The following is a 72,089-nucleotide window of genomic DNA, read 5'->3' as shown; positions in this document are numbered from 1 at the left end:
GTATAATCATTGTCAAGACTATTGTAGCAACATGGAAAATGCTGAGGTGAGCATGTGATGAGACAGTTAAGTATATAAGATATGAACTGGAAGTTAAGGCAAAAATGAAAACATCTTTGAGGACGTGCTAGTAGAAAATTTCTCATTTCCCCCCAAATTTTATTTAAGATATTTTTTATCTTTTCAGTGAAAAAAAAATTTTTAAGAAAATTTAAAACCCAAGCAAGCAGAACATCAATGTTATGTGATATATTTGATGTCATTACCACCAACATGGTCGTAAAACTATCATTAGATTTCATTGAATAACTCTCCTGAAATCTCCCCAAACTTGCCCATTCTATCAGTCCTTCACCTTTGGGTGCTTAGGAGCTCCAAAGTCACTTTCAACTCAGTCATGCTCTGTGACCAGAGCAAGGAAAGGCAAAGCTCTAAGAATTAGACAAAGCTCAGTGGGGTAGAATTTGGAGAAGTGAGCTTCCAAAGGTTGATGAAAACACACGAGACCTCAACTCTCAGCCTCATGGACAGGGGCATTAGCAGCTCTGGCCACAGATTCTCAGGTCCCCTTAGGAGGCTGTTATGTTTCAGCCCCATATCTATGCTTATGGCACTGTTCTTGCTATAAGCTACCCAAGTTACCCAAATTCAAATTTGGGTCAGAGCTGCTGAATATGCACCCTCTACACCCCAAACTGGGACCCAGGGCCAATATCCCTTTTGCCCACCCTGCCTTCCCACCACTTGGAACATCTATGCCTGGCCGTAGAGGGCCCTTCCTGACCATGGATGTGGCATCTGGTTGTCCTTTTGAGGACAGGCCTTTCCCTCCCCACCCTCTCGGAGAAAACCACAAAAACAAGACAGGAGCCAGCTGTGTTCCAAGGGGAATGTTTTTACCCTACTCCCACTTCATTCAGCTCTTTGGCCCAGGACACAGGCGATGGGACATTTATGAGGCTCCCCAGAGGTACCCATGCAATAGGCCCAACTACCTGCCAGTTCCAACCTCACTTGAAGTTGCTTTTGGTTCTCCGGCAGCTGCAGTTTTTAAGCTGGCTCATCTTCTAAGTGCATGTATTTACAAACAGACTGCACTGATGTTCCTTAAAAAAACACTCTCCTTCTGGGTCCTTGACTCAGTCTCTGTTCATTGAGTCAGAGTCATGTTTTGTTTGATATGTTGGTGCAGTCTTAGCTGTTTTTCAAGCACAGATCCTAAGCATAAGCTTCTGATGGGCAGGGACATAGTTTACATTTCTTTATAGCCCAGGAGCAAACACAGTGCCCTGCAAAGAATATCTATGTCTTGGTAAACTGGAAATAACTCAAGTGTTCATCAATGGGAGAATGGATAAATAGATTATGGTTTCTTTGTACAACAAAATACTATTCAGCAGTAAAAAGAACCACTGACACATGCAACATGGACAAATCTCAAAAGCATGACACTGAACAAAAGAAACACCCACAAAAGAACATGTATGGTATGATTGCATTTACGTGAAACTCTAGAACCAGCAATGCTACTCTGTGATAGAGGTCTCTTCTAGACTGAATGTCTGTGTGCCCCCCAAGATTCCCGTGTTGAAGCCTTAATTCCCAGTGTGACCATATTTGGAGATGGAGTCTCTAAGAAAGAAATCAAGGTTAAATGAGGCCATAATGGGGGCGCCTGGGTGGCTCAGTCAGATAAGAATCTAACTTCAGCTCAGGTATGATCTCACAGTTCATGAGTTAAAGCCCTGCATCAGGCTCTGTGCTGATGGCTCGAAGCCTGGAGCCTGCTTCAGATTCCTTGTTTTCCTCTCTCTCTGCCCCTCTCCAGCTTGCACTCTCTCTCTCTCTCTCAAAAATAAATAAATGTTTAAAAAAATTGAAAAAATTATAAACAAGACCATAATGGAGAGATTAGTGTTTTTCTTTCTTTTTTTATTGTTTATTGATTTTTGAGAGACAGAGCGTGAGCAGGGAAGGGGCAGAGAGAGAAGCAGACACAGAATCCAAAACAGGCTGCAGGCTCTGAGCTGTCAGCACAGAGCCTGACATGGAGCTGGAACCCACAGGCCGTGAGATCATGACCTGAGCTGAAGTCGGATGCTCCACCCACTGAGCCACCCAGGTGCCCCAAGATTAGTGTCTTTCTAAGAAGGGAGACCACAGTGCTCACATTCATATGAAGAAGAGTTCAGTGTGAGGACACAGTGGGAAGGTGGCAATCTACAAAGCAGGAAGAGGGCTCTCACCAGGAACTGAATTGGCCAGAACCTCGATCTTGGACTTCTAGGCTCCAGATCTGTGAGAAAATAAATTTCTGTTGTTTAAGCCACCCAGTCTATTGTATTTTATTATGGCAGCCCTTTGACAAGAGGAAATAGTGGTTACCTGTGGAGAAGTTGGCAATGACTGGAAAAGGACACAAGGGAACTTTCTAGGGTAAAGGAAACGTTGTACATCTTGATAGGGTGGTGGTCTTGTGGATAGTTACATATGTATATGCAAAAAAGCATCGAGCTATACACTTAAAATATGTGTATTTTACTACATGTAAGTTGTAACTCAGTAAAGAAATGAAAAAAATATTGGTAAAAAATGGTTATCTCTTCACTATAACTCACACCCTCACTGATCAGCTTGGGTTGTAGGTTTATCAAACACCCACTATGGGTGGATTCTTGCAGTAACCATAGACATAATGACACAGAAGGGGGAAAGGGAGCCTGGGCCCTAGATCTCAGGGAGTCTTTTTCAACTCCAAAAGCAATATCTGGAAGTCCTCAAGTCACAGCCACTGTGGCAAGTTGTACTAAATGCTAACAGCTCATTAAGAGACTTTTTGACACTCTGCAAGTCACATTCATTCCTTCATGCTTCTACAGAGGCAGCTGTCATCTGGTCCTTCCAAGAACCAGGCAGACCCCTGATCTGCTCATCTGCTGGAAAATACCACCAGGAAAAACAAAAGGGAAATGGGAAAGCTGGTGCAGAAAGTCCTGGTGATATGTTAAACTGTGAAATTCAGACCTTAAACACTCCCTATAGTCAAGCAAAAGAATCTGCAAAAGTATTTACGCCCACATTTCGGCAGTTGACTTTTCTGTAGTGTACGGTATTAATGGAGTTGTTAGCAACGTGGAACAAAAACGAGAAATTCTTCCCCAGGTTGTTCCCACTCCTTTCTTTCCAGAACTTTGACAATGCCAGTGAGATGCAGTGAGATACCACAATGCAGTGAGCATTGTAAACCAGGGGCAAGATCTACATAGTGCTTCCCAGGGAGAAATGTACCATTTCCTTCCCAGGCTCTTGGCAATTAAAAAAATAAAAGTTGTTTACATAAAGTCACTGACATTCTAGAAAATATGTGCCACCTAATGTCCCTTCTGTGTCCTTAAGAGACGTTGTTAGTTGATCACAGCACTGTTAATCACGGAGTCCAGTTTCAGAAGTAGTGACGTGCTGGAGCCGACTGATGCTAGCTCATAAGGGCCAGTTGTTAAATTCTAGGAATCTTGCTAGCTGGTTGCCAAGCATACTCATTATTAAAAATTAAGTTATATAAATTTATACTTATGTGAACATTAAGAAAAGGTAACAAGTACTCAGAATTCATCACTTCCTAATTATTAAACTATATTTTATTATTATTATCTATGTACCTAAGGTTATTTACATATATGGTGTCTGGAAACACTGTAGAATTATGTGCTGTAAAACACCCTCAGGAACTGGCCAGGCTTGTGAGTCCCTGAGGTAAAAATCTTTTCCATTTTATTGTCAGTTTTTTCTATCATGGTGCCCCCTGAAAGCAGCAGAAGGCAATTTGTTGAGGTAGAATGAAAGTGGAAGGGGTTGCCTTTGGGCTGGGGTGGCAGGCAGGATGGGTTACATAATTTTCAGGACCCAGTAAAAAATGAAAGTATGGAGGGCTTTGCTCAAAATCTATTAAAGATTTCAAAATGGCGACAGCAGAACATTAAGAATGCTTAGCAGAACTAAGCATGGACCCTTCTGATCACGGGGCCCTTTGTGAATGTCCATAAAGCCAACTCTAGTAGCAGGTCACCATTTGCCTATGGGAACCTCACATTATCTGAGTGTTTGTAACCCAGGGGCTGCCCACTTGATTTTCAAGGACAAAGCTTCCAGGGGAATGGCAGTCAGTCTTGAAAGCGCACACCCTAACTCTGGAGGAGAGCCATGGTCCTGGAGGGTCCCATAGAACAGATCTTGGTGTTTGGGGAGGTTCCACTTCCCTGAAGCTGTTCCAGAGCCCTGGGCCCCCTATTGAAATCTGGAGTGGACACAGAGATGTCCCAGGGAGATAGGGACAGAGGTGAAGGCAGAGAACCTTGCCTTTGGCAGCCCCTCTAGCAAGGAGGTCACAGCTAAGCAGATAAACATCCAAAGGAAGCCATAGCCCTGCTCTGCCTCAGAACAAGTCCCAAGTGTCTCGGGCCTGACTCTTCCTCATTGGCCAGTCACCCTTTTCTACTCTCTGATCCTGTCTTGAGAAGAAGCCAAACCAACAGAATGACCAATTTATCCCAGTTTGCCTAGGATTTCCTAGTTTTAGCAATTAAAGCCCCAAGGCCTGGTAAACCAAGGAGAACTGAGGTAGTTGTACACTTTACAAACCAGTCACAGCAGGAGGCCCCATTCTGAAAAGGCTCAAGTCCTTCATGGGGACAGGCATCCTCCAAAACTGGCTAAGTTCCAACAGTCTGATGCAACAGATCAACTTCTTTACTATCTCAAGGTACATTTTTTCCTCATTGTTCACCAAGATCTTCCATCACTCACAGCCAAACATAGCAAGGGCATCTTACTAACTGTGGCTATGATTGGTGACTGGTAGCAGCTACCCTGGGGTTTTTTCCACCTGAAACAACCCCGCAATGCCCTGGGCAGTGGTCTTCATCTCTGGCTATACATGACAGTCCCTTGCAGGACTGGGTTTCAATGTTGTTCAAAGTTTCTGGTCATTCTGATGCACAGCCAGAGTTAAGATCCACTGCCCTAGGACCTAAAACACTGGGCACTTGGATGTCCCTATGTCCAAAACACAGTTTTCTGAGGAAAATCTTGCTTCTATTTATGGTCTGCTCCAGCCCACCTCCTTGTGAATGTGGAGTGGATCTCCACACAGATCCACTCCACGGTGGTGGAGTTCTGGTGTGAACCATAATAAATTTTTTCAAACCAAAGAGAATATAACCCTTATATTACATTTTCTTGATTGCCACAGCATCTGGCAGTACTCGTAACTGACCAGCATACACATTTTTCTCTCCAGGCACATGCCACTTAAAGATTAAAATGCTGGAAAAAAATTAAATAAAGATTAAAATCTTGGATCCCAGGTTTCATGGATAATGACCAGGAGACTCTACTGATTATACCGTTGGAATGTTTTTATTCTATGTATACTGTGATTCTGATGACTGATCATATTTCCTTCTTTACATTGGCTGCTAGGAAAATGAGAGTGGCTCACTTTTAACAATTGCATAGACTTCACAATCTACATTTCATGGGCTAATTTACTTCTGGTTTCATCTTACTCTCTAAGCTGACTTTCCTTTTGACCCAGCATCCTTAGCTATTTATTCTGTCCTATAAAATTGAATGTACACACAAGCTGCCACAAATCCTTTCAGAAGAAAGCCCTAAAATCTAAACAAATAAAATGCAGATGGTAATTTCTATTTTTAGGAAGAAGCAGGACATAAAAATGTTGGGCAGACTCTCCAAAGCAGATCATGCTGATTCTCATAATGCTAAGCTTCCAGTTTCTAATCTAAAGCTACCTTTTCAGGATGCATGCTTTCCCCCATGACCCATACAGAAAAAGTACTGATGCCCAAATACCCAACTTGAGAAATGCCCTTTGGCTTCTCTCTGACATTGTCTTTTGGTTTCTCCAAGAGTCCCAGTAAGGAGCAAATGATTGACTTCAAGAGCACACTTATCTTCCCCAATCAAGGACACAATTACCTTGATTGATTCACAAGCTCAACTGTGCACTTTGTGAGAGTGATTTCACTGCTGGGTTGGAGAGCTACCACAGACAGTTCTTCTAATTAATTTATTTGATTTATTTAAGAGTTGTGAGAGAGTCTTTTAAAATCAATATGCAAATATATTTTAAAATGTAAATCAATATTTTGAGTCAAGAGCATGGGCATTTTTAATGGGAATGCAGGGCAATCTGGCTGTGGTTGTTGACTTAGTTCTCCATGAGGTTGTATTTGCAGATGCTAGGAATTTGGCTATTCCAAGAACTCTTCTGTTCGGAAAGCAGGGATGCTGTGTGAGATGTTTAAGATTTATTCACTTTCCTCCAGCTGCATGACCATTCAGAGGTTCTATATAAATAGCTCAAGTCAAATCTCCATTTTATAATGCATGTCCAGTTTCCACCAGAGAACGTTAGCAGTGAGAATTCTCTGGGGAACATCTTATCCAGCCCTTTCCTTCTGTGAATATATGGAAGCATTTCCAGGATTACACAGAAAATGAGTTGCAGAATTTGGGTTGGGATCCAATGTCCACCATACCTGTGACCAACCCAGGATCAGGTGCATAGACTTAATTCTAGCCTCTAAGACAATCTCTTAGAAATTTCCTCCAGACTCACCTCCATCTTAGTATACTCAAGGTGCACTTACAATGTCCGTTTTTCAAGAATTGCAGTCTATGCCCCATACTGTCTAGATACATAGCCTTCTGAACATGAGGCCTACTGGAAGGCTCCAGCAGGCCATGAGAGTTCTCCGTTCAGGCCTCTCTAAAGTATGGGAGGGCCCACATTTCTGCCTGCCCTATTCTTGCTTATTAGCAAACTACTGTTGTCAAGAATCATCTCCAGCCTATACACTTCTCTTAAGGATCATCTCATGTTTATAAAGAGATCACACAAGGTTTTCAAAAGCCTCCTTTAGAGATAGTTCCCACCCTTGTATATTGGAACACTGTACAAAGGACATCCAAGGAGTAAATCCCAGTCCCCAATCTTGGGGACCATTGTCCCCATTATCTTCCTACACCCGAGTGTTCTATAGTACCCCACCCTTCCCCTTCCAGGTGCTGCACAGTGTAAGAAGAGTTGAGTGCTGAGCTGGATGAATTCAGCATCTGAACCATGTCAGACCTTTGTGTATTAGACTATATGTATTTTCTAGTCTTTCCCTAGGGACTAAAATTGGGCTGCTCATAAATTCATCTCCTCTCTATCCACTTGGAGTTTACACTGTAAATGTTCACAGATTAGCTATTTCCGATGCCTTCACATCTCAAATGGCAGATGAAAGTGAAAGAGCTCAGGTTTAGCCAAGCTGTGGAGAAGTCACGAGCTATGGACATGTGACCCATTGTTAGGGTGTCCCAAGATTATAGTAACATTGGCTAGAATTTATTTCACACATCTACCCTGCTGTGTCCAGCTCTGATCTGGTCTACAGAAGGGAGGCAGAAGCTTTTAAAAAATGATGATAAACAATGAGGTCACAGGCCAGAACAGCCAAGTCCTCCTGGACTCAGCCACAAAAAACAAAACAAAAACAAAAACAAAAACAGAAAAAAAAGAAAAAAACAAAACCACAATAGTCTTTAGATCACTGAGTCAAAGAATCATGGCTGGTAGTGTCAACCAGGTTGGGACTCACCAGTTGGGAGATCCACCTAAGAGTAAGGACTTAGAACTGAAGAATATATATGTAGTTCCTGGTGATTCTGACCCTCTGGTTGACCTCTGACCCCTGACTGATTAGGTGTTCTGCCATTCTCCACAATCAGTGACCTCTCCCTCCCTCTGTATTGAAGAAAATGCCAGATGGTGGCTAATTCCCTAGTCTCTGCTTCCACAAATACTGCCATGGCAAGATCCTTCTGATGATGTCTGTTCTGTGTGCAGGTGGAAAGTGGGGCAGGCAGCCCCATCTCAGCTGTGGAGTGGGCTGACTGGCTGTGCAGACCAGCAGATGCCAGACAATTAGCCTGGCTCAGCTATTTTTTCATGAGAAGAAAAATGCCAGAATAGTGACAAGAAATCATGGTGAACTCCACTAACCATGACAAATGGTTGTCTTTGGACATCTGATAAACCTCAAGTCAGGAGAGAGATGTGAGCTCACTAGACAGACACAGAGGTGCCTGGCCGCGCACACATCAGGGCAGAGTTCACAGCCTCCCTTGACCGTCCCAAAATGCCTTAGATTTTGCATGAGATAAAGATATATTTTCCTGGGCTCATCCCCAACAGGTGGAGTTTTGCACATCTTCCATCAGGGAGGTTGCAAATTGGCAGTCTGTGGGCTGAAGTTGGCCTGCCAACATGTTTTCTTTGGCCTTAGCAGTGTATTTTAAAATGTTTGAATTTATTGCCAACTCTTACAAATTGGGGATTTCACATTTTTAAAAATATGAATTTCCTACTTTTAGTGAAAAATCAGAAGATTTGAAAAGGATAGGCCTATTTTCCCTGCATGGCACAAATGGGCTGTACTGAGCGACAGCTGTTCTCATCCGACAGGGAGAAGAACTCGCCAGCTCCTGCAGTCCCCCCTAGCCGATTTCTCTTGCTTTGGTTACCTGCCTGACTTCTGGAGGCATTTGAGTGTACAGCCCTGGGCATCCTGTCTGTAGTAGATCCCCCTCTCCCACCGTAGTAGAAACCTGGGCTGGTTTCTTCCTTTTCTTTTCTTTTTTGTCACCTGAATAAATCAAGTGTACAGCTTATCATACTATAATGAGAATTTGTAGTAGCTATTTTTTATGAAGTTGTCGTGAACACAGATTAGTGAATACTGGACCATTGCTTCTGAGGTTGGGTTCTTAGGCTTTTGGTCACAATGTTTTCATCACCCAATCAATATATAACCTTGTTTTTTGTATTTATGTTCAAAGATATGTTATTCAATATATACTATTGATTCAAATCATTGAACTCATAACTAACAGCACTATAACTCATACCTGAATGAAGCTCATTTAATACATATTTTCTCCATAAAGCCCATCACAGCCTTCTTGGTCTTAGGAACACTAGACAGCACTTCAGTACTAGGCCTGGGAGCACCAATGAAAAGCACGAAAATGGGGGAAATGTGGCACAATATAGAACACCAAAAAGGTACTTGGTTACAATATAGGCGCTAAAACAAGAAGGCAGAGTGTTACCATGTTTGACGTCAGCTGGCAATGGGTGTATCAGGCAACTCAGTTTTTTTGGTCACACTCTGCATGTCCACAAATGAATGCGAAAGTGCCACGAATGTTGATTTTGAGGCTACAAATAAATTATAGTAAGGAGGCAAATTCACAAATACAGAATCCATGAATAATGAATAATCAGCTATACCCCAGAGTGAGCTTCTAGGAGACCCCAAATAAAGACAACACCATAGAAATGCTTTCTTCCTCAAATAATTCAGTAGCAACTAAAAACACTGGGAAGAAATACTAAACTATGGTTTTCAGGGATTGGCCATCAGGCAGCACAGGATCCCCAAGAGAGGGGGCCAAACGAGGTGAGCCCTATGATTTCCCAAGGGTAATGCCTAGAGACTATTTCCAGGCTGCACTGCAAGAAAGAGGAACCCAGGTGGGACCTGGGGGTAGCTGTGAGTTGAAGAGATGGAGTTGGGGGAACAAGGAAGCCGAGCATTTACAAGGCAAAGTACTGGAGAGTCAAGAGTTGTGTGGAAAGAGAGCTTCAGAGGTTTGCAAGGATCTGTGAGTCTCCGTATGAGCTCTGATCAGGACCTGTGTAAGAGGAAACATAAAGACCATCTAAAGGAATGGAGGGAAGAGTCCTCAGAGCTTACAGAGGGTTGAGAATATTAGTATTCCCACCACCCAGCGTGGAAAACCTTGTAATTCCTGGGGGCATTGGGCACAGTACTCAAGAGGGTCTTGCTTCGGTGGCGGGGAAAATTGGCCCTCATCTAAAGACGGCTCAGAGGCCAAGCTGTTTTCAAGTAAGTGTACTACCTTCCAGGGCAAAGGTCAATAATACTTTCAGAAATACAAAAGTCTCCAACATTCAACAAGATAAAATTCACAGCAACTGGCATCAAAGAAAAAATCACTAGGCATGCAAAGAACCAGTAAATGATGACCCATAGTGAGGAGAAATATTCATAGAAACAGACCAAGAAATGACACAGATGACAGTATTAGTAGACAAGAACATGGAAACCACTGTTATGACTGTACATTCCATACATTTGAAAGTGGAGGACAGATCAAGTATCTTAAGTAAAGACATGGACGGTATAAAAAAAGATCCAAATAGAACTAATCCAATATAACATTAGAATGTTTGAGATGAAAAATGAAAAAATACACTGGATGGGATTAGTAGAAAATTAGAAGCTGCAGAAGGAAGATTACTTAACTTGAAGACAGAGCAATAGAAACTAGAAACAGAAAATGAAATTCAGAGCGAATAAAAAGAGTAAGATAAGTCAGAGGCTTTGTTAGAGAGTGGCTTCAAAATGCAGGTCATTTAGGCCCATTCCTGGAACCTGGCCTTATGTGGGCACTTGAGGTCCTTGGGAGGAGACATGATGGGGAAGCTGGACCAGGGCCAACTTTCCCAAATACCCTGTCAAAGAGAAGGCATGGACAAGCCTCCTGCCATGCTCAGCTTAAGGTGGCTTCCATCACTCCCTAGATTTCTTCCTTCAGGCCTTAGAGATTCAGTGGGGAGCTGCCTACTATATAACTTTAAGAGATGTTCTTCCCAGGAAATGGAAGGAATGGCTCTGGAGCTTTCTGTTTCTCCAGTTCCTTCCCTTATTTTTGCCCCCCCCCCCCATAAACATAGGAGCTTTTGTTTTAAGTCTGTCTACTCATTAATGTGAAAGGATAGATGACAAGAACAACAAAATGAAGATGACAGAAATGTCCTAAATACCACACTGAATTTTCACAGATCTCATTTCTACCGGATGGTAAAATATAAAAATGGCAGTGGACATCTTTTCCATGGACATCTCTGATGATATTAATATACCCTGAGTAAAGGCCAAGGCCCTGCAGAATGGATATTCAAACATTAGTAAGATACCAGCCAACTTTCTTTTGATTATAAAATATCTCAAACATATTGAAAATCATGTAATAGACACTCGTGTATTTACATTCCAAATTTTTAAAAAGTTGATTTTTGGTCATATTGGCCTCAGATCTTTGGCTTTATTCAATATTTGATGTTACAGATACAGCTAAATCCCCTACCCCTACTCTATTCCATTTTTTCCTCCATTTCCAGGAGTGCTCATCTCCTAGAAGTGTTTTACCTTTTAATAATTAAAATTTTTTTAATGTTTTATTTCTTTTTGAGAGAGAGATAGAGACAGCATGAGCAGGGGAGGGCCAGAGAGAGAGGGAGATACAGAATCCGAAGCAGGCTCCAGGCTCTGAGCTGTCAGCACAGAGCCCGATGCAGGGCTCAAACCCACGAACCGTGAGATCATGACCTGAGCTGAAGTTGACCGACTGAGCCACCCAGGTACCCCTACTTTTTAATAATTTTTATGTTTACCATGTGTACTTAATATGTAGTATTATTTTGGTTATTTCAAAAATTCACATAGATATTACACTGTCCCATTACAACTTAAGTTTTCACGCGATATTATGTTTTGCAGATTTGTGTGTGTTAATACAGTTCATGTCGTTAGAGTTCACCCATTCTAACTGCTTGTATAGAACTTCATTATGTGACATTATGTGGACATTTGGGTTATTTCCTATCTTTTGTCATTGCAGTGCTTCAGTGAATATCCGTGTGTGTGTGTGTGTGTGTGTGTGTGTGTGAGTGTGTGTATGGACATGTACAAAAGATCTTCCCAGAAGTGCAAATGCTGGGCTGTCCAATATGTGCATCCTTGACATTACTGGGTATTGCCAAAGTGCTCCTTAAAGACACCAGCTTGCACAGCTGTCAGTAATGTGAACAGTCCCCTTCCTCCCCATCCTTGATGGAATTTGTATCGCCAGACTTTAAATTTTGTATCAGTCTGTATCTGGACTCACTGTTCTGTTGCACTATTCTGTTTCTCACTCATTTGCCAACACCACACTATTTTAATTATGATAGCTTTATAAATTTCGGTATCTGGGGAGAGGTCTCCTTGTTCTTAATACTTACCCATTCTTGGTTCTTTACCCTTCTGTAGGCATTGTAGGATGGCTTGTGAAGATCTATGGGAAGCTCAGTTAGGACTTTGAATGAAATGAGAGTGAATTTTATAGATAAATTTGAGAAGAATTCACATCTTTACGATATTGAGTTTTTCACCCAGAATCATGCTATTTCTCTCCATGTTTGCTTTTATTCCTTTGATGAAAGTAATATTTTGCCCATAAATTTTGTGAGTCTTATTAGTAGGTACCTTAGAGTTTTTGTTGCTGAGATACCATTTTTCACTTATCAGGTAGGATAAGATTAAAAAGGATAATAACATTCTATATTGGTAATACCATGGGGAAACAGACATTTTTATCTTTTATTATTGCAAGTGTAAATTAATTCAACCTCTTTGGAGTATAATTTGTAATAGCTTTAAAGTTTTTAATGCACATTTTATTTGACCCAGAAATTCCACTTCCAAGAATTCTTAAATAATACGCACACATATATGAGATGTTGTGTGTATAAGGATATGGAAGGCAGGATTATTATAAAAGCAAAAGATTGATAACAACCTATATGTGTACTGTCTTGTATACAAGACTGGTTAAATCAACCACTGAATAGTTTATCCAGTCAATTAAATACTATGTGGCCATTAAATAAAATGAGGTAGCTTTATAATGTCCAAAGTTTTTCTTTCTTCTTCCTGCTTGCTTTAGGTTTAGTTCTCTGTTTGTTTTGCAGAGCCCTAAAGCAGTAGGTTAGATTATTGATTTGAAATTTTTCTATTCTTTTAATATAGGCAATTACAGCTACAAATTCCCCTCTCTGTAGCTTTAGCTACATCTCCTAAGTGTTGGCATGTTGTATCTTCATTTTCATTTATTTTAAATTATTTTCTAAGTTCTCATATGATTTCTTATTTGACCCATTGGTTATTAAGGAGTACATATGTTCAATTTCCACATATTTGTAAATTTCGCAAATTTCATTCAGCTATTGATTGTAATTGGTTGGAGAACATATTTTGTATGACTTCAATCCTTTTACATTTATTGAGGCTCATTTTATGGTTTACCATGTGTTCTATTGTGGAGAATGTTCCATGTACACTTGAGAAGAGTGTGGACTTTGTAACTGATGAGTAAAGAACAGAGCCACCTCTTAAAATTCCTTTCCTTTCTTCTTCTGCTGTTCTCTGTGGTTATTTCAGAGTCTCATCCTCCGAACTTGACATCTCTCACTCTCATGCCCAGTCCATAGGGCTTTCCTCATGTTCTCACTTTTCTCCTGTCTCACCTCTTTATTAGATGGATCAACTTAGCCTCTCTCATGGTGGCTCTCCCTCCCCCACCCATTTCTCCTCTTTATTCTCCACTTTTCCCATCATTCAGATTCCCTCAGACCAAAATAGAACCTAAGAACTGACCAACATGAAAATCCATTTATTTTCCCCATGCCTCTCTAGTGTCTCTCTATCCATTTTCCTAAAATTGCAATACAAAAATTCCAGGAACGGTTGATAAGGAGAAAGATCTCCATATGATCAGAATTCTCCATATGGTTAAAATGAGCTGATAAAGACAAAAGTTTTCCTTCTAGACCCACCACCGTCCATGGATCAAGACCCAGTGGGAGATTATATAAACAAAGTCTTCATCAGCCATCACAGAATTAACTTCCTCCCTCAAGGTCACCTGCTGAAGCTCCTTCTTAGCTCTGTCTATGCCTCACAGAACCAAAGGCAGGGCTTTCAGAGTGGCAGCCTCAAATTTGGAATCAGTTTGGCTTTAATTCATTATTAGCACACTACTAAAAAGCTCTTTGAAAATTACAGCACCAGCAGGTGCCAAGCATGCAAGATCCCATACAGCTTTCTAAGATCTTACAGCCTGTGGATGGGTGGAGAGATAATTGCACTTTTGTTGTTCATCAACAGGCTTGGAGAAATGGCAGGCCTTTACATTTTATTTTGTTTTCTTCATATCTGCCCAAATATTTGTACGCATCTTTATGATTACTCCAAGCACAGTATGGAGTTATAATTGCTTGTGGACCTCTCTTATTGACCATATCTTATTCATTTTTTTATCCTTCCTGCCAAGCACCATGCCTGGCATGTAATGGATATTCAGTAATGTTTTCAGAATGAATGGAAGCAACATAATGATAAATACACCCAGCAGGGCTTCACAGTGCTTTTCCCAATGAATAATCATAAGTACTGCAAACCTCACATATTGGTCACATGACTCGTCCGTCTCCAAAATCTACACCGAGCCCTGTGCAATTATTCTTCCAGGTACTCTCAAAAGTTTAGCAGCCTCTTTAATCCCTTCAACCCCGGTTCAAGTCAGTGTAATTACCTGCAAAGTCTATCCCAAATGTATTCTACAAATGCATATGCACTCATGCACACATGCATACACACACACACACACAAGCTACACATTTTCAAATCTGAGTATTGAGGGTGGTGCATTCACCCTGCTTTTTACACCAGGACAGAAAGTAGATCTTTGCTTTCAATATTAGAGGAATAATGAAAGACAGAGAAGTATTGTTCCTCTAGACCCCTTAGGCCCTCAAAGACACCTGGAGCTCAAATGGCAGGATAATTGGTATGTTTGCTCTCCACACAATTTCTTCAGTGCCCTAGCCCTTTCCCCATTCTGACAAGTAGCACCTCTCCTCATTGCCTTGAGAATGGCACTGAAGAAAGCTGCTCACAAAGAAATCAAATGCTTGACTATTTAGAGACAGAAACCAAAAAAAAAGAAAAACACCTGAAAAGTATCAACAGAGCTTCCCTGTTCTGTACAAGAGCCAAAGGTCCCCCACATACAGTCTGTTGTGAGTAGATTGTGGCATCGATAGTGACTGACAAGTCTGAGGGCTGTTACAACGAGAATCTTGGTCCTCATTCAGAAGGACAGGAGAGTCATCGGCAGCTGAAAAGATGGAAAAAATAAGAAGAGACTCTTCTGGAGTGTTCTCACAACATGAGGCCAAAATGCACACCAACTGAATTTGTATGGAGTCATTTTCCTGGTACATCTGCTGCTGGGAGCTGGCAGGAGCTGTCTGAAGTCTTGTTTCTGGACTCAGCACAATGTTGATTTGGGTCATGGCCATTGACCAAGTCTAGGCTTCCCCAGGCAGGCAGAGCTGGTGCTGTCACTCCCTACCTATCCGGATGGATCTATAGGGGATAAGCTTAGTGTCTGTGATCTCCCTCCCTGTCTGACCCCCAGCTGATATTACTGAGCAGCCTGCCAAGAAACAGGGTTGATTTTCTGAATATTTAGGAGAAAAGTTGTTGCCTTTAAAAAAAATACATAATTATGACTTGAAAACAAAAATAACAGGATCTTTTTAAAAAATATTTTTAGTGGAATTGGGTGATTAGAATGAATTCCAAAGTACTGTTAAGGTCACTGGGATTATTTAATCTAAACCAAAAAAAATTAGTTGTTGTTGTTTTTTTAAGACTTTACAATATTAGACATGGCCTTTACCCTTCAACATATTTTTCTGGGCATAATATAGAATATGCTGAAGAACGTTTCACTCCTTTAAGGACTTTAGATCTAAAAGAGTATTGATTACATAGCTATCCATTTTATTGCACAGGCTCCAGATCAGGAAATGTGTCATAGTCAGACTTACATAAAAAGAACAGAAGTGATCTTGCAGAGTACTATAGGGAGTTATTTCTTTCAGCAATTACTTTCCTCCACAAGCAGGAAGAAAAGAAATAAAGTCTTTATGCTAGTTGGTATCTCTTTCTTAGTTTGGATTCCCCTAAGAGAACTTGAACGCAAGTAGTCAATGTGGGGAGAGAACAAAGAAGTCCAAGCGAGGGGCTAAGGAGAACGAGACAAAGAAGGGAGAATGTGGATAAAGGGAGTATTGATGAGAAGACTACCACTGTGGACAACTGGGCCTCAATTCTGCTAGGAATTCTCTAATGAATTATGGAAGCCATATCTCAGAATAGTTTCTCTGAGCTTATTCCGTATTATACACCAACTTCCTTTCCTTAATGACAGAAGTAGCTCTGGCAGTTAAATCCCTAGCCTTCCTGCCTCACTCTGCATGACAGATGAGCGAGCTCCCTGATGTTGGAAAGACTCTCAGACAGGCAGGGAGACGTGCGTACTGGGGTGTATTCTCTGCATGCAAGCAGCTGTCCATCTGAAGCTGCAGTTGAACTCAGAGCAAGGCCAAGTGGATCCAGTATAGTCACTAGCTATGGCTGCTAAAATCTCTTGGGGAATTGAAAAAAAAAAAAGTTGAATTGAAAAATAAAGTTAAATATATATATATACATTTTTAAATCTACTAGGCCAGGAGAAGAAAGGTTGAAGAGAAAGCAAAGAGACTTTGGATCCCGGTGGGTCCCTGAAAAGTGCCCTAAACCCCTTCTCTAAGCCAATTTCCAAAGCAGAAAGTATATGTGGAGGTAAATGACAGAAGCCCAAGATAAAGAGGACTAGTGTCCCCAAACTCAGGTACAGTCCAGGGTGATGGTAAGCTCCCAGAATCCTCTTCAACCAGCATGGGAGCAGGAGAAAAGTCTTACATAGGTTTAGGCTGGTGGGTGTGAGGCAATCTTACAGAGTTCCTCATGCCCCACAAAAAGAGTGGTGTGGCTGTGCCTCAGGAAGCCTATGACCCAAGGAAGCCTTGTGTTTGGAGAACAGGTGGATTCAGCAAAACCTCTGTAAGGAAGTTTCTAGAGATTGGATGGGAACGGGGCCCTTTCAGGGGACTGTGGCATAGAGAAATGACAATGATGAGGACAGGTGTGCTCCCTCTCAATGCCTGGGCCCTGTGTAGCACCCACAACCTAGACTCTGCCCGGGGGAGAGGAAGGGGAGGAAAATAACTTGACAAGTTTCTTGACAGGTTTCTTAGGTTTATGCAAAAAGGCTGGATGAGTGTTTTTATTTTTGCTGTAAATAAACTCATGAACCCACACTGAGGAGAATGTGTCCTTGCACATCTGAGTCTGTGACCTGAGATTTGTACACACAAAACTGAGCTCCCTTACTTCTCCTTCATGTCCAGGAAGCATATGTCCCAGACCAGAGAGAAAGGGAAGCAAACTGAGTTTGGATTTCTTCTTTGTCATGTTAAGGGAGAGGTATTCTTTATTTTTTTTTTAAAAAATTTTATTTGAATTGAAATAGAGTGACATATTATATTAGTTTTAGGTGTATAGCGTAGTTCTTTAACAATAATATACATCGGAGGAGATACAACCTTTTTTTTTTTTTTTTTGGAGAGAGACATAGAGAGCAAGCAGGAGAGGGGCAAAGAGGGAGATATAGAATCTGAAGCAGGCTCCAGGCTCTGAGCTGTCAGCACAGAGCCAGACACAGGGCTCAAACCCACGAATTGTGAGATCATGACCTGAGTCAAAGTCAAATGCCCAACCAACTGAGCCACCCAGGTGCCCCTTTTTATTATTTTAGTAATCACTACACCCCATGGGGGCGTGAACTCATGCCCCAAGATCAAGAGTCACATGCTTTTCCAGCCGAGAGAATGAAAAGGCTGAGAGGGATAAGGTGGAGACTAAGAGGGCTTTACGTTGTGTTTGGGGATCCATGACTTGCTTCATTTTGTTTCTGAGCAGAAGACACAGAGAAGAAAATTCCAGCTGCATGAAGACAGAAGCTAAGAGCCAGGATTGTAGACCTCAGTCTCCATTGCATTGCTGATACCAGGGTTCTAAAGAGGGGCTCCAGCAGGTACAAGCAGGTAGCAAAGTAACGCCCCTGTGAGCCAGGAGCTGGGATGGGCCAGGAAGGCCTGCCGCTCCCTCTACTTGGGGTGACTCTGTCCAGTGGGGGATGTACAATGGGAATTTTATTTCCTTCTGGTCAGACGTAAAGTATCATCCCATGATTATGGGCTTTTAGAGCTGATCCAAATCTCAGAGTCTCAAAGGACACACTCAGAGATCTCACTTGCCTTGAATCAGAATAGCTATAGCATCGTCCCTATATTCATGCAACAAATATTTATTAAGTGCCTACGCTATGTCAGATACAGGTGCAGTCTCTGGGGAAACAGCAGTGAACAAACTGATAGAACAGCTCTCCTTGTAGAGCTTACCTTTTATGGGGGTGGGATGGGGCACAAACAATAAAGAACTGAGTGTCTTCCTTATCAATTGCTGGAAAGATCTACAGAGACTCTGAAAAAAAGCAAGGTAAAAGGACAGAGAATGTCATGGGTAAGATGGAGGGGCGTCTGCTGTGAAAAGGTGGGGAAAAAACACAAAAGCAAGTAAATGAGCCTTATGGCTGGCTCTCTGGGGGAAAAGCAGTCAAGCAAAGGATGGGCCAGGTAAAGGAGGAGGAGGGATGTGGCCGATGACTTTGAAACAAGTGTTGCTGGAGAGGGTAGGGGAGGGTGTTCCACCCTGAGTCTGGAGACTGTGCATGCTTTGTTCTCTGAAAGTCTCCTGGAATCTTCCTTGTTAACCTCAAAATGCCCCAGAAATTCTAAATTACATCTCCCAGAGTGTCTGTCTCTTGAACCTGGAAGTCATACAGCTCCCACCCCAGTACACCCTGATGTGGGATTCAGAAAACAGGGTCCAATCCAGCAATTCCTAACTGCTGTCTACCAGAACACTATGCTAGGCTATTAAGAACAATCACATATAGGGGCNAAAAAAAAAAAATAAAAAAAAAAAAAAAAAAAAAGAACAATCACATATAACCCACAATGTCCCCTTGGACTCTGAAAGGCTTCAGGGGAAACACACACGCATACACGCACAAGCATGAGCTCTAGAAGAAGCAACAGAATCAAAACGAAAAACATTTTTTTCCATGAGATGTTTAAGCTCACATTCTAAAATCAAAATCAAAACAGAAACAATGAGCAACTCACTTCAGGAATTCCCCAGTGGCAGTTTTCCCCCACCCCACTCCTGATTACTGGGAAGCCTGGGCCTTTCTGCAGTCATCAGAAGAAATGCAGTTAGTCACCCTTGATCAGCTATTCCGGCCAGAAGCCCAAGAACTCTGAGCATGCTGGCGTCCATTCTCTCTCCCATCTACATCCCCCTGCCATGACCTTCAGACACCATACCTGTGCTGTTTTACCACTCGCAGGGCAGACCTCTCCCCTCACCTCCAGCTATTACATGTCCCTCTGCCTACCCTCCATCTCCCCTTGACCATCTACAAGACATCTCAAACTTCACATGGCCCACACCGCAACTGCCATTCATCCCCTTCTACCGACTCCTGGCTTCTGCATCTCAGCTGATGGCAACTCTATTATTCCAACTACCAGACTTGAAAGTTTGAAAGTCATTCTTGACTCCTTTCTTTCTCTTACACTGGACATCAGTTCATCAGCAAGTGCTATAGGTTCTTCCTTAAAATATGTCAGCAGCTGGGGCACCTGGGTGGCTCAGTCAGTTGAGCATCTGACTTGATTTCGATTCAGGTCATGATCTCTTGATTTGTGGGATCAAGCCCCGCATCAGGCTCTGAGCTGATGGTGCAAAGTCTGCTTGGGATTTTCTCTCTCTCTCTCTCTTTCTCTCTCTCGGTCTCTTTCTGTCTCTCCCTCTCTCTCTGCTGCCTCCAAAACAAACAAACAAACAAATAATAAACAAACATTAAAAAAATATGCCCAGAAGCTGACTGCTCTTCACCACCTCCACTGGTGCCACTTTGGTCCACACCCTCATCATTTTTCACCACAATAATGTTAGCCTGACTTGGTCTCCCTGCTTCTGCCCTTTGCTCCCCCAGTCTGATCCCAACATAGCAGCCAGAGCGATCCGATCAAGTCTAAGTCAATTGTGTCTATCTGTCCTCCGCTCACAACCTTCCAAAGGCTCCCATCTCACTCAGAGGAAAGAAGAAAAGCCAAAATTCCTACAATGTCCTCCGAGGTCCTGCAGGAGCCCCCTCGCCTCTCAGCCCTGCATTACCTCTTTCGTCCTATTTTCTAGCACACTCTGCCCTCCTGATTCTTTCCAGCCACACTGGTTCTCTCTGCTCCTCCAGACGCCCGGCGCACGCTCGCTGCAGGACCCTAGCATTGGCTCTGACCCTGCCCCAAATGCTCACCCCCACCCCGGGGGGCTGCCTGGCCCTCCTCCTCACACAGATTCTGTGAAGCCTCCCCTCACCACTCAGTGTCCCTTGTCAGTCCGCAGCCCACGCTCCCCAGCCCCTTTCCCTGCTTCACTCTCCTCCTTCTCCCTTATCACCCCCTGACCCGCTGCCTTTTTAAATTAATTCTCTGTCTCTCCCACTAGAATGTAAACTCTATGAGGCACAAATTTTGGTGTTTTATTCATTGCTGGACTCTCAGTCCCAGAATAGTTTTGGCACATAGTAGGTGCTCATTAACATTTGTTGGTTGGATGAAGGAGGTTTTACAACTGAAGGAACATGCCCCCCCTTGCCTGATGCCCCTGCTGAGTGGCCAGTACAGTCAGATGCTCTTGGGACAGGAGGGGCTTACAGGAGCGTCTCCCCCCAGCTTCCCTCATGGTCCTCAGGAAGGGGGTAGAGTCCAGCCTAACTTTACAGATCACCTGTGGGAAGCTCAGGGTGCAAATGGACAGCTAGCTGTTTGCATCTATGCCAGAAGCACAGCCTTTCTGAAATCAGGAGGGAATAATCTTTCCTTCTCCCGTGGGTGGGGAAAGAAGTCTTCCTATGAACTATGAACGAGATTCAAATCTTCCTGTGAACTATGAACAGCACTGGGATGTTCCTGTTTGGGTTTGGTCCTAACAGTGACGGCTCTTATTTTGCCCGGGCAGCTGTGCTCTGTGGGGTTGCGCAGAGCCTGGGAACAGTGAGGGCATTAGGACCAGGAGCGAGGCGCATGCTTGGCTGGGCTTGTGTCTGGCAGAATGCTCTCAGCTGAGTGCGGAGCTATGTGTGAAAGGAAATCAGGCGCTGCCTGCCGGCTTCACATCTGTTGATCTGACCTGACTTGAAGCGTCCAAAGGAGGACCGCTGTCAGCGCTGCTGGACTGAGGACCCACCAGCTGCCCCCCCACCCCCAGACATCGCATAGCAGCCTGACCATTCATGCAAGGGGGGAGACGAAACACGTGGGACTAGATACCTGAGCAGAATGGAATAATTATTTTTTTTATCCCCAGGAGAAAAAAAGGGGTAAAAGGGGCAAAACAACTCAATTTGAAGTCCCTGTGAATGGGCTTACAGAAGGCATTACAGAAAACCACTCAGAGAGGTCCTATGGCTTTCTGATGATAAGTGGAAGTCAGTCTTACACATGCTGTTGGCAAATGTCAGATGGGAAAAAAAGGAGCAGGTTAAGTGACCAGCAGAAAACTTCCAGGTGGAACTAGGAAGCCAGGTTCTCGTGCGAGCCCAAAGGAACCTGGAGCAGGAGGAGGAAGCGAACTTGAATATGACCTGTTGCATTTGGCGAGTTCCAGCAACATGCTCCTGAGGAAGCGATGCAGGCATGGACCGTGCAGACTGCAATTCCTGCTGCTCCTGCTGATGCTGGGATGCGTGCTGCTGATGGTGGCCATGCTGCACCCTCCCCCGCACGCCCTGCACCCCGCGGTCACAGTCCTGGCCACCCAACATGGCCCAGGTGCTGGGTACCGCCTGGACTTTGGGGAATCCCAGGAATGGGTGCTGGAGGCTGAGGCTGAGGGCCAAGAGTACAGCCCCCTGGAGGGCCTGCCCCCCTACATCTCACTGCGGGAGGACCAGCTCCTGGTGGCCGTGGCCTCACCCAGGGCCAGAAGGAACAAGACCCAGGGCAGGAGAGGTGGCAGCTACCGGCTCATCAGACAGCCGAACAGAAGGCAGGATGAGGAGGTCCCAGAGAGGGACTGGGGGGCCGAGGAGGAAGATGGGGAGGTATCTGAAGATGAGCTGACCCCCCTCAGTCTGGAGGAGGCACTCAGTGCCCGCATCCCCCTGCAGAGGGCGCTGCCCGAGGTACGGCATCCACTGTAAGTAAGGCCCTGGCTGCCCCTTCCCCCAGGTACTGAGGCGTCATCAGCAGACTCAGGAATGCCAGCTTCCTGCCACCGTTGTCCTTAGGGCATCAGTTCCCAAGGTGTGGGCACCGGACCAGCCACAGCAGCGTAACCTGGGGACTTGTTAGAGATGCAGAGTCTCAGACCACATCGCAGAGTGAGTGAGAAACTCTGGGTGGACCCACTGGTTTACCCAGCCCTGTGGGTGAGAAAGAGGGGAGCTCTTACTTGTTCTTCTCTTCCCCATCCCGGTTCTAGTCCTTCTGTCTCAGGATTATCGGGTCAAACAGCCTTATCCATATAACATACCAGGAGCTTGGGGCAGACGTTCTCTAACCCACCTTCCAGGTCTAATGCTCTGCCTCCTATACGTTTTGATATTATGATTATTGTTAGGGTTTGCTTTCATTTTGGGTCAGAATAACAATTGCAGCTAACATTTATGTGACTCCTTCCATGTGCCTGATTTTAAACTTTTTATGTTTTTCTTTTATTTCTGAGAGAGAAAGAGAGACAGAGCACAAGTGGGGGAAGAACAGAGAGAGAGGGGACACAGGATCTGAAGCAGGCTCCAGGCTCTGAGCTGTCAGCACGGAGACCAATGCGGGGCTCAAACTCACACACTGTGAGATCATGACCTGAGCCAAAGTCGGACACTCAACCGACTGAGTCACTCAGGTGCTCCGTGCCTGATTTTAAGCTCAGAGCTGTTCATATATTAGTCCTTACAAGATGAGTGCTACTATTACCATCAGGCTTATTTTATAGGTATGAAAACAAGGCACAGAGAGGCTAAGTAATTTGTCCACCATCACACAACTATCAGATGCCAAAGCAGGGATTTGAATCCAGGAAGAAGCTCCCATCTGCCTGAACTGCCACTCCATTAGACTTAAGGGGACAGCCCCAGAGCGCAGGAGCTAGAATGCTGTGCTCTGCAGCCTAACCTGGCGAGGTAGCCGCACCCAGGAAGCAAGCTGGGAAGTACATGCAGGCTGTATCCAGGGAGATGCTGAGCAACCTTGTGTATCCCCCACCCTCTCGGTCCTTTACCATGGCTGGCTGTGGAGGAGGGCCCCGGTCCATCATCCAGGAGCAGTATAGCTGGTTAGTTCCGGAAGGTCCCTTCCCTATACGCCACTGCTCTTCCTAGAACCCAGAGAGTTTCTCATGAAGCAAATACATGTTCAGACCTTCCGGATGAGTGGATCCATATAGTGTGCCACAGTCAGGAGCAAGACAACGTACTCTCTGATCCCTGGTGGGCTTCCTGTCAGCCTGACCGCTTGGCATTCACCCTCTGGGTCATGCAAATGCAGGTCGGCACTGAGAACACCTTCTCAGATGTCGTGTGTGGGTGCCTCTCTCATCTTACCCACCCCAACCCTGCTGCTGCAGCTTCAGGTCTTGGCTTAAACAGTTCTTTTCAGGAAACTTCCAGACCCAGCCAGGCCCACCCCATTGCAATTTTGTGCTCTCAGCAGTTTTAATTCATAACACTCACTACAACCAAAGCTACAGGGTCACTGATATATTGGTCTAATCAGTGTTGGGGTCCTTGCCATGCATGCAGTAAGGAAATGATTGCTGAAGGAGTGAACATACTGTTTGCAAACTCTTCGGATGCATTTTTTTCTTTGGCCAAGGACAAAAATGAGTATCTTCATTTTGCTCATAAGAAACACTACTTCAAACAAGAGAGTCTCTGGCTACCCAAAGGCATGTACATGTGTCTCTGCGTTATGCAAGTGTGTTATGAGTACACATTTCTGTGGGTGCGTTGTATGTATCTGTGTATGAGTGTGTTGTATATGTACTGTGTTGTGTGTGTGTTACATGGATGTTGTGTATATATATTGTGAGTAGTACATGTATGTAGTGAATTCTGTGGTGCCTGGTGCCTAGTGCCTGTGTACGTGTGGTGTGAGTTATGCGGTGTGCAGTCACAAGTGCACGTGTGCTGTGGATGTGTTCATGTTCTTATGCGCATGTGCATACTGAATGTGCAGTGGTGTGTGTGGTACATGTATGCTTGTGTATGTTTTGAATGGGTGTGACATGCACATGCATTGTGCACAAGTGTGTTATGATTTGGCTTTTGTTTTGTATGTGGTTTTGTGGTACCTGTGTGCATGTATATTATGTTGTGACTGTGCTATGTGTGTTTGATGTGTCTGTGTGAGTGTGTGAGTTACATGTGTGGTATAAATGCCTTGTTTGAGTTGTACATGTGTGTGTGCTGTGTGTGTTATTCATGCGGTGTGAAGTGCATGAATGTTGTGTGTGGGTGTACTGTAAGTGTGGGTGAATTTTGTGACATGTGTGTTGTGTGCCTGTGGGTAGTATGTAGGTGTATTGTGTATGCTGTGCATGTGGTGTGATGTGTACACGTGTGTGTTATGAGATGCTTCTTATTTTGCATGTTTGCGTGGTACATGTGTGCAGGTGTTTGTCGTGTGTTGTATGTATGTTAGAAATGTGTTGGGCAAGTTGTACGTGTGTGTGTGTGCAAGCATGTTGTGTGTGTTATGAAGTGTCTGGTATGAAGTGCAGGGGTATGTGTTGTGCCCGTGTGCTGGGAGTGCGGGCACATTTGTGTCCTGCGTCCGATGTGCACTGACATGTGTGCACCACTTCAGTGGTCGCTTCTTCAAGCCAGACTAACCACCTCGGCCCAGTTTGTCTGGGTCTCCCCTGACTGGGAAACCCCCACAGTCCCGGCAAAGCTGGGCAGTTGGACTCCCCGCACCCCTTGCTCAGGTTCTCACGGACTGCCATCAGCACTGTCTAGAGGTGTGTGGCGCCCTCTGCTGGCCCCAGGCGCCCTGCAGCCTGTGCGGCCTCCCAAGGTCCCCAGCCTCTCCTCTCCCCTCGCTGGTTCAGGTGCTGCTGTCTCCCCTTCCTGTCTCCCGGTGGTCAGACCCCTCTCAGGATACACAAGGGATCTTCTGCAAACTAAGGCGACAACCCCCCACTGTCCCTCTAGGGTAACAGGACTCTCCTGTCACTGCTTTAAAACCAGGCCAAAATGCAGCTTATCAAAGAACAGCCGTATATTAAGCACCTACTCGATGCGAGTCCTGCGCTGCTTTCCCTCCAGAGAGCTGGGAGATCTCCGGAGACCCTAGTGCCTCCGCCTTCTGCTCTAGCGTGCCAGGCACCACCCATGCCCGGGCTTTGTGCAAGCCCATCCCAACCCGGACAGTCCTGCCAGCCCTTCGTGCACCAAAATCTCCAGACCAGCACTGGCCTTTGTTCATCACCCCCATCCAGGCCACAGGCTTTTTCTGAGTACCTCTGGGGTCACTGCTGGAGGTCATTTTGAAAAGAGGCATGCCAGGAAGTTTGTAATAATGTAGGACCAAATCAGAGAAAAAAATCAGTGTAAAAGGTCAAAAGGCAGGCTCTGGAAAGAGAGGTAAAATTACAGTGAACATTTATCTGAGCACTTACTTATGTGCTAGGGACCCTGCTAAGTGGTTTTCATTCACTTAATCTTCATAATGAACCCTTAAGCTGGATACTATTAATATTTCCATTTTACACACATGAAAACTGAGGCACAGAAAGGTGAAGGGATTGGGGCCAGGTTATCTGACCAGGTGTGTCTGACAGCAAAGTCATGTGTTTTGTTTTTTTTGTTATTCTCAAGTTAGATAACATACAATGTGGTCTTGGCTTCCGGAGTAGAATCCACTGATTCATCACTTACATACAACCCCCAGTGCTCATCCCAACAAGTGCCCTCCTCAATGCCCATCACACATTTTCCCCACCCTCCCACCCCCATCAACCCTCAGTTTGTTCTATGTATTAAAATTTTCTTAATGTTTATTTATACTTGAAGGAGAAAGAGAGACAGAGTGTGAGTTGGGGAGCGGCAGAGAGAGGGGGAGACAGAGAATTTGAAGCAGGCTCCAGGCTCCGAGCTGTCAGCACAGAGCCTGATGCGGGGCTCAAACTCACGACTTTGAGATCATGACCTGAGCCAAAGTCAGATGCTTTGAGCCACACAGGCACCCCTGTTCTCTGTATTTAAGAGTCTCTTATGGTTTGCCTCCCTCTCTGTTTTTATCTTATTTTTCCTTCCCTTCCCCTATGATCACCTGCTAAGTTTCTCAAATTTCACATATGAGTGGAATCATACATCTGTCTTTCTCTGACTGCAAAGTCATGTTCTTAACCACCATATTGTACTTTCTGGGCAAGTCACTCAGGCTGGAAGTATTTCAAGTTTTTCCACCTATAAATTAGGGAGAGCTCACACCAGTCCTCAGGGAGACATGGAGGAGGATGTCTGTCACAGCATCCTTGGTGGCACTGAAGAGTTGGAAACTACCTGGGCATGTCATGGGAAGGCGCTGGGGGAGCTGGGTGCAGCCCAGAGACACTGCGGGAGGTAGAAGCCACAGACTCCGTGCACACTACTGAAGGAGGGAGAACTTCAAGTACCATGCTGAGCAAAACAAGTAAGACATACAAAAGAGGTCCATGGCACGACATCACTGGGGCAATGGAGCTCCGTGCCTGCTGACCAATGCATTCTTTATAAGAAAGGGTGAAGCTCCAGGGAGCAGCAGTGCCGTGTGAAGGGCTGGGTCCTGGGGGCAGGAGCAGGAAGAGAAGTGAATGAATACATAGAGGAAGTATGAGAGAAGGGTATGAAGGGCCCACATCGGAGCCCCAGACTGAAGACTCGGACGGACTCCAACCTTCAAAGCTGCTATCACAGAGCGGGTCGGGGAGGAGCAGGCCTTGCCCCTTCAGCCTCTTGTGGCATAACAGCTTTCCAGGCGCTTCCAAGCCCAGCTCTCCTTGATCACCCTGGAGTCCAGCGTATGGCAACGATCACCAGCATCAAAGAAGCTACCGATGGAGAAGGTGCTTTGTGATGTGATCTGGTCCAGGCAGGGGCTCTCAAACCTGAGTTCACACGGGACCAGCTAGAAGGCTTGCTAAAATGCAGATTCCTGGCCTCCTCTCCTACAGTGCCTGACGCAGCAGGTCCCAGGAGATGCTCATGCTGCTGATCTGTGGACACTCTTTATATCTAACAGGTTAGACAGAGACATGCTTCGCAAACTTTTAAGTGTGTGCACACCCCTCGCGCTGGGCATTTTATGAAAATGCACAGTCTAATGGAGTAGGCTAGGGGTTCCACCCAAGATGCTCACTGCTGTCAAGCTCCTGGCTGGTACTGGCATTGCTGGTCCACAGACCACATTTTTGAGTAGCAAGGGGCTTTATCAAGTATATTCACCAAATATGTACTTGAGAGATTCCCCCATATTGTTTGTTAAAAATGTAGATTTTCAGACCCCTTTTCTAGAGATTCTCCATAGTTCTTATTTGGAATGCAGTGATCTAATTTTTTAAAAGCTGATGTTAGTTTGGGGAATGAGTGATACAGACAGTGATCGGAGAGGTAGTAGAGCTCTGGAAGATTCCACTGAGGAGGTAGTCATGGGATTAGAAAATAGAAAAGAGAGGTAGTGAGTAACACAATCCCCTTCATGACCTGGAGTTTTGTACTTAAATATAAATGTCAGCTCAGCTATAGCTGGCTGTGTGCTACCTACTGCATCAGTTTATAACTTGTGTTCATATTTTGGCCCGTGTTAGCCTGGTTTATATACCTACAACTGCGACTAACTCATACACCCAAAGAACAGTAGACTTGGGGCTGAATCCCAGCCCCAGCTCTTACTGTGTGACCTTGAGTAATAACTTAGCCTCTCTAAGCCTCAGTTTCCTCAACTGTAAAATGTAGATAAAAGAACACCCTTGCGTGGGGTTATAGGTTAAATGAGATAAAATGATGGCCTTCCCCCCAGTGTTCAAGTTCAACCAGAAGTTGTCCTTATCATATTCTTGAGTATTGGGTCTAGGAGTGAATTGAAAGATGGAGAAAAGTTGGAGCAAGTAACTGTGACATCACATCATTGTCCTCTCTTTGANCTCCAGGCTCTGAGCTGGCAGTCAGCACAGAGCCCGACGCGGGGCTCGAACCCACGAACCGTGAGATCATGACCCAAGCGAAAGTCGGACGCTTAACCGACTAAGCCACCCAGGCGCCCCCAAAGAGTTATTTTCTACCCTGTGCGCTGCTAAATCATCACAAACTTGGTGGCACATTGGAATTACCTGTTAAGTGTTAAAAACTACACATATCAGGGTCCACTTCCAGGGATTCCTATTTAGTTGGTCTGGGGAGGGTCCTGGGCCCCCCCAGGTAGTTCTGAGAAGCAAAGCTGTGAGGCACCATGTGAGCAATGCCTTTCGCAGCCAGCGGGAAGACATAGGAAGGGGCATCCTCTCCTTGGTTCCCCCCTCCTGCCCAAAGATGGCTTTGGCCTCCTTGTTGTCAAGGAGAAGGCAGTGGTGCAGTCTACTTCCGGTCAGGTTGGTTGAGTTCCAGGCAGGCAGGGAGCCACTCCAGGATGCCTCCCTGTCCCTATGTTGGTTGGGACACCTGGACTACAAAAGAGAGAGAAGATAGCCGGGAGGGCATCAATAAATCTGAGTGAGTAGGCGTGGCCCTGGGGGGGTTGGGGCTACGAGGGGAGAGCAGGGAGGAGCAAACACCTGGAACTGGAACCCAGCTTATCCACCCTCCCAATCAGGAAGGGAGGGAAGACACCCCAGTGTGTGGTCAGTAGGAGTGCCGGTTCTGGGCCTGGCCAGCCAAGTCACAAAGGGAACTCACAAGTACCAAGCTTTCAGCCCTCAAGCCCAGTGTAGCCATGGCTGGGAGCGCTGCACCTCCAGGTCTCCACCCGTCCTCAGTGGGCCTGTGGTATAGACAAGGCTGAGGATCGCCCTTTGAGATCAGATGTGCTCCCAGTAGCCCATGCAGTAGAGTCTTGCTTTGTGCTTCGGGTTAGGCTTGGGGATAAGATCAGGGGATTAGGTCAACCTGTGTCGTATCTTTTTTAATTCTTAAGGAAACTGCTATTTCCACTGAAACTATGGTCGTCAGACCAGCAGTATCAAAAATGCAGACTTTCAAGCCCTACTAATACCTACTAGATGAAAATCTCTATTTTTAACAAGATCCCTAGCTGATTTATATTCATGTCAGAGTTTGAGAAATGCTGATGAGGCCAGCGGTTCACAGCCCTGCCTGCACATTAGAATCAACTGCAGAGTCTTATAAATCATCACACCCAGGCTCCACCCCAGACCAATCAATTAAATACAACTCGCCGGGACTCTCCTAAGTGATTCGAATGTGCAGCCAGGCTGAGAACTCTTGCCAAATACTGGTGTCACTGCAGGTGGTGGGGTTACTGCAGTCTGCACAGGACGTGAGGAACAGGGACAGTCCAGGGAGGACAGTGGGGGAGGGGGGTACAGGAGGAGGACAGGAAAGAGACTCATGAGCCACAGTACTTGTAGGGCTCGGGCTTCCTGATCTCCTCCAGCAGCTGGTGTCCCTGGAGCCTGCTCATATCGCCCCCTCATGGCCACTTACTTGCTAACATCTTGTCCTGACAACCACTGTCCTCTACTCAAGCCCTGGTCCGGAAGGCAGCAGCCTCGGGATCACCTGAGATGCAGAATCTCAGGCCCCACCCAGACCTCCTGGATCCAAATCTACCTTTATGGAGATGCCTGCTGGTACAGGTGCAGGTTAACATGTGAGAAGCCTCGTGGCTTCTGCTGCCTCATCGTCAGCTTACTGTTTGTCCTCTGACCTGCTACCACTGCTGATCCTCTCTGTACATCCAAATATCAAACTCCTTGAGACAGAGGATCTGGAAGTTTCACCTGGCTATTATTTGGGGGAGGCTATGCCTGTTAGGGGCGATCATTGCACCTGGATGCTTCATAGGCCCTGGTCAGTGTTCAGACCAGCGACTACCTGTCAGCGCCCCTGTCAGGGCTAGGGACTGAATCAGCAAAGCTAAGGATGCCTGGAGGCCCTAGAAGGGGGCTGTGAGGCTTCCGAGGACCCTATGAAGAAAGGAGACTGTGTGCCCCTTGGGTGACTTCTCTTTAATTCTGGGGAATGATAGGCTGGCAGCATTAGCCTTAACCACGGGCTCCAGCCTGAACATACTTCCCTCTCATTCATAGGAGCGTTGTCTGTTCCTCACAGGATCATCCCCAGGCTGTGTCCCAGCCCTTGTATCTCCAGGCCTGGCCTGGAAATTGGTGTTCACAAGATGAGCCCGACTGATTACAGACAAAATGTACCGAACATTGAGATTTTCACAGAATGTAGGGAACTGAGTCTATGATGTTACCCTCCCATTTACATAGACAATCAGTCTATATCCTCTTTGTGAGCAAGAGCAGTGTCTACCTTCACTCGTTAACAAATAATTATTTAGCAACTGGTAAAGGTGAGAAGGTGAGCAAGAGCCAGCCCCAAACCCAAGGAGCTTGGGGTGAGCCGAGGGTTACAGATAAACAACCAGGTTGTTACATCACTGGGCTCAGGGCAGCCATATGGAACCTCATCTGAGTGGGGGACCTCTGCTGATTTGGTAGAAGCGGGAGGTCAGTAACCTCAAGACAGAAAATCCAGCAGAGACCTTTCTACCCTGGCCAGGCGAGGAAAGGGTGGGGGCGGTGTTTGTGCCACAGCCAGGCCATCTGGCGCAAAGCTGTGACTCATCCTCTCAGAATCATCATCCAAATGCATTTTCTGAGTTCACAGGGGACCCTGGAGCTGCATGCAGAGAGGGCATGCATCTATGTGTAAAGCCAGACCCAGACTCCCCTGATCTTGGAGTGTGAAGATATGAAACTAACATGTATTCAGCAGCTCTCTTAGGCCAGGATGATCCCTTTAATCCAAGCAGCTCCCCTGGGCTATAGAAAAGTATCAGCATCCCTGGGTTGGCTAATTAGGGGATGTAAATAGCAGAGCCAGGATTCAAAGCCAAGTTGATTTGATTCCAAGGCCCTCAGTCTTTCCTTCCTTATTGCTCCCACTCAGAAGATGGACATATGAGGCCAGGGTGAGCTTTTCATGTATACGAACTGAGGTAGTAAAATGTCCACTAGATAATATGGTTGAAGAACAAAGAATGTAACCCTATTAGCTGATAAGAAGAACATGCATTTCTTCATGGGTCCTCTTCACAACTACCTGTCACATCTGGATACTGCTTTGCAATGTCCCAAAGCTGTTCCTATGCACCGCCCCACTAATTTCCCCCAGCAGAGCAAGGGCACAGATAGAGCAGGAAGAATGTGCATCCCCACTTGACAGGAAGGATCTGAGACATGGAGAGGTGAAGTAACTTGCCCAGGGTCACTTGCGTGGACCATTTACCTTTTGCTCACTTGTTTGTTTGCCTATCTACCTTAATCCCTCCCTCAAAGGATTTAAAAATACATCATAAAATAGAGAATCGCTATGAACATAATGTTAATCAAAATAAGGGGAAATATACTTTCCTTCAGTTACTGGTATACGCCAAGCTCCTTTTCACCTCTAGGCCTTAGCAGGCGTGATGATATCTGTCAGGAACACTGTTCCCCACCCACGCACCTTCCTTCAACTGCCTCCTACCCACCCTTCAGGTCTTGCCTTTCATATCACTGAGGATCTCTTTGGAGTACTTGCTATAGTTGTTAAATAATTATTTGGTCATCTGCTTAATAGGATGTAAACTCCATGACATCGGGGACTATCTTAGCCTGGGTTCTTCCGAAGCAGATCCTGAGACAAGGATTTGTTTTTCAGATGATGCCAGGGAGCATGGGTAGGGGACTGGGAACGTGGAGCAGAAAATAGGAGAGCAATGAAAGGTGTACCTGGGTGGTAACTTGAGCTAGAGCTCAGCCTGCCAGCAAATCTGGGGCACATAGCTCCGTGTGTTAGACCTCCTTGGGGGCAGGGTTGCTGGGTGTTGATATACCAACTCTTTCTGGTCATTGGTTGAGGGCAGCTCCTGGGGCAGGGGTGGAGGAGGATAATTGTCCAGCTCTTCAGTCCGGCTTGGGGATGGCAGCTCCAGCAGTCAGAGAAAGCCCCCAGATGATTGGAAGGCAGGCTGTTCCGTGCTGTAGTGGTGGGGCATCACAGATTCTGCTTCAACGATCTTATCTGTTTTAGTCCTCATACCCATCAGGTTGTCAGAAGGAAAGATGGAAGGTCAAGATCAAAGAAAAAATTAGAATGAAGATAGACAGTCCATAGAACCATCTCAATGACTAAACATCCTATTTCCTTACTTCCTGACAGCCGAAGTGAAAATGGCAACACCTGAGGTATATCATGATCCTTATTGCTCATGAGGAGAAAACATACCAAGTCCTCAGAGGAAGAAAAGTGCCGTTTCCTGGCACTTCTGCCTGACAGGAAGTTCCCTCCAAAGCTGCATGGGGGGGGATAGTCAGTGATAGAGGACACAACACCCTCAACACAACAGGTTCCCTCTGTAATGTAAAGCAGGTTTCGTAAAACTGGTGAAAGCTGAGAGCATGATGCCAAGCATGACTCCACACAAGCACATTTCTAAGGCAGCCAAGACAGTGCTCTCTGAGGACCTTAATGAATCAGTGTGGACAGCCCAGAACATGAGAAGGAATCAATGGATTGCGTATTCGTCAAACAACCCTCCATCATTATCACTTTGATCTCGACACTGGGACCCAAGCCTCATGACTCTGAATCTAGAACATTCTGTTAACACTTTAGTCAAAGATAGCCATATCTATACTGGTTAAGAGCATTAGGTTTAGAGTCAGACTGGCCATCTGCTATCTGCTGTGTAACTTAGCTCTCTGGGCTCTAGTTTCCTCATCTTTAAAATGGGAATATGTGTTCATTATTTAGTGCTGCATACACACCAACTCAAAATTTAGTGGCTTGACAAAAACAGATAAACTGAACTTCATGAAAATTAAAAATGTTGTGCTTCAAGAAAGTGAAAATACAAGCCAAGAATGGAAGAAAATATTTGCATATCTAATAAGGGGTCTGTATCAGAATACATAAAGAACACTTACAAGTCAGCATAAAGGCACACAATTTAAAAATAGGCAAAAATAGGGATCCTGGGGATCCTGGGTGGCTCAGTCAGTTAAGCATCTGACTTTGACTCAGGTCATGATCTCACGACTTTGTGAGTCTGAGCCCTACGTCGAGCTCTATGCTGACAGGTGGGAGCCTGGAGCCTGCTTCAGTTTGTCTCAGTCTATATGCCCCTTCCTCACTCACACACTGTCAATCTCTCTCCAATATAAATAAAGTTTATATTTTAAAAAAACAGACAAAGATTTGATTCTTTGAGGCAAAGAATACATGAAAATGGCCAAAAAACACATGAAAAGATGTTCAAACCATTACTTAGTAGGGAGACACAAATAAAAACCACAATAGATACCATTTCCCCCCCTCCCCCACTAGAATGGCTAAAATAAAAAAAGACAGACAATCACAAGTGCTGACAAGGATGTGAAGAGGTTGAAGCCCTCACACATTGCTGGTGAGGTTGCAAATTGGTGCAGCCGCTTTGGAAAATAGTCTGGCAGCTCATCAAAATATTTGACAGTTACCACATGACTCAGAAATGCCAGCCCTGGGTATACAACCAAGAGAACTGAAAACATATTTCATATGTTCCGAAAAACTTATTTGGTGAGTTCATAAAAACTTGTGCATGAATGTTCATAGCAGCGTTATTCAAAACAACCAAAAATGGAAACAAATGTCCATCAACTGACGATGAGATAAGTAAAATGTGGTATATTCAAATGATGAATATTATTTGGCAGTAAAAAAGAGTGAAGTATTAACACATGCTACAACATGATGAACCTTGAGAACATTATACTGAGTGAAAGAAGCCAGTCACAAAAGGCCACGTACTGTGGGATTCCATTCATACGTATAAAGTGTCCAGAGTAGGGAAGTCCATAGAGACAGAAAGTAGAGTAGTGTTTGCCTGACACTGGCAGGTTGACAGAGGAATGGAGAGTAACTGCTAATTGGTAATATGTTTCTTTTAGGGGTGATGAAAATACTTTTGGGGGTGCCTGGGTGGCTCAGCTGGTTAAGCATCCAACTTCAGTTCAGGTCATGATCTCACGGTTCATGAGTTTGACCCCTGCATCTGGCTCTCTGCTGTCAACACAGAGCTCTCTGTCCCCACCTCTCCCTCTGCCCCTTCCCTGCTCATGTTTTTCTCTCTCTCTTCTCTCTCAAAAATGACAAATAAATAAATATTTAGATTTCAAAAATCTAAAAAAAATATTCTGAAATTAGATAGCAATAATAGATAAATAGGTTTGAATACTAGAAAGCACTGAATTACATACTTTTATAAGGGTAGGTATTATGATATATGAATTATATCTCAATGAAATTGTTATTTCAAAATACCGGTGGCTTAAAACAATAACCATTTACCCATGGTTCTATAATTAGGCCGGACTGAGCTGGGCACTTCTTCTGCCAGCCTCACCTGGGGTCCCTCCTGTGGTTGCTGCTGTCTGGAGCCTAACTGGGATTGAGTGATCCAAGATAGCCTCACTCATGTACCCGGCAGCTGATGCTGGTCCTCTGCTGGGGAACCTCAGCTCTTCTCCAAGGGGCCTCTCACCCTCTTTTAGAGTAGATGGGCCTCCTGGCATTGCAGTTTATGGCAGTGAGTGGAAGCGGCAAGGCCCCTGGGAACCTAATCTTGGGAGGCCCAGAACCTCACTCCCAGTACATTCTATCCACCAGAAAAAGTCACAAGACCAGCCAGGTTCAGGGGGTGCAGAAATAGGTTGCACCTTTCGATGAGAAAAGTGGCAAAGTCACGTTGCAAAGGAACATGCCTATGAGGGTGGACAATATTATGGTGACCCTCTCTGTACGTGTGAAAACACCCATTTCAAAGTGCACTTGGGAGGATTAGATGTGCTAATGCGTGTATTTAGCATGGCACCTGGTACACAGAAGGACTCGTGAAGTAGTGGCTATAATGAAAATTAATAAGACGCTGCAGCATCACATGGTCCACCCTAATTTCCCCAGTCCCGTATGGTGAGAATAGATTGTAGACAGTGAAGCTGGAAATGCCTTTAGACGTTGTACAGTGAGCGAACCCCTCCTTCATCAAGTGTGGAGACTGGGGCCGAGAAGTGACAGACCTGCTCCAAGTCCCTTCCTCACAGGGGATTTGGAAGTCCGAGCACGACATGGGCCTTCTTCAGCTCACATGGTCTCTGACACCCCGTCTCACACTCTTCCCTCCAGACCAGTACCCTGGCTCGGGCTGTAACCATAGTGCTGGCTCCAAGCAGGAGGGTCTTAGAAGGAAAAGAAACAGAAGGCAAATTGTTCCCTGGGATGATGGACAGGAGTCTTAGGAGTTAGGGGTAACTCAGGTGTAACAAAAGGACGGCCCACAAGTTGTATCTTGTCACAGCCATGTTGTTTGGCTGCAGTTGTTGAGTTTTTTTAAGATTTTATTTTTAATAATCTCTATACCCAACATGGGGCTCAAACCCACAACTCTGAGATCAAGAGTCATATATTCTGCTGACTGAGCCAGCTAGGCCACAGGATTTTGTTGTTGTTGTTTTGTTTTGTTTTTAATATTGGAAGAGTGACCAACATTTAAAAATTAAGAAGTTTGGGGCACCTGGGTGGGTCAGTTGGTTGAGTGTCTGACTCTTGATTTCAGCTCAGGTCATGATCCCGGTGTCATGGGATTGAGCTCTCTGTTGGGCTCCGTGCTGAGCATGGAGCCCGCTTGGGATTCTCTCTCTCTCTCTCTCTCTCTCCTTCTGCCCCTTTCCTCTGCTTGCTCTCTCTCTCTCTCTTTCTATCCAAAAAATTTTTTTAAAAATTTTTAATGTTTATTTATTTTTGAGACATAGAGAGACAGAGCACGAGTGGGGGAGGGGCAGAGAGAGATGAAGACACAGAGCTGTCGGCACAGAGCTGGACACGGGGCTCAAACTCACAGACCGTAAGGTCATGACCTGAGTCAAAGTCGGACACTCAACTGACTGAGCAACCCAGGAACCCCTCAAAAATTTTTTTAAAAAAAAATCAAGAGGTTTCCTATAAATAATCAAGTTTATGGCTCATTCTGAAAATCATAAAGATCTGGCAATGTCAGACTGAATTTCCTCCTAGTAACATTGGCTGCTCCTGGGGGTTGGGGAGGCATGTGTCTCTAGCTCCCGGCAGCCCCCGGGGGCCATGCGTTGTCCTCTGGATGTCTGCCAGCCTCTGAAGACATTTGAGTCTGTGCCCAACCAAGGAGCACTTGCTAGGAGGAGGTGGCCTAGATAAACTTTAAGGCTCCCTCTTACCAATCTTTGTTGGCTGGATTTTAGAGGTTTGTTTTGTTTGCTTGCTTGCTTTTTAGAGGCTTCCAGCAGCTTCTCTGAATCACTGTTCAAGCTCTCTCCCTAGTATTGGCCTACCACACCCCTTACTCTCCACCCTCAAAGCTCTGTAAGACTGGCAGGAGGTGGGCAGGAAGAGTGGGTATATTGGGAAGCAGATAGCAGGCTTTTAGTACCACCTCCTTTCCTCTTCCCCATTTCCCATCTTCCTCCTATGCCCTCTCTCTCCTTAGGGACCTGGTGTCCCCATGGTGACATCAGGGGCCCAGGGTTCCCAAGCACAGGTGATCAGGGCCCCATGATCTGGACCATTTCTTACTGTTCTGTCAGAATCTCCCAAGCCTTTCGTACCCATGTCAGTTAAGGAGAGAGTAGATGCTTGCTATCACAAGCCTTATTCTCTTGCGGAGAATTCATCCTACGTTTTAACAAAACAAAATGGAAGCCACGAAAGCCACTTGGATGAATGGGGGATGGGAGGCCTTTGTTCCCAATGACTGCCTGGGTGATTGTAGGCTGCTGTTCTACAGACAGTGGGAACAGCAGGGGATCTGTATGAACTCCAGTCACTCACATGGCTTTCTTTGCTTGGAGTCCTCTGTGGTAGATGGTACTGCCATGCTGTACAAGTCCAAGGAGCACCGTCATGTGGCATTCTATGAATGTGGCACCCACTGGAGTTGGGCAATGCAGAAGCCCCATGATGGGAATGAGCATTAAATGACATAGTACATGGAAGAATCCTGTAAGTATCAGGGATCGTTATTTGTAGAACCCCTGACCAGTCCTCAGCTGTGATGGAAAGCAACACCAGAAACTAGCCAGCACACAACACTAACCTGAGTAATAGCAACATCTTCCATTTGTTGAAATCTTGCTTTGGACAAAGCACATGGCACACTCTTTGTTTATACAATCTTTACATAGCCCTCTAAAGTAACTCTACATGTTATCCTCATTTTATAGACAAACAAATTAGGATCTAGGGAGATATCCTGGCACATTGGAAGGCTTGCAAGAAATAATAAAAATGAACACTTATTGAACTCTTACTATGAGTACTTTATATGTATTAACTCATTTGATCCTTCCCACAACCCCATTTTACAGATGAGAAAACTGAGGTTAAGCATATCACATGCTCAAACAAAGACATACTGGAATCTAAGTCTTGCAAAAAAATAAGAACCGATTATTATAGACACAACTGGGCCTTTGGATCTGGAAATTGTTGAAAGGAAGGGCGGTTATCAGAGACCTTATATCACTTGCCCAAGCCACAGAGGACTGGTTCAAGGTTAGAACTCAATGCCAAAGCTTGAGCTCTGTCCACATGACATATAGACTCTTCCCAGGATTCCCTAAACTGACTCTGCACAAGGTGAGTGGGGTTGGAGTCTGGCTGCTCTCAGAGCATGGCATGTCACTCCTCCCCCACTCTGTGCACTATGCGGGCCCGTGGGGCACGGGGAGGACTCAAGCCATTTGCCCAGGCCCATAAGCTTCAGTGCTATGCACAGGCTGGTGGTGCCCATGTGTGGGATGATGACCGTGGACCCCCACAAGCCCATGCATATAGCAGGTCTACTTCCATCCACTAGGGTCTGGAATCCACGTAGCCTCCACTGTCCATGGGCCCCTCCTCTGGCCATTCTACTCACCAGCAATAAAATAGTCAATCCCTGGCTTCTCTGAAAAGCATCTAATACGCTCAGAGACACAAGCCTTGCCAAACTTCTGTTCCTAATACTTAGAGCTGCACTCCAGAACCAGGCTGCGGGGGCTGGGCCTCCTCACACAGCACAGGACTCACTCAGAGCCCCCCTCATCCTCCCCTGAAGCACCACAGTATCTCCACAGTCATTTCCAGCCCCAGCAGTTCTGAGGCTGCCCAAAGAGGTGCTCCAAGGGCTGTCGGTTAATGTTCTTGGAGGCTGCGTGAGCTTCTTTCTGTAGAGCAGGTTTCTTTCTGTTTCTGAGCTGTTGTGGGGATACCCATCTCCACAGCTCGGAGAGCCATCTCCTTAGCCTTGAAACAGCTCCCAGACCCCTCAATTGGCCTTGCAAAGTCTTAGCAGCCTTGTCAAGTTTATCCCAATCACACTCCCTGTCCATTTGTCTCTTCTCCATCTTCTCTCACTGTGAAGCAAGAGCACAGTTCTATCTGCAAAATCTAGAAAATCCGGGAGCAAGACAGCTAGCTGGAGGGAGAGGAATCTTAACAAAAATTCTCTTTGAAATCCCTACTCCTCTGGCTTTTCCTCTTGCCTTTCCCTCTCCTACCTGAAGCAGGCCCCAAAGAGCCAAGAACACTGAATTCCGAGGCTGGAAGAGCCTCAGTGATCATCCCATTAGGAATGGTCCATCTCACAATGGCAGTAAATTCTTACCTAGAGCTTCCTCTGTGCCAGTCACTGTCCTGAGTGCTTGACAAAGGACATTCATCTCCACAGCAGCTCTGTGAAGTGAGTGCTGTTATTACCATCCTGAGGAAACCATCAAGCTACTTGCCTGGGGTCATTTGCACAGCTAGGAAGTGGGGGAGCCCCAGCATCCACAGCCAAAATCATCAGGCTAGACTGCTGCTCTGTGGAGAATGTACCCTGAAGCCAAAGAAAAGAAGCTGAGGGGAGGGGGGAGGTGCTGAGTGGCTCAGTAGGTTAAGCATCTGACTTGGGTTCAGGTCATGATCTTAGAGTTCATGAGTTGGAGCCTGGTGTCGTGCTCTGTGCTGACAGTTCAGAGCCTGAAGCCTGCTTCGGATTGTGTGTCTCCCTCTCTCTCTGTCCTTCCCCCACTTGTGCTCTGTCTGTTTCTTTCAAAAATAAAGATTAAAACAAAATTTTAAAAAGAAAAGGAAGTTGGTAGCCCTGGGGTCATCAGCTATTTAGTAGAACAGAAAGCTCTCCTGTCTCCTGACTTTGAGGAATGTGTGAGGAGCATGGTCCCAGTAAGTCTCTCTTATTATGATGGAGTCCCTACTACTTTACAGGCACTGTGCTAAACATCTGTTCCTTACAAAAGCTTTGAAATGGGTGCTGTTGGCATTCCTGCTGTGCAGATGAGGGAAACAAAACTTCCAAAAGTAGTTCAGGCAGCCTCTCATGCCATACTGTAGAGTTTTTGTTCAAAGAGTATTATGTCTCACAAAGCTAAGCATAAATGCAATGCACATACTAATCACATTTTTTTCCAAGATAGCTACAAAAGAGCCACTATCTCTGGAGTGCGCATAATTATTCTTAGAGTCTCACAACAGGCCCAGTGTTAAGATGAGGAAACTAAGGCTTATAAATATCGAGTATATTACCCAAGGGGTTAGGAAGCAGCAGGGTGAAGATTCAAACCTAAGTATGATTCTGAAGTACAAGATCTTCAACCACTTTTCTTCAAGGACACACAAGCACCCCCCACTTCTGTTTCCAGTGCTCACATTCTGTGTACTCAGGGAGAGAAAACGCCCCGAGGTGACAGACTTCAGTCCCTATAAAACTGCAGCCCCAGGGCACCTGGGTGGCTCAGTCGGTTAAGTGTCTGACTTTGGCTCAGGTCATGATCTTACAGTTTGTGAGTTCAAGCCTCACCTTGGGCTCTGTGCTAACAGCTCAGAGCCTGGAGCCTGCTTCGGATTCTGTGTCTCCCTCTCTCTCTGCCCTTCCTCTGCTTGCGCTCTCTCTGTCTCTCTCAAAACTAATTCAACATTTAAAAAGTTAAGAACAAACAAACAAAAAGCTGCAACCCCAAGAAAGCCATATGCAGGCCTCTCTGTCCCCAAGCCTCCCTCCTACCTGAGTTGGAAAACAGTCCCCAAGCCATTGCCCTGGTAATGTTTTCAGTACCCCCTGGATTCACGAAGGAGGCATGGTAACTTTTCACAGCCAGCCGAGGCCGCAGTCCTAGGACTTGGGAATTTCCTCCACTCTCGACCACAAAGGAAATAGAGAGGACACAAAGGAAATTTTGAACCTGTTTGTGAACAGGTCTAGAGCAATTCTGAGGGCAGAGTGGAAATTCTCAAAGTCAGTAGGGTGGGGGAGAAAAGTTCCATCAGGATTTGGGGAGAGAGGAGGGGAGAAGTGGGAGGGGATGCAGGTGTAAATTAACCTCAGCATATGCGCTGAGAACTCCTTTATCTTCTGAAAACCTTATGGGAATGGGTTCCCCTTTGGACCTGTTATGTGAACAGCCCTGAAAGCAGACTGTAAAAGTGCATATAAAATTCATGATTTCATTTGTTGTAGGAATGCTGGTAAGGACACTGTCACCCATTTAGGGACTTCTCTCTAAAGTCCATAGCAGTTTCCCTTAAAAACTAGTGCCGGATGTAACAACTGGTGAAGTTCAGATAAGGTCTGTATTAGAGCTAATAGTAACTGAACCGTGTGAAATTCCTGATTTTGCTCGTGGTGGATTATGTAATATATCATCACTGGGCGAAGCGGGTGATGATAACACAGGAACCCTCTGTACTATTTTTGCAACTCCTTGCGAGTCTTAAACTCTTTCAAAATAAAAGTTATTTTTAAAAAGTATTAGAGAGAATATCACTTTCCCTTAAAAACTCTGGTATGTAACCTCTCTGATGGTGACAATTCTGTTGCAGAATAAGCCTCCCATTTTCCTTTGGCTACTAGGAAGCTCAAATTTAAAATTCTTCCTGGAAACACCAAGGCCCTTATGGTCTATATCTTTCTGTTCTTTCTCCAAATGTTGACTTTCTACTATTACTTGTATTTCCCGACTCCTGATTTTCCATCCTTACTTTTATATTACCATTATCTTACTGTATATATTCCTTTTGAGGGACTTCAAATCCTTTATGGAAAGAAATAGTACATACATGTAGAAACTAATAACGTAATTGACACTGCGAGTTTCTGAGATGTTCATTTGCTGTTGTTGTTTTTTAATCTAGGATTTCTGTTTTCCTGTTACCTTAAAGCACTTCCCTAATATCAATTCCCTTCACCCCTTGCGATAGGATTTTTGCCCAGAGTCACATGCAGGTGTCCTGCACATGGAGACTCTCAGCCTTGGTTGGTGTGGTAGCAGGCAGAGGGACGCTGAACCCAGGGTGGCCTGGCATTTCCCTTAGGCTGGGCCAGCCTTTGTCGGCTGTCAGACCAAGAACTGCATGCAGTTCGACCATTTCAAATGCCTCTAGGTGTTGGAAGTTTGAGGTCCTGGAGACAACTACTCAAAAGCGAATTCTCCTCCAGGGAGGGACACTTAGAAGCTACCTAGCAAAAAAAGCACCTTTGTGAACAATTGTGAGCCACACGCTGCTCCGTGTGTCCCGTCGTTATAATTCATTCCACTGTGGTCTCACTCGGGACTCTCAGCAGATGCAGTACAAAGCAAATCCAAAGCGTCCTGTTCATCTGCAAAGGACCAGACAGGCTTCTGGAGGAGGTAGCTCCTCACACTCCCATCTGTCCAGCCACAAACCAGCAGAGACAGGGCACGATAGCTTTGAAGCTCTCTGCCACTGACTGGTACTGGGAGCTTTGATAAGTCTTGCCCATTCTCTGAGCCTCGGTTTCCTTATCCACAAAATGGGAGCAAAAGCCCAAACCAAAGACTAATTTTAGAGCAAACAAGCAGTAATATATGTAAAGGGTCTGGCATTTTGTTGGCCCTCACAAATGTTCAATCCTTATCCTTCCTCAAAAATAAGAATAACAGTTAACATTTATTATGTGCCCGGTGCTAAGCTAGATTGTATGGAAACAAAAATAAAGAAAATAGCGTTTCAATGAATGATGATTTGTGTTCATAGGACATTTGCTATGTGCCTCGTCCTACTTAAGCCTTATAACAGCTCTGTGAGTTTGGTGAAGTCATTCATTCCCATTTTACAGATTAGGACAGCCATCTCCTGGGAATGGTGGAAACACCTCTCAAATGCTATGAGAGAGATATGGATTAAACTCTGTAAAGGTGCTCCTGGGATATGAGGATTGGGAGATCATAGACAGCATTACTCCAAGGTGTGGTGGGTCCTCTTTACATGGAAATTTCAAGCAAACCCAGAAAGAGAGCTACTAAGTTGGGGGAGGGTGTCAGCCTTCTGGTTAAAGCAGCCTCAGCCGGGACCTAGGGGGTGAGTTAGAGGCTGTGCAATGCTTATTTTGCTCTTCTGGTTCTCTGCCCTGCAGGTGTCTGCAGCAGCACCCTGAAGACAGCCTGCCCACAGCCAGCGTCATCCTCTGTTTCCATGACGAGGCCTGGTCCACCCTCTTGAGAACCGTGCACAGTATCCTCGACACGGTGCCCAGGGCCTTCCTGAAGGAGATTATCCTGGTGGACGACCTCAGCCAGCAAGGTGGCTATGGGCTGCCCCCAGCTCTTCGGGTGGGCCTGGACCCTGGCGGGGTCACATGCAGAGACTGGGGTTTGGAACCTCCATAGGCCAGGTTCCCAGAAGCATCCTCCAGATGAGGATTCAGGTGCAGGTAACTCATGAGTGAAGAACCCCAGGGGCAACCAGTAAGGAAATGGGGGGAGAAGACATAAAAAGCAGAGCCACCAAGCAAGGCAAAGAGGTCCAAGCAGGCATCCTGGAAATCACTGCAGCCTGATCTCAGGGAGATCTCTCCCAGTCCCAGCCTCCACCCAGTCCAATATGCTTCTTCCCCAGACACTCTAGAATCACAGCAGGGTGGCCATTCATAAGTGCCCACTGCCTCCTAGACACTGGATGAAGCACTGGACGTGGATCAGTCGTTAAATCCCTCTCGTTTAGCCTCCTCCATTCATTTTCCAGATGAGGAAACTGAGTCCTAAAACGAGAATTGACCAGGACTGAGTCAGGCCAAGTGCAGCAGAGTCAGACCCAGAGCCTAGACTTACAGAATCTGCTCACATGTTTACACTGACCAGAAACTCACTACCAGGGTCCAGCCCGCTGCAACGGCTGAGTCACTGAAAGACGATGGAGTCAGAAGAAGGTTCCATGGTTCTCAAACTTGAATGTACATCAGAATCACATGAAAACACTGGTTGTTAGGCTCTTCCCCGGGGAGCCCCCTAATCTGGTATTGGGCCCAAGAATCTTCATTTCTAACAATATCTCAGGTGATGTGGATGCAGCTGGTCCGTGGACTGCTCTTTGAGAACCACAGCTCTTCTTTGGGGCTTCAGGCCTTTATTTCTGGCTCAACTGAATGGCCTATGGAGGCCCCTGCTGGCCTTGCGGGTGAGAACAGACCACTCCAAGGGAAGCTGAACCTTTGCTAAGGTCCAAAAAACACTTTTCTAAGGGAAATAACAGAGGACTTGATCGAGTGGCCACGTGCCTGGGTTAGTTCTTCTGAAGGTCGTCATGTTGGGAATTTGCCCAGCATGGGCACGATAGTGAGTCAGACTAACCAGAGGCTCCAGGAGTATGTGAGGTCACTAAGATATATTTGGCTGCATATTAGGCAGGACAGATGAGCAGATCCTGAGCTGGGCTGGCTGGTGAAAGTGCCCACAGACTCTCCACTCTCGCCTGCACCAGAGTCCTTCCAAGTGAACATCTGTGGTCCCTTCCCTGTCACCAGCTAATGAACCACATCATGTCAGTGTCCCTTGGTACCTTCCCTTCTCTTTGTGTGTGTAGAAGCAGAGGAGCTGGGCCCCAGTGCGGTGGGTGCCCCCCCACATCCTCAGCATCTTCTGCTTTCCATTCAGTTCTACTTGGAGTATGGTTTTGGGCCCTACATCCCAGGCCTCACATGACATTCCAAGCAGAAAGAGTGAAATGCAGATAGGCAGAGGCTGGTCAGGTTTGGCATTTTAGAAAAAAAAATCAATAAAACTCTACCAGAGTTGGATCAAAAGTCTATTGTTAGTAGCAAGGGAGTCTTGGGGTAGGTGAGTGCTTTTAGCTGCACTGAACAAAATCAAGCTTCTGCTAGCAGGGTGGTGGGAGAGAATGAATGTTGGATAAGACAACCAGCAGTGCTCAATACAGTGGAGTCACCGCAGGGCTGGTTTTCACACATCCAAGTTCAGAAATTTTAATAGCTTTGTTAATAGACGTCCTTCTCTAGGGAACGGACTTGGGGCTAATAAGCTTACCATAAAAATAATTATAAAATAATAAATAGGCACAACATTTTACCACCAAGCAATTCAACAGCCAAGTGACTGGAAATCCTTATGTCCCCTGCTCAGGACAGTTTCCTCTGCAGAAAAGTCTCCCTGGAGAGACTCCCTGGGAGTCACATGCTGTTTAAAAGGTGGGACCTCCCAGTAAGGCTGCCTGAGCCTCCCCTAGCTCAATGGAGACCCAGCTACCAAAGCACCTGGGCTGTGTGTATCCCTGTCAAGACCGCCTCTGGGCTGGGGAACTGGGGGTATTCTTGCTCTTTGGCTTAGTTTTGTTCAACAGATGTACACTGAATGCCTACCATGGGCCAGCCCTGTGCTAGGGCTCAGAGCAGTGGAAATGGGTGAGGTACCATCCCTGCCCTTGAGAATGTCTGAGTTCAGTGGTTAGGGGTGACTCCTTTCCACGACTTCATGGAGGATGCTACTTCTCTCTGAATACATTATTCCTTTGGTTTCCACTGGCCTGTTCATCTTGGTGTGTACACACACACACACACACACACACACACACACACACACAGCTTTTCTTATCTTAAATGAAAAACTTAAGAAGTCTCTCTCATTCTTTATCCCCTATAGAATCATTGTTCCTAAAAAACGTCTAGATTCTTGGCTCAATTTTTCATGTCTCACTTTCTCTTTGACACACTGTGTTTCCTATCCACCCCTACCACTACAATGAGACCACTTTGGCCAGCACCACCAATGAACCACCAGCAGCCACATTTAATGGACCCTCTGTCTTGAACCACTGTCTTAGGTCAGATTGTTTAGAAGTGGAGCCTGAGATGAGATTCATGTGCTCATGATTTGGGGGGTAGTTCACTTTCAGGGGAACTCCATAGGAGAGTGGGGGAGGTAGGAGAGGCAGAGGAAGGAGCTGAACCAAGATGAGGTTTCAGATGAAGTTCATCTGCAGCCTGATCACATGGAGAGCTCCACAGTGCAAACTGCACCTCCGAATCAGTCCTGCCTTGGGGCGAGGACTTTGGTAACCCTGCACTGGTTGGTCATTGACCCTGGGCATCTGGGGCCAAGTGTGGCGTTCTGCATGATTCTCTGGCACTCACAGGAGAGGCAGGGCCATACCCAAGGGCATATCTCCAGAGAAGGATGCAGACTACAGTTAGCAGCAAACCTACAGCTGCTGGATACATGCAAACCAAACCAAACTAAACCAGTAAAAGGGAGCTTAGGACACCTGTGTAGGGCACCAGCAGTGTCTGCATAAGCTCATTGCTGCATTTAGAGAAGGTTAGTCATTTCTCTCGTCTCCCAGTTTTACGACACTGTCTCTGCTGGTTTTCACCAGAGAGAATACTGACCCACCCCTAACTAACTAAGCAACTTACATCTTAGCAACAGCCAAGTGGAATGTATCTGAATCTCAGGACCTTGTGCTCACCCCAGCTCCCAAGAGAATTGCTGATAGTGATCCTAGTGACGGTCATAACAATTTCACTGGCTATGGCATCTGTGACCCCACTGACCATGACTCTGTCGATTCCAGGACAACTCAAGTCTTCTCTCAGCGAATACGTGGCCAGGCTGGAGGGGGTGAAGTTACTCAGGAGCAACAAGAGGCTGGGTGCCATCAGGGCTCGGATGCTGGGGGCCACCAGGGCCACCGGGGATGTGCTCGTCTTCATGGATTCCCACTGTGAGTGCCACCCGGGCTGGCTGGAGCCCCTCCTCAGCAGAATAGCTGGTGACAGGTAACTTCAGCCCTGAGGTCTGGGGGGCAAGAGGTGGGGCTGGGAGGAATTATTTACACCCTCAGCCACTCACAGTACATCTACCCACCACTGAAAAAGTCCCTGGGTCTCCTCCGCTATTAGAGAGCAACATGTGTCTTTGGATTTTTCCCAATGTTTGAGCTTGAGCCTTCTCAAAAGCACAGGGAGGTAAAGTTGGAAGGGAAGTTAGAAATCCCTCAGTCCATCTGCCTTGTTTTCTAGACACAAAAACTGGGGCCGGGAGAATAGCTTCTATTAAGTTGCAAATACTCCTGGATAGGGTAACATCCTACCATGGTTATCACTCTCTTTGATGAAAAGTGAGCAATTTTAATCAAGATTGTAATATAGCCCAAGAAAAAGTCTTGATATTTTGCTTTTAGTTACTTACCCCTAAAAAGAAAGCATTAGACTCTGTGATTGCTAACCTTGCATCAAGAACCAGCATTGGTTTTCTGGATGAGGGGTCTCTAATGTTCTAAGCAAGGCCTCAGGAATATGAAGTCAGAGACAACTGCATTAGCCAAACATTTAACATTTCTTCTTTGACCACCTTTCCATTCTTCTTTCCCATCTTACTGTCATTTACTCCCCTACTTCCTGCGCTCCTTATATAGTTTCTAAACAAGTCTTGTCAACCATTTTCCTCAACCTGAATATCCCACTAAGGAAAAGCAACACCTGGTGGCCAGCCCTTGGACCAGTCCTTGGGGTTTGCAGAGGCCTATCACACAGTAGGGGCTCAATAAATGATGGCTTCTGATGATGCCTCACCAGACAGGGCTGATGCCAGAACCGAGCCTTATGACTTCTATTCTTGCACTCCTTCCCATGGTAAATGTTCACTGTCTCTGTTGAAGCTGGGGATGACCACCTATAAGAAAAGACATTACTGGGCCAGGAGGTAGAGGAATTAGCATATTCCACTAGATGGAGGAGGTTGCAAGCAACACAATGTAAACTGTTAATAGCCCAGCAATTCCTTTTTAATAAAGAACAATCAGAGCTCAAGTGAAATCAAGAAGGATTAATTTTGCAGGACCATGACACAGATTACTGCCCATTCCTGGTGATTATCTCAGATAATAAATCCAGCACCAGGACCAAGACAAGCAAACACGTGAACTCTACAACTCTGTCATCTTGGATTCTGCTCTCAAAACCACAATGACTGTGTATCTTTGGAGCAGGACCTAAAGTTGGTCCTGCCTATTCCCCCTCTAATTCCCATCCCCATATCACAGACATGGCTTTCAGAGGGACCCGTAAGATCATCTAGTCCTACCTCATGATTGCACTGCTGAAAATAAACTGTGTTCCCAGGAGGGGAAGGGGACCCCTCAGGGTCACACAGGCACTGGATAGCTGGGCTATTTTCTACACTTCTTTTATGCAGACATTTAGAGACCTGGTCATATATTATTAGGACACATGTATGCATAACCTAACCCTAATAGGTTGTTTTCATATAATTCTTCATTGACCTACCCTCCTTGTGAGATGTCTCAGGTAGGTACTTCTGCTCCCATCTCACAGAGAGGGATGTTGGGGCTCCACGGGGTGAAATGATCTACAAGGGCACACAGAGACTCTACACCCAAGCCAGGTGCTCTAACTCTGCGTCCACTGCTCTCTGTGTTGTCTAGGAATTATTTTAAGAATTGGAGAGGGGCGCCTGGGTGGCTCAGTCAGTTAAGCATCTGACTTTGGCTCAGGTCATGATCTCACAATTCATGGGTTTGGGCCCCAGATTGGGGTCTGTACTGACAGCTCAGAGCCTGGAGCCTGTCTTTGGATTCTGTATCTCCCTCTCTCTCTGACCCTCCCCTGATCACATTTCTCTCTCTCTCTAAAACAAATACAACATTAAAAAAAATGGAGAGTGGCACCTGCATGGCTCAGTCAGTTAAGTGTCTGACTCTGACTTATGATATCATGGTTTGTGAGTTTGAGCCTCACATGTGGCTCTGTGCTGACAGTCTGCTTGGGATTCTGTCTCTCTGCCTCTCTCTCTACCCCTCCTGCTCTCTCTCTCTCTCTCTCAAAATAAATAAATCAACTATTTTTTTTTTTAAAGAATTGGAGAAGCTGATCAGGGAGTAACATTTGGTCATACCCACCCCCAGCCTGGTTGTGAGATATGTGTTAAAACATTGATTAGAACAAGCCCCTCATGTCTGCTTCTCACATTGGTGCCATTTTCACAGATCTGGAGATTTCTCACTCTAGGCTGAGAGAGGAAGACTTGGCAATACCTCAGTGTCCTCAGCTATAAATAAAATGGGGATCCCTGAGAACTCTTCCACAGTTAAGAGGTGGGTCCATGAAATTTTAATTTCTTGGGCTCTTTCCTTCTTTTTATCAAACTTCTCTCCTCCCCCTCTCCTTCTCTCTCTTTCTTCCTCCTCTCTCTCTCTCTCTCTCTCTCACACACACACACACACACACACACACACACACACACACAGCCACTGGTCTTGGACCCATTCTGGCTTGGCTTCCTCATCATGTCTTCTCTCTTCTGTGGATTGACCATCTTTTTGTCACCCCACACCTCATTCACAGCTTCCTGTTTTCTTTGGTGTTCAGCTTAAATGCCTTTGCAGGTGAGCGTCTGAAAGAAAAGCTGCCTCTCTTGGGTCTGATTTCTCATTTCTCTCCACTGCACACAGCGATGCTTCAAAACCTGCAGCCTGGTCCCCCTTTAAGGTTTGCTTTACTTCCAGAGAAAGTTTGCTCAAGTGTTTCCTCTGGCTTCCTGTGGCCGCTCACCTTGGGTAAAGCAAAGCCATAGGAGCCAGTGGGCACAGTTCCTAATAGCTGCTGCTCTTCCAGAGAGGAAAGGGTCCCCAGCAGAGACTTATGGCAAGAGGCATGCTGGCACCAGGTCAGGACCCACTGTGCAGAGGGTTGGAAAAGGTCTTTAAGAACTTTTAATAAAAAGGTGGAGTGGGATGATGAGTAACAGTGCAATAAGCCACAAAGCAACTATTTCAAAGGGTCATAACTTCCCCAACAATCTGGTCAGAGGGTTCAAGACCTGGTTCCCAGCCCTGGTTCTCTGCTCCTGTCCGCAGAACAGGCGTATGGAGAGCCATCTGGCAACTTTGTATCAATTGGTAGAAGGAGTCCCTTCTTCATCACCCTTTACTCCCATTTCTCAGAACATGTGTCATAATACATTCATTTTGTAGAACAAGATACTTTAATGCTAACTGCCAGAAACTTTAGAAGGAAGTATGCGAATTTCCGATGTCAGTATTTGAGGCATTCTCTAAGTTTGGGCAGTACACAACGCACATACCTGTACATAGCAGCCCCAGACAGAGTTACTCAAAGGGCAGTTTTGTTTTTGTTTTTGTTTTTTAGAGCAGCCTTAAAGATGCTAATTGGTGGTTGGTTTCCATGTAAAGTAACAAAGGTAAAGATCAAGGGTAGCTGTCAACTGCCATGTGCTAACTGCCAGCTCTAGTACCTAAGCCACAGAGTAAGACTCATGGCCTTAGAAAATTGAGTGTTTCCAATTGGAAGGGGGCAGTCCTTAGTGAAGTGCTCAAAGACAACACCCTCTAAGGGGCGATGCTGGCTCCAGAGGCTGTTTAAGCTGTTTTCCACTTAAATTTGGTCTGGTCCTCTGTCTTACAGACACCTAGCTCTCTCTCTCTCTCTTTTTTTTATTTTTTTACATTTATTTATTTTTGAGAGATAGAGTGAGTGCATGAGTGGGGAGGGGCAGAGAGAGAAGGAGACACAGACTCTGAAGCAGGCTCCAGTCTGTGAGCAAGAGTTCAGCACAGAGCCTGATGCGGGGCTCAAACCCATGAACTGTGAGATCATGCCCTGAGCCGAAGTCAGACACTAAACCGACTGAGCTACCCAGATGCCCCCAAAAAACACCTAGTTCTTAAGGTCACCTACTGCTTAGCCAGGGCTGAACCCGCTCAGTGGGGAGAAGCAAGAACCACTCTGTCCTGCAAGGGGTTAAATGATGGAAAGCAGTCTGAGGAATCCCGTGTATATGTGTGTGCGGCACGCGTGCTTGCTGAGGAGCAGCAGGGGACCCAGATGCCTCCAGCCCCCAAAGGGAGCAGCCTCCTTTTGGTCTCATGCCCCAAGGAAATTCCTCAGCCCTCATCTTACTCCACACCCCTCAGCATGACAGAATCTGAAAGAGCCAACACCAGTCCCGGGGTCACACTTGAGAAGCAAGAGCTCTGGGATGAGAGAATTCAGAGCCTTGTGTTTCTTTTCTTTTCTTTTCTTTTTTTTTTTTTTTACAAATAGTTTATTGTCAAGTTGGTTTCCATATAACACCCAGTGCTCATCCCCACAAGTGCCCTCCTCCATGCCCATCTCCCCCTTCCCCTCCCCCCACACCCATCAGTCCTCAGTTTGTTCTCATCATTCAAGAGTCTCTCATGGTTTGCCTCTCTCCCTCTCCCCCACTATTTCTCCCCTTCTTCTCCCCCACGGTCCTCAGTTAAGTTCCTCCTAATCCTCCTATACATGCAAACATATGATATTTGTCCTTCTCTGCCTGACTTATTTCGCTCAGCATAACACCTCAAGGTCCATCCATGTTGCTACACATGGCCAGATTTCATTGTTTCTCATTGCCATGTAGTATTCCATCATATAGATAAACCACATCTTCTTGATCCATTCGTCTGTTGATGGACACTTAGGCAGAGCCTTGTGTTTCTTAATATAATTTCCCCAACACACCGAGAATGTGGGTGAACTTCCAAAATGACTTTAGACAACACAGAGCCAGAGGGACACTGAAGCACAGGAATGATGAAGAAGGATGAGATAAACTGGGGCTTATAAATAAACTAGGTTTTGTTGGTAAGGATAAAACCCATTATCTTTTGATAACTATTGTTTGTTGACCTCACGTATTGCAGTCAACCAGTGTTTGCTGACAGCTCTCCTACCTCTGTTTGTCTTTTGAAACCCAACTGCCTTACCCCCTGGAGCTTAGAAAGGCTTAGGAGAGAATCAACCTTGTACTTGCCTGAGAGTTAAAGCCCAATTTGAAAGAGAGAATGATGGTGTAAGCAGTTGCTTCGAGCTCTTTCCAAGTCAAACAGGGCAGCTTTGCTATGTTGCTTTAAGTGTATTCCAAGAACACCAGACACATCTGTAGGTACGAAACCCAAAGCTAAATATAAGACTGTTTGGGTTTTTTTAAATCACCATTTTTGAGTCACTAGACTACAGTTCCTCCCCAATTCAGCCATGGTTAAGCAGCTGCTATCCTCTTCATCTCTATCCAAAAGGCACTTAGAAAGGTTCGTGATTAATCACTTAAGTGCCTGGTCAAAATAGAAGGGAAGGAAATTTCAGACAGGAAAAGGTGGCATTGGATATTAAGGGTGATACACTCATTAGCAGTGAGTTTTGTGTAGACTCTGAGATTCCAGCAAGACAGAGCAAAAAGAGAAATTTGATAAATTCTAGAGCTCCCATTTTCTGATCAAAAGTAATGCACACCTTTGTCAGAAAGGACACAGCTCAAAGATCTAGGACCAACAAGTTGTATAGATGCTCGGATGCGATTTCCTTTCTTGTCCTGTTATGATTACTAAAATGGCACAAATTTGATGGGATTCTTCAGGATTCAGCCACACAGATTCCCTGGCTCTCAATTCTGAAATTCCACAAAATGCTTTGCCAGTAGCCAAACCCATCCCATCTGCTCAGTTCACTCCGCAGTAAGTGGGGAGTTGGGGGTGGGTATCCTCCTTTCTTCTTTGATCTTGTTTCTCAGTTTTCTTAGGTCAATTCAGGATGCCAGAAAAAGTTTCCCTTACCTTCCAGAGGCAACAATGTGAAAAGGACAGGAGAACCACATCAGGACCCTTGCCATAAATATAAATCCCATGACTTCTTATGCCAATGTCAGTCACTTGAGGACAGATAATTGAGTCCCAAGACCAGCCTGGCTGTCTCCAAGATGGTAGGAACAGAGATGGACATCAATAGAAGCATATAAACACAGTACGGCTGGCATCTCTCCTGCCAGGAATCTGTCTTCTCTTAGAATGGCACCTTCCAGCCACCCCCAAGTTCAGGACTGATCTATTTCATGGCATAGATTTTAGAAGTAACAGTCATTGGGGCAAGTGGGTGGCTTAGTTAGTTGAAGGTCTGACTCTTGATTTTGACTCAGGTCATGACCCCAAGGTTATGAGATCGAGCCCCCACATCAGGTTCCACGTTGAATATGGAGCCTGCTTAAGATTTTCTCTTTCTCCTTCTGCCCCTCTTCCCACTCATGCTCTCTCTCTTTCTCTCAAATTAAAAAAAAAGTAACAGCCATGAGAGAAAAAATGTGAAAAAACAGAAAAAAATGTGACTGAGATATTGGCTAGGTGGAGATCAGCTCCTGGTACGCAACCTGAGTGATTATCTGTTTAGTTAAAATGTGAAGTTGTATGTAAGCGGCGAATCACAGAATCTACCCCCAAAAGCAAAAGCACACTGTATTCACTGTATGCTAGCCAACTTGACAATAAATTATATTTTAAAAAAAGTTTCTGACCTGTACCAGTTTCCCATATTACCCTCCCTGAGGTCATATCCTAGGCTGTGCAGGCAAAACAAAACAAACAACAATCATAAAAAAAGGGATAAAATACAATTACCAACAGCATCAGTAAATGAACAAGCAAATAAGCCTGGGCGCAGGATTGCCGTTTGCTTGTAGACACCACATGCTCACATACACATGCATTAACACCTGAGACACTGGGGGCTTGGCAATCCTGATTCCTCCAACCAAGTTGTATAATATCAGGAGGAACAAGAAACAGACCCTAGAGCGGGGGCCCATGAATCCTCTGAGATTATGCATAATACTTTGGATATGTGCATATGATTATTTTTCTGGAGAAGAGTCTATACTTTTCAAAGGGGAAATGGCCCCAAAAGAAGTCAATAGGCATAGTCCTATAATGTTACTGCTGAGAAAGGTATTTGTGGGAAATGGTTCCACCTCCCACTTTACAAATGAGGAAACTGAGGCCCAGCGAGGTACAACAGCTATCTCAAGGTCACACAACCAAGGGGCTCCCGAGTGGCTCAGTCGGTAGGGTGTCCGACTTCAGCTCAGGTCATGATCTCATGGTCCGTGAGTTTGAGCCCTGTATTGGGCTCTGTGCTGACAGATTCTGTGCCTCCCTCTCTATCTGCCCCTCCTCTGCTCATGCTCTGTCTCTCAAAAATAAATAAACATTAAAAAAAATATTACACAGCCCATTACTGGCAGAGCTGAGCCTAGAACCCCAATTCTCCTGTCTTTCAGCGCTATGGACAGAGGTTTATCAAAAAAGAAAAAGGCAGGCATGCTATTTAATGAAATGAGCCCCCAGCTCCTTATGCAAAAACATATTTTCTAGAACAGTGCTGTCTAATAGAAACATAAAAAGCCATGTATATAATTTAAACATTTCTAATAGTCACGTTACAAAACAAAAAGAAACAAATGGAGTTAGTTTTAATAATACATTTTAGCAAACCCAGTATATCCAAAATGTTATTATTTCAACATGTAATCAGTGTAAAAATTACTGAGATTTTTACATCTTTTTTTTTTTTTTCATACTGGGTCTTCTAAATCCAGTGTGTATTTTACACTTATACCACATCTCAACTCAGACAGACCACGTATGTTTTAAGTGGGCAACAGCCACATGTGGCCACCGGCGTGAGTGTAGATCATCTTTCTAACCCCCAGCCAGTGAATGGTTTGTATCCCTTATTTGATTCCACACTTCTTTCCAGGAGCCGGGTGGTGTCTCCAGTCATCGATGTGATTGACTGGAAGACTTTGCAGTATTACCCCTCCAAGGACCTGCAGCGCGGGGTGTTGGACTGGAAGCTGGATTTCCACTGGGAGCCTTTGCCAGAGCGAGAGAGGAAGGCCCTCCGGTCCCCCATCAGCCCCGTCAGGTGAGGTTCTGTCACACATACTGCTTTACCGCCACTGTCCTCAGGATTGACTCAGGGGCCAAACTGTTTGGGACCTAATCCTGGCCCCACCAATTTCCTAGCAAGTTACTTACTCTGTGCTTCAGTTTCCTTATCAGTGAATTGAGGGTAAGAGGGTTGTTGGGAAGACTAAAAGTTACTGCATGAAACGCATGGAGAGAGTGCCGAGCACTCAACACTTGGTGTTATTAGTGTTATATTCTTACATGAAGGGAGCCCAGCTTAAGTTCTTCCGGGAGGGTCAGTGGATCCCTTCGTGTGAGGCAGTCAGAGAATCTGAGCTGGGATCCTGAGCTAACTCTACCTCCCCAGGTAACACTGGAGTTTCCTGACCTCAGGTACTTTCTTGCTAAAAAGGAAGAATTCAGCCAGATGAATGCTAAGACACCAGAACTCTCAAAATGTATCAAATTTTACAGTTGCTTGCTTGTTTTGGTTTTTGGACATGTTTGGGTTTTAGACAATTATCCTACCTAAGAAGATGTTCTAGATAACAAGCCACTGAAACTTTGTTGTAAAATAACAACAGTTTTTTAAACATTTTTTATTGTTTATTTATTTTTGAGAGAGAGAGATAGGCAGACAAAGTGTGAGCAGGGGAGGTACAGAGAGAGAGAGAGGGAGACAGAATCAGAAGCAGGCTCTAGGCTCTGAGCTGTCAGCACAGAGCCCGATTCGGGGCTCAAAGCCAGGTTCTGAACTGCAGTCTGTTCCTGCCTTCTGTCTGCCTAGGAGCCCTGTGGTGCCCAGCGGTGTTGTGGCCATGGACAGACATTACTTCCAAAACACTGGAGCATATGACCCTCTCATGTCACTGCGGGGTGGTGAAAACCTCGAACTGTCTCTCAAGGTATGTCCTGGACCAAGGGAGGAGTTCTGTGGAGTAGTGTGCAAGGTCCTAGCTTAGACGCGGCCATTAGAAACCGCCCTGGTCAGGGACAAGGCCACAGGCTGTGTATAAAGTCATGAAATGTAGTGTGTTTCTTTCCCTTCCCATGACTCTCATGCCGTATTTTGATTGTGCCCCCCAGCCTCCCTCTTGAAACCAGCTATCCAACCTGTGCATAGGAAAGGCCATGGCATCAGCCATCTATACTGTAGCGCAGGAGTTCCGGTATAGTCTCTGTTCACAGCACCATTAGCATCTCGTTATTATTCACAGCACCCATAGGCCAAAACAAGTGCCAAACAGTTCTGTGCATTGAGTACATTGGTCCTGCCTTGTCCATGGTTTCAGTTGCCCATGGTCAACCTTGGCCCAGAAGCAGATGATCCTCCTTCTGAGGTAGTAGGTAGTAGCCTAAGACTAGGTCATGATGCCTTGTCATTCCCTTACTCCATCTATCATGTAGACATTTTATCATCTCCCATCACCACAAGAAGAAGGGTGGGCACAATATAAGAAGATATTTTGAGAGAGAGAAAAACCACATTCACATAACTTTTATTACAGTATATCATTATATTATTCTATTTTATTATCAGTTGTTAATCTATTACTGTGCCTAATTTATAAATTAAACTTTATCATGGGTATGTATATATATATATATATATATATATATATATGAAAAAACATAGTATATATAGGGTCCAGAACTATCTGTGATTTTAGACATCTGCTGGGGATCATGGAACATATCCCCCATGATAAGGGGGGAGCTCTATAGCTCCAAAACATAATTATTTGTCCTAAAAATTTAATGCCTAAATTTAGTGTTGAGCAACACGCAACTTCTCAAACCCTGGAATCAGATCAGACACCACCACCTTCATTTCCCGTTCATGTCGATTTGAACACAAGACTTGCTTTTTCATCATAGCAATCGCTGAAAACCAACCCAATGAAGATGTACATTATCGAAAATGGCAGCCATCTGATGTTAAAACCATGAATCTCAAGCTTGTAGTTTGCAGAACTCCCAATAGATGTCACTATGTTTCTCTCAAGCATTTAAAATACACTGCATGGCCCTGGGGCACCCCAGGGGTACCTTGGCACACAGTTTGGAAACTCCATCTTTGGTGTGTTTCAGTTCATACGCTGCGTTTTGGGAGTAGGCAGGAGTTAGTGGAGAACAGTGAAAACCTTCCTAAAGAAGGAGAGAGTATGTTTAAGGAAAGTTTGATTTGCTCTCCACATAAGACTTCACAAGCTTGTAGAAATTCTCTGATCACCAGGGACTCCTTTTTCCCCGAGGAAGCAGCTTTGGGGAACAGAGGTGCTAATCCACATTGCTGTATCTCTAAAGATGCTGAATGTGTCCATGTGCTTTTGGGAAAGGGCCTGTTCCAGTACTGCACTGATGTGGTTCCCTTACTCCACTGGTCCTGTGCTGGGACAACGGCCCCCATTCTTCCCACACTGTCACTCCCCTGCCCAGAACCCCCAGATCTGGAAACTCTACGGCACCCTGAGGACTACCATTCTCTTCACCATTTTGTGTTCATGGTTTCCTGTGCATTTTGCCAGCCCCTGTCAGGATCCCCAACTCTGTGTCCTTGGAGTTGTGTTCAGATGTTTATTTTCTCCTTTTATGGCAGGCCTGGCTCTGCGGTGGCTCTGTTGAAATCCTTCCCTGCTCTCGGGTGGGGCACATCTACCAAAATCAGGAAGCCCAGTCCCCCTTTGATCAGGAGGCCACTCTGCGCAACAAGGTTCGCATTGCTGAGACCTGGCTGGGCTCATTCAAAGAAACCTTCTACAGGCACAGCCCAGAGGCCTTGTCCCTGAGCAAGGTAAGGAGAGATCCCGGCAGGGATTTCTGGGCCCACCATGGGGCTGCCAGCAGGAGGCTGGGCCAGGGAGTGCCTCTCCCTCCAGCTTGTAGGGAAAATAAAAGCTTCTGGCTTGTGCTTCCCTTAAGTCGCCCCTCTCAAGTAGCTCCTCAACTTGGCAGAGCTGCCCGTCTGTCCCAAGCATCTCCACAGAGCATCACTGCCGGTCTTGGCCTGCAGCCCCCTGAAGTCTGTGGGATGGCATCTAAGGGCTGTGATCCTGTATCCCAGGGCCAGAGCGCAGACTGGGCAGGGAATAAGCAGTGACAAGTCTCAGAGAGCCCTTTCATCCCGGGCAAAGCACTCAAACTGTGGGATTATCCAAGGCATGAAACAAATATAAGTATAAAAATAAACTTAAAGNAACAAATATAAGTATAAAAATAAAATTAAAGGATCTGAAACAAGCCACAAAAAAATTAAAATTTTAAACATTTCATTAAATGTCCACAAACAGCACGTTTTCAACTGTCACACAGCCCAATTCTTGTGGAATTAGCACATAAATGCTATTCAACAGGAGACATGGGTTCCCATTATTGTCTGCTATGCTGGGAGTGAGGGCTCCGAAGATAAGATTTCTGAGACCCCACACAGGTCTTGCGACAACCCCCATGAGCCCCTCACCAGACCACCCCCTCCCCCCCCCAACTGCTGGGTGTGCTCCCTTCTCTGATCCACAAACCTCCCCATCATCTGGTCACCCATGACTTCCACAAGGACAATAGCACCTCCTACTGGTAAATGAGAAGACCGTTTTTTCTGGCTTTTTAAAAAATATTCCTATTAATTCATGTTTTGGAAATGTTCTATGGCTGACATCAGTGTTAAGATTTTAATACTGTCACTGCCTCCCTGAAGGGGGAGACATTAACTTTATGCACATACTTTAAATTGAAGTAGCTAAAATTTAATTTTGCTCTACAATTTCTATCTTTCCATCCCCTTTCCTACCCCACTCCTAAAACTCTCAAGTGATTTTGAGATACAGAAATTCTAGGCACCCAAAAGACAAGGTCAGGGTTTCAGTGTTAGAGGAGTTCACATTCTCTTGTTTTTTTCTTCCCAAGCATGGTTGTACAGAAGGGAAAGTTCATTGTCAGCACGTGCCCCTTCATCTGAGGTCAAACAAAAGGCTGGGTAGATTCTCCAGTTTGTTTCATCACTGAGAAAGGTGAAGGTGATGGAAAATTCATGAAGAAATGTTCCCGCTTTGGAAACAAAGTCCAGCCCTACAGAATGGCTGGCGAGGTCTCAAATGAACACTAAGAAAGTCAAGAAACTATAAAAATCTTACGCTAATTTCCTTAGAGGAAAGAGAAATAGATCTCTTTGGTTTAATGGTAGGTAAGTGTGCTGAATAAACAAGACATCCCTGCCTTAGAGAAGTTGTTCCCAAACTTCCTGTGGATAAAACTCAACCAGGGGAAACAGCCAAAATGCAGATTCCAGGGTTGCTGGCCCAACCTACTAAATCACAGTCTCTGGTATAGGACCTAGGAACCTGCACTTTTAACAAGTTCCTTGGGCATTTCTGAGCCAGTTGCACAGGGGATCACACTTTGGGAAGCATACCGAGAGCATTTCAGTATGGCAGATTCAGACCTTCTCCTCCCAACATTTCTATCTGAGGAGTAAACAACGGAAAAAGCAGAATCACTTCCTTCAGCCTGTTAGCCTAGTTTCTCCTTGCCGGACTAGACTAAGACCATCAAGGTGAAACTCTGACATGGACTTTCTTGTCCAGCTCCCTCTCCTTTCCTCTCCTCACCCCAGGAAATATGATCTCTCTCTCTTTCTTTTTTTTTTTTTTTTTTTTTAATTTTTGGTCCTTCCTACCCCTCCTTAGCACCACTGTCTTCCCTCACAATATCGAGGATTTAATACTAAATGTATAGGTAGGTTTCCTTATATCTTATCAATATAGTCAAATATATAAATTTATACTGAAGTGTTAAAGACTTACCTAATATCCATCCCAGGACAACTGTATTATAAAGGAGAATCTCAAGGAAAGGGAATAGTGTAGCCCAAAGGAATGATTCATTAATGGAGGAAACTGGGCACATTGAGGGGAAGAAAAGTAAACTTGCCTTGTCCCCACCCCATCCCACAATTTCCTATCTTATTTCATCTCAGTTGCCTTTAGGTCAGCTCCCGCCTCCATATGGCTCATTATGGTGCTGCACCGTGCCAGTCTGGGTGCAAAGCCCTACCATTTTGCCAGCTTCCACTTTGCAGATTGAAGATGTGAAGAATTGTGGGGAGGGAGTGATCTCACAACCACACTGCTGGTTCTACAACTCTTTGTGGGGAGCACCCATCCTACTCTGTCCCTTCTAAACCTCTTCCCCCAACACATGATCTTCCCCACTCACTACAGCCCTAGGAAATCATGGCCTTGGTTCCCTCACTCTGTCCCATTCCTTCAGCTACTTCCCAGCCCCCTCTGTCCCTGCCCCACGTGCGAAGTGTGGTGAACGGCAGGCTTTCCCCACCTCACGCCCATGTCTTTCTCCTCCATCAGGCTGAGAAGCCAGACTGCACAGAACGCCTGAAGCTGCAAAGGAGACTGGGATGTCGGATGTTCCACTGGTTTCTGGCCAATGTCTACCCTGAGCTGTACCCATCTGAGTGCAGGCCCAGGTTCTCTGGAAAGGCAAGGCACACCCCCAGGAACATGAGAAGGAAGGCAAGGGGGTGGGCAGCCTCCTAAAACAGAACCTGCATATCCAGATGTTTGCCCATAACCCTGGCCACACAGTCCTGAGCTCAGGGGGACCTCAGAGGCTTCCATTCCTACCCCGAGGGAGGTGACTGGGTTGCCCCAAAATCTGTTTCAGGTCCCTTCAGCATGAAGGTGTGGCCTGCCTCCTGTCCATTGGGATTAGAGGCTTTAGCTTGACCTTGCTTATTTCCATGGCCTGAACCTGGAACCTTGAGCTACACTCAAGAAGAGAAGGAGAGGACTAGCACCTGACAGAGGGTGTCTTTACAGTGGGGGGAGGGGGTTCACTTTTGTGTGGATGTCCACTTGCAGCTCCACAACACCGGACTTGGTTTCTGTGTCGACTGCCAGGCAGAAGGGGACATCCTGGGCTGTGCCATGATGCTAGCTCCTTGCAGTGACAGCCGGCAGCAACAGGTGGGTGGTCAGGGTTCTCAGGGTAACAGCGAGGGAACACCAAAGAATGGTTTTTCCTGGGATGCACCTCACTTCTGTTTGGGGCACTTCCTTTCAGTGGCCCCATGTCCCCCACCACGATGGCCCATCCCGCCTCTGCCCATGCTGCCCCCAGGCACGATCACAGACATGGGCCATCATCAGAGAATACAAGCATCCGAGCCTGAAGCAAACGGAGACTATCTAGCCAATGCTTTCATCTAACAGATGAGGAAATTGAGGCTCAGAGAGTGACTGGCCCAGGGATTGCAAACTCAGATATCCCCAGAGTTGGGGGGGATGAACACAGTGGGCTGGGTGGAGGCTGCCTGAGGAGCACGTGCCCATCAGAAAGGACACCTGTGCCTGTCCCCCAGCCTCAACACATGTTTTCTCTTTTGTATCAAAGTGGGTCCAGTATTATGAGATTAGCCCTGAAACTTAAAAGACATTGGAAAGCCAGAGTTTATGGAAAATCTCCCTATTTAAATTAAAAATCTATAATCAGAGGTCTAAGTAATTGACACACATTTCCATCAGGGCATTAGAGTGTGTTCCCCACTTACAGCGGTGCCTCAAACCCACGACTGTGGTTACAGTCTTGTCTCAGTCCTATGATTCTGAGTCCTCCCACACCGTGTGTTGAGACTTTCGGGGATTTAATGAGGCTCTATGGGAGCCAGAGTTCACAGAGGGGGATCTTTACCACACAACAGGGACCTGGTGTGTGTGTTTGTCTGTGTGTCTGTGTCTCTGTGCATGTGTCTGTGTGTCTGTGTGGGTGTCTCTGCATATGCACGTGCATGCGTACGTGTATGTATGTGTGTGAAGCAGAGAAGGAGGGCTGGATTTGGAGCAGGTAGGCCTCGTGGCTCAGCCCACCACGTGCTCCACTTGCTAGAGGATGGCTTACACACAGACGAAATCTCTGGTCCCAAGCTGCAGAGCGCTGGCCTCTTTCAGAAGGTACCCCGAGCAGTTTGGTCTGTGAGATCCCTTCCACAAGGAAGAAGTCTTTCATTCCACAGTCAGATGGAAAGCAGAGAGTACAAATACCCCTGGGGGGGGGGGGGCAGAGGAGAACAGCACAGAAGCTGTACCGGGAATGTCAAGGCTGGTGGGGCCTCTCCCCAGGAGAGAGGGCTCTGATGACTGCTTGGGGAAGGACTGAGAGGCAGCAAGGAAGACAAATTGCATGACTTTTCCTGAGGTCCCACTATGCAGTGTGGCCAGACCTGTCAGTACCCAAAGTGGATGGGGCTGCCCTGGTGACAGTAAAAGCTGATGGCCCAAAGGGCAGCCTCAGAGAGATGCTGAATGAGCCTGACAGGCACCCTGCCTGCAGGGAGAGGCCCTTCCTTGAGCCAAGGTTCCTGTTCTTAGATACAGATGGCTCACCACAGGACCGGCTATTTGAAATTGACATTGAGAAATCCAGGTTAAAATGTAGGCCTAGTAAGGCCTAGTAGGGGCCTACACCCCTGCCTGTGCTTCCTAACCTTTTTAGGTAGTATCTTGTGGTTGCCCTGTGGGGACAGGATCACCCCCTGACCACAAATTTGGTTCAGATACTGAGACTGATAACTCTACATATGCAACACATGCACCTAATGAGACTTCCTGGCAGAGAACAGGGCAGGCTCCCAAGCAGGCCAGGAACTGGCTTGAGACAGCAAGAAGGAGCGACTGTCTTTGGATCTTATATGGTTGAGGGGTTGGCCAGGTGAGGCTTCCCAAGCTCTGGGTGGTCTTCACCTGGTTCGAACTTCCCACCAACACCAAAGAAGAAAGCACTGGGCTTTCTTATAAACTTGCCCAGAAGTGGGGCAAGTATATAAGGTGGAGGAGTGAGACTTGAATGTTCAGAGGTCAGACATTAGACAGAGTCAGACTCTTTGTTACACATCACGTGGTTCCTTTAAGAAGCTAATGAATGCTAAGGGCTCTTCCCCAGAAAAAAATACATATAAGCACAGCTGCCCAAAATGTTAACAATTTCCAGGGTTCATAGATCCCATGAAGCCCCCTCCGGTCCATGGGGCTCTAACATCCCTGGTTCATAATTCCTAGAAACTACAGGAATGGGTTAAAGGGTAGAACCGAATCTCCTCCTGCAGTGCCCCAGTGGTTGGTAAACTTTATGCTCTCAAGTGTCTGAGGAGAGAAGGGGGTAATTGAGTCAGGGGAAGGCTCTAGATGCAGCAGGGTCATTCCAGCATCCATGAAGTCCCCTTGGTTATCAGGAAGATCTCTCTGTATCTTAGGATATAGCTTCTCTTCAAAATTCCCACCACAGAATAACTTCCCAAGGTGGTGGGGAGCCTCAGTGATGCTGGCTGAGGGTCAGTGGGTCCACTTCTTTTCACAACCTGGATGAACCTAGAAACCTAGCCCACCCCCAAATCTCTTTTAGCCCGTGATGGGGCCTTTGCATTAAGGTATCATATCCCAAAGGCCTCTGTTAAAAACAAACAACAAAGTACACGTTGCTGGAGTTACTGATCAGATGAGTCAGGTGAGGTCCCGCAAGCCTGGGGACAAATGCCAGAACTGTCTCAGAGGGTCTGTAGTCCAGCCCTGCAGGGAGGACCGGTGAGGCCAGGCTTGGCAAAGCAGGTTCTGGGATCCTGGAGGTGGGGGATAAGGTGGGGTTGGGGTCAAGGGTGGGGAAGGGGAGGCCTACATCTGGAGTGCCCGTGGGGAAGCAGGTGCTCAGGACCCATGTGGTCTCTTTCCACGTTGCCCTTTACCAGTGTTCCAGAACACAGCAAAAGGCACTCACACCTGGCGCAGGGGAGGAGCAAAAGGCATAAAGTACTCAGTGAGGGAGCAGTGTAATGCGGTGCGAGCAGCTTGCCACTTTCTAGCTGTATGACGTCAGAGGCTTCTGAAACCCTCCAGGTCTTGGTCTCCTCTCCACCTGGGAATAATGCAGTGTTGGGCATGCAAACAGAATGTTTGCTTTTGTGGGTTTTCTGATTCTTCATGGGGAGGAGGGGACTAGCAAGGACCTCATAGCTAGCAAAACTGTGAACTGGATAAGCTGACAGTCCTTCTCCTGAAAGCACCTAGATGTGCCGTATAAAAAATTAAGAAGAAACACATAAGTAAGTGAATTGGTAACAAAGGGAAATCTCCAGGGGCCAAAAATCAAGAGACAACTGAAAATAGAGCCACAGGGCATTGGCCACGCTATCCTGCCTCAGGATACATGAGCCCTACACGCAGGAGTAGTCAGTGAGAGCCTACTTTCAGCCCATGACAGATGAGAAGTTGGAAATGAGATGCCATAGAAAGCCAGCTTTGACCTTCAAAGAGTTACCTACCTATGAAAAGTTTGACTAGAAAAATCCACCCATTGCCACAGGAAGATGACAAGGAAGTGTCTCCACAGGGTCTTTGTATAGGAAAAATTACTCTTAAAAATTTTGTTAACCACAAGCCTGAATCTAATATGGGTTTAGAATTCAAATGTATATGAATTGTGTGGTGTGAGAATCCTCAAGCAAGACTGGAGACCTAATTTTGGGGCCCAGTGCAAAGTGAAAATGTGGGGCCCATAGTTCAACAATTATTAAGAATTTCAAAACCGTGTAACATCTTGGGGCACCTGGGTGGCTCAGACAGTTGAGCATCTGACTTTGGCTCCTGTCATGATCTCATAGTTCATGAGTTGGAGCCCCACGTCAGGCTCTGTGCTGACGGCTCAGAGCCTGGAGCCTGCTACAGATTCTGTGTCTCCCTCTCTCTCTGCCATTCACTTGCTCGCTCTCTCTCTCGCTCTCTCTCTCTCTCAAAATTAAAACAAAAACATTAAAAAAAAAAAAGACTTTCAAGATTGGGTGCCTGGGTGGCTCAATTGGCTAAGCATCTAACTTTGACTCAGGTTATGATCTCACAGTTCGTGGATTCAAGCCCTGCTTCAGGTAAGCCCTGCCTTTCCTCTCTCTCTCTCTCTTTTCCTCTCTCTTTGCTTTTCTCTCACTTGTGCCTTCTCTCTCTCTCTCAAAAAAAAAGTATTTCAAGATAGTAACAGTAGAGCATTAAACCAAGTATACTAAACAAAGGACACTAACCCCTTCTAAGCATGAGGCCCCATGTGAATGCACAGATCACTGAAGCAAACCCCATCTCCTAACCACAAAATTAACGTAAAATTCACTCAGGCTGCACTTAACAGGAGTAAACAGAAGATGGTTTTGTCAGAGCAGCTCTGCAGCTAGGGCACCCCAGCCTCCTACAGTTAAAGCCCCTCTGCAAAGATATGTACCATCCAATCACATAAAACACTAGAGGAAAAAATGACCATGAGTGAGAGTCAGCAGATGCAACAGACAATTAGTTACAGGCCAGGTGAGAGGCCAGGTCAGATCTCTCCGGAAAGAGATCCCTTGGGCCTCAGAAGTGTCCTCATCTGCCCTCCCGGTAGTGCACTCACACAACACACAGCATTCTTTATGGCCTCATGCAGTGAAAAAGAATGCTGGAGAAACATGCCACAGCATAGAAATATGAATGCAACAGCAGCTGGCATGTGCAGATTTCAGAGGCTGGGTCTAGCCTGGCATCGTATGTGTGGGTGACCCCAATAGAATCTATAGATTGCCCCTTGTGAGCGCCCTATTGTCAGCGCCCTTTCCTTCTTCTCCAGCTTTGGAGAAGTTCTCCTAGCTGTGCTAACAAGCACCCCCTCTGTCCCAGCACCTGAAGCACACCGGCAGGAAGGAGATCCGCTTTGGCAGCCCACAGCACCTGTGTCTTGACGTCAGGCAAGAGCAGGTGACTCTTCAGAACTGCACTGAGGAAGGGCCTGCTATCCATCAACAGCACTGGGACTTCCAAGAGGTAAGTAATCTGTTCAAGAAGGGCTCAGCAGTGCTCTTAGCTGGGACCATGGCCCAGGGTCTTCTAAGGGGTCAGGTCGTATCATACAGGTCAGTACCCCTATTGTTGAACTTAATGACTTGGAGGAAGTAAAGCCAACGTTGTAGCAAAGTTGGACCGCCAGCATCTTAAAGTGTACTCATTTGCCATGTCTCTGTAAAGCTCTGACCATGATCATGGCAGAGAGAGGAGATGGCCCCTTTTTGAAGTTTATTAGCTCAGGTCACCAGTAAGACCATGAAGCATGTTACAGAAACAGTCAACAACCTCAGTGGTGTGGTTTAGGAGCAAGAGAAAGTCCCTTCCTTCTCTACTTGGTGACAAGTGAACCCAGACTTGGGGCCCATACACATTCAAAGTCACCTTGGACCATTCTAACCAAGTCCTGTGGATAAGATACATCTTAGAAACAGCATGTTAAAATAAGATAAAAGATTAGTGAGTAAGATATACCCAGTATATTTCAGACATTAAAAACTAAGACTTTAAAAAAGCATCATGGGGCACCTGGGTGGCTCAGTCTGTTAAGCATCCAACTTCTGCTCAGATCTTATGGTTTGGGAGTTTGATCCCTACATCAGACTCTGTGTTGTCAGTGTATAGCCTCCTTTGGGTCCTCTGTCTCCTTCTCTCACTGCCCCTACCCCGCTTGTGCTCTTTCTCTCTCTCTCTCTCAAGAATAAACATTAAAAAAATATTATCATTCAGTCATAAAAAGGTATGAAGTACTGTTCATAGCAGCACTGTTTACAATAGCCAAGAGTAGAAGCAATGCAAGCATTCAATGATGGGTGAATGGATAAACAAAATGTGGTATGCATGTATATATATGCATGTGTATGTATGTGTATATACATATGTATATATGCATATGTGTGTATAAATGTAACATGGAATACTATTCCATGGAAAGGAAATTCCATCACATGCTACAACATGGATGAACCTTGAGACCATCACACTAAGCAAAATAAATGTGACACAAAAGGACAAATTCTATAAGATTCCACCTAAATAAGGTATCTAAAGTAGTCAAATTCATAGAAACAGAAAGGAGATCATGGTTACGAGGGGTTGGGGGGGAGGGGAGCATTAGTTAATAAATAATAGACTTTCAGCTTTGAAAGATGAAAAAGTTCTGACTATTTGTTTCACAACAATGTGAATATACTTAACATTACTGAACTTTACCCTTTAAAAAGGTTACAATGGTAAGTTTTATCTTATCTATTTTTACCACAATACAAATTAAAAATAAAAGAAATTAGGTACCATGTATGCTACAAGATGGATGACCCTTGAAGATATCATACAAAGTGAAAGATGCCAATCACAAAAGGCTATCTATTATATGATTACCTTTCTAGGAAATGCCCAGAATAAACAAATTCATAAACATAGAAAGCAAATTAGTGATTTCCAGTGGCTGGAAGGAAGGGACAGGAAGTGATTGTTAATGATAGTGGGTTTCTTTTTACAGGGATGGTTGCATATACTCTGTGAATGTACTAAAAACCATCAAGTTGTATACTTTAAAAGAGTAAATATTATGGTATGTGAATTATATCTCAAAGATAAATAAACAAATGGACATGATCAGCGTTGTTGGTTAAAATGTTTAACTTTTCATAAAGAAATCAATTTTTGTTGAAGAAGGTATGGCTAGATTCAATAGTACGTCTGGTGGATTTTGAGCAGGCCGCAGCTATAGTCTTCCAAACATGGCTGTTTTGGGCCCTTAGTGTATCCTTGATCTTTTACTCTCTACTGCAACCTGATGGCAGCAGTACTAAATTGCAGGAGTCACAGTGGGCAGAGTCAAACCATTTTGAAAGCAGAAATATACAAGCACAATGATAACAATGAATGTCACCAATATGCTATAGAGACTGAACATGCTCTATACACTGGCATGTTACTAAACAGAACTCTCTAAGAAATGGCACAATTATACAATCTCAATAAAGATAACTGAATTAATGATCTCAAGGTTTCAAATGATATTTATATTTAGGACTACCTAAATTATATTTTACACTAACCAACATAATACAGTTTCTTAACCAGGTAAGTTCACACCACCTCTGTAATGCTTGTAATGATTAGCACAAATCTTAGAAATATCCTTCTTTGTGAATTGATTAACAGGGAATGGACTGTTTTTTTTCCTTTTTTTTTTTTCTTTCTTTTCAGAATGGAATGATTGTCCACATGCTTTCTGGGAAATGTGTGGAAGCTGTGATGCAGGAAAACAGTAAAAATTTGTACTTGCGCCAGTGTGATGGAAAAGCCAGCCAACTGTGGCGATTTGACAACATCTACACTGTGGATGAACGATGAATGCCTGTGTCAGAGGGAAAAGACAAGTTTAGCCATAACAGTTCATCCCCAAGGGAACTAAAAGAGCATGTGTATTTCATGAAGTCGACCCTTTTGTGTCTGTGCACCTGGTGATAGTAGAGAAGAAAGCTCTATGAATGAGTATAGAAAGTCTTTCCTTCTCGCCCCTTATTGCATCGACTGTTGGCTGTTTTAGAAAAAGAAAAAAAAGTGGATTCATTATTTCATTGTCTTCATCACTAGATGATGGTCATTACATAGTACGGAAGATTGTTGTTTTGTTTTGTTTTGTTTTGTTTTGTTTTTCCATTGAGCACTTGAGAATTGCTTTTATCTCTGACAAAGGAAAGAGGAATGGACGGTCTCGGGCAATACCTCCAGGATACATACATCCAATTGATAAATTTTTTGCAAATGGTCTTACCTTGGGACTATGTGTAGCCAACCATGAAAATTAAAGTGTGAAAAGGGTGTAAAGGTCTGACAACCCCAAAACTTTGGATTAAGCTCATTAGGAAAAATTCCATGTTCACTTTTGAGCCATAGCTCAGAAGAAGGAAGGGAAGCCACTGAGCAAAGAACAGCGTTGAAGAGAAGATGGAAGAGCTTTGACCCAATTCTCCAGCTCAGCCTGGCAGCTGGAAAGAGTCAGCACACCTGGAATAGGATGTTTTCATGTAAATGAGAATTTCCTCCTTACTTTCTACCTCTATTTACCCTGCCCTAACCCTTCTCTAGCTTGGTTAACCCCAACCATAATCTCATGTAACATATTTCTCATTAGTCATTGGCATAGGGTCAGCTCAGACTAAGCATTCCCGATAACTAGGTATATACAGTGGAGAAGCTTTCCTGATGCCCTATTATAGGATTTTCATTGACTAGACCAGAAATAGCAACCTCTGAAAAGAGGCAAACCTCCCCAGTAGGAGAGGTTTGCCAGCATCTGAGCCAAAATTCACATGAGAGGAACCAGAGTTGGGTGTTTATGTTCATTAGAGCTGATGTGGTCATCTCTGAGTCTTGGACACCCAAATGTGCCTGCAGGTTGAATGTTCACAACTGTAGGGAGAATGAGCCTCCACTAGAGCAGAGCCAGTGTTAGCAAGAGCTGAAAGGCTCTCCTTGGTGTGACCTGGCCTACCTAGTTTGGCCATAAGGAGCTGTGGAGTGGGGTTGGTTCTGCTGTTAAGAAGACACCATTTATGCCCATTTCCCCTCCAGGTGGCATTTACTCTTCATATGGTCAGCTTAGAAACCTCCTTTCAAAGATACTGACCTCCTCTGGGCTATCTCAGAACTTGGTGTGTTTCAAACAAGAAAAACTAGATAGGAAGTGGGGGTTTCTAAACAAGGTGTATCATAATTAACGTATTCTTTTTCCACCAGCTTAAGTCAACGGCCTGCTGCATTTCTCCTTCCTTAGAATACACTCCAGACCCGTGCTGTCTACAGTAGCCATTAGCTGCATGTGACTGTTTAAATGTAAATTCATAGAATTAAAAAAAAAATTAAAACTCAGTTCCTCAGTTGTATTGGTAACATTTCTAGTGCTCAATAACTTCCTGTGCCTAGTGGCTACTGTATTGGAGAGCATAGATATAGAGCAGTCTATCACTACAAACATTTTTATTTGGATAGTACTGATCTGGATAGATTCATCATCTCATTGAGAGATGAGATTGTGGTCACTGTCTTCTTTCTTCAGATATACGTATATTTAAAGCAAATTCCCCTACCATCCTGAGACTGAGATGGAACTAAAAATTCTCAGATGTCAACCTTGTAAATGGTATTAATAGTTGCAAAACAAAAATTAAACAAGACCTCTATTTTTTTAAATGAACTTAATTATTGGCATTGTGTTTGAAGTTGCTGGAATAAATTAATATAATTAAATAAAAGGCTGAATTCAATTGTGTAAGTTGTGTTTGATAGTAATTAACAAAAGGACCCAGATGGCTTATTGTTTAATTGGTTGAACAAAGAGAGAATGTGGGGTTCCTTGCTTCCTTAACCATCCCCATGATTTATTGCTTTATTATAGAAATGGCTGTCAACTCGGTCCCTGGCTGGTATTTACAGATCCTTAATTTAAACAAAACAGATGTCTCCATTTAGTTCTAATAGAAATTCAACCTTCTCCTCACAGTGTAACCAAGTGTTCAAATTATGTTCTCTGTGGATTCTGCTTTGATTGTATCCACAATGATCATTTTAAAAGTAGAGAAAACTGACAGTTGGAAGATTTGATTCCCAAGAGTTTTACCTTTACTTTTATAACTGGACTTTATTGTTCAGGAGTAGAGGCAAGAGATAGATGGACTATCTTGATAGTATTCAAGTTGCTGGTTCCAGTTTGTTCTCAAGGTCTTGCTAGATCCTTGTCCTCAGAGTCCATGAGACATCTCTTAATATTTTGGCTTAATCCAGAACTCCCCAAATTTCAATGTGCTCACAAATCAGCTGGGGATTATGTTAAGATGCAGATTCTGATTTGATAGGTCTTGGGTGGGGCTTGAGATTCTATATTCCTAATGAGCTCCCAGGGGATGCTGATGCTGATTTGTGGACCACTCTCTGAGTAACAAACGTTTAAACATTTCCAGTAGTCTTCTGTTGTTACTTGGAACTAGGAGAGTCCTCGTTGAACCAGTTCTTGAACTATTCTTTGCTTCTTACAGATCTCTTTTTGAACCCACATGGCAGGATGGTTTGATCCTGTATGAGGTAGGACAACACACTTTGTTCAATGTAATTCCTTTTCCTTTCTCCCCTCAACACTTTTCCTTCTCAATCTGTCTACTAGCTCTGCTCTTTTGATCAGGAGAGTGCTTTATTTTTTGTTGTTCTTGCTGTTTGGTCTGTAGTTATGTTGTGATTTCCTTGCTTTCCTTATCTTGTCCTCAGCTTCTCCCTTTTTCTCATCTCTGATCAAAGCTGTTTTTCCAGTAGCCATGCTCTTGTGGCAGCTTTTCTCTGACTTTCCCTTTTCTCCATCTGGCCCTCTATGACCTTACATTACCAAGTACAACTGACTAATCTTGATGGAATGAACACCATTGGTTTCTCCAAAAGATTTTCAGAGCACTGATCACATCAATTAATTGCTCCATTTTTTAGCTCTTCTCAGCCTTCACTTCTCTCCTGGAAGACGCCAGCGTAGGAGGGAGTACAAATGCCATTTTGCATGGATATGGGATGATTGGTGCTACTGGAGGTGCTGCCGCTAGTCATGGGAATACGGCCTTTGCCTTGAGGAGGCAGCTGGGGTCTGGCAGGCAGGTAGCCCTATCTAGAGGATCTACAGAGAGGCAGCTGTAGGGGACCTTTGGGAGATGGGCCAGGACCTGTGACCTCTAGAAAATGGCTACATCTAATAACCAGACATAAGATTAGATGATCAAAAAACAAAATCTACCAAAGCCCGAAATTCGATTCTTTCAATCCTCAAGTTGCACAATAAAGATAAAGCACAACTAAGGAGGTGCCAAATCCACCCTTTAACATCGGAGTCTCTGGTAGTGACATAGAGTATTCTGCTCCCTTCAACCTCCCTCTGGCCTCACAGCTTCAGGGAGCTCCTGAAGAACTTCCAGCTGTCAGTATCTGCATTTCTTTGCCTGAGAAATAAAGCTGAAGAAGGCTGCTTTATGATGTGGGGCAGGCCAGAAAGTCATTCCCAGGGAGTGGTCCTCAATCAATGACTGCTAGGAGTAAAGATGCCTCAGTTCCTTTACCCTCTCCAACAGGATAACTCTGAGGTGTAAATTCCATACAGTTTCCTAGAGCTTACTGTGGGATTACACTCAGATCACCCACAGTGGTAGCTGGCTTGATAATACATCTTTAATTCACCACATCCCCTTCCCACCCCCTACTGGTGCTTCCCAAGCTCCCCTTCCAGGTAAACTGCTCACACTCAAATCCTTATTTCAGTGTCCCCTAACGGGAAAACCCATCTTAAGATACACGGCCTGGCCCTCCAAACTCTTTCATCTTCAGCAGTTACTCTGCTTATCAATTCCACTCCTTTTAAAAAATTAATTTAGTTATTTTGAGAGAGAGAGAGAGAGAGAGAGAGAGAGAAGAGAGATAGTGAGCGTGCACACAAGTAGGGAGGGACCCAGAGAGGGAAAGAGGATCCCAAGCAGGCTCCACGCTGCCAGCACAGGGCCCAACACGGGGCTTGACCTTGCAGACTGCGAGATCATGACCTGAGCTAAAACCAAGAGCTGGATGCCTAACCATCTGAGCCACCCAGGTGCCCTTCATCAATTCCACTCTGTCTCAGTAGTCCCACCCCATGTACCAGATGCCCTGCTCCCCTGAGCTTATTCCACTGAGCTGCAGGACCAGGGTATGGACCTCTAGGAAGCTGTGTCTCAGGACGGAGAGACTGAGGAAGGGACAACATCCTCAGTCCTTATCCCAAACATATCAATAATATTAGGCATCCTTCCTCCCTAGGGAATAATGACTGAGGGGTAGAGAGAGGCCACAAGTATTCCACTAACTGGTGTTCCTCCTTGTAGAAGTCTGAAACCTAGGGAAGCCTAGGTTACTCCTGAATCTCACACACACACACAAAATGCTCCCTTTCATATTCTAGTTATGTCCCAATAA

The 72,089-nt window shown here is 45.3% G+C and overlaps 1 protein-coding gene across 1 annotated transcript; it reads left to right on the top strand.

Annotated features, from left to right (window-relative positions):
* The first annotated feature begins 21,597 nt into the window (after positions 1-21,597).
* Positions 21,598-67,668, top strand: GALNT15 (polypeptide N-acetylgalactosaminyltransferase 15). Its single transcript, XM_077750887.1, has 10 exons — positions 21,598-22,136; positions 42,629-42,795; positions 46,078-46,282; positions 54,092-54,259; positions 55,031-55,148; positions 56,843-57,037; positions 59,604-59,735; positions 60,117-60,221; positions 64,941-65,084; positions 67,317-67,668. The coding sequence occupies exons 1-10, from the start codon at positions 21,610-21,612 to the stop codon at positions 67,461-67,463; spliced, it is 1,908 nt and encodes a 635-aa protein (XP_077607013.1). The 5' UTR covers positions 21,598-21,609; the 3' UTR covers positions 67,464-67,668.
* Positions 67,669-72,089: the final 4,421 nt, after the last annotated feature.

Source organism: Crocuta crocuta, unplaced genomic scaffold, assembly GCF_008692635.1.
Source record: "Crocuta crocuta isolate KB4526 unplaced genomic scaffold, BGI_CrCroc_1.0 scaffold279, whole genome shotgun sequence".
Lineage (NCBI taxonomy): Eukaryota > Metazoa > Chordata > Mammalia > Carnivora > Hyaenidae > Crocuta > Crocuta crocuta.
This window is presented reverse-complemented; position numbering and strand designations above follow the sequence as displayed.

Bases quoted from the DNA above. Each gene is read 5' to 3' on its own strand.
- GALNT15 (XM_077750887.1), top strand. From the start codon at position 21,610: ATGCTCCTGAGGAAGCGATGCAGGCATGGACCGTGCAGACTGCAATTC. The intron at 22,137-42,628 runs GTAAGTAAGGCC...TCTGCCCTGCAG, and splicing joins CCCGAGGTACGGCATCCACT to GTGTCTGCAGCAGCACCCTG. The intron at 54,260-55,030 runs GTGAGGTTCTGT...CTGTCTGCCTAG, and splicing joins TCCCCCATCAGCCCCGTCAG to GAGCCCTGTGGTGCCCAGCG.